At 32.0% G+C, this 72,089-nt stretch overlaps 3 protein-coding genes across 8 annotated transcripts; all 3 read right to left on the bottom strand.

Moving 5' to 3' along the window:
- Positions 1-154: 154 nt before the first annotated feature.
- Positions 155-988, bottom strand: LOC123213678. The gene has a single exon (XM_044633148.1). The coding sequence runs from the start codon at positions 986-988 to the stop codon at positions 155-157; it is 834 nt and encodes a 277-aa protein (XP_044489083.1).
- A 26,210-nt stretch (positions 989-27,198) lies between these two features.
- LOC123213264 (TIMELESS-interacting protein) lies at positions 27,199-34,294 on the bottom strand. The gene is made up of 5 exons (XM_044632660.1): positions 33,945-34,294; positions 32,917-33,039; positions 31,057-31,156; positions 28,788-28,912; positions 27,199-27,576 (listed from the first exon to the last, which is right to left on the bottom strand). Exons 1-5 carry the CDS (start codon positions 34,221-34,223, stop codon positions 27,385-27,387), a joined length of 819 nt encoding a protein of 272 aa, XP_044488595.1. The 5' UTR covers positions 34,224-34,294; the 3' UTR covers positions 27,199-27,384.
- Positions 34,295-36,519: 2,225 nt separating this feature from the next.
- Positions 36,520-63,690, bottom strand: LOC123214534 (DNA repair protein XRCC2 homolog). Of its 6 annotated transcripts, XM_044634351.1 has the most exons (10): positions 63,418-63,687; positions 63,192-63,339; positions 60,966-61,132; positions 58,067-58,137; positions 57,245-57,307; positions 45,598-45,735; positions 39,770-39,872; positions 37,160-37,196; positions 36,974-37,074; positions 36,520-36,888 (listed from the first exon to the last, which is right to left on the bottom strand). In XM_044634351.1, the coding sequence occupies exons 1-10, from the start codon at positions 63,595-63,597 to the stop codon at positions 36,865-36,867; spliced, it is 1,032 nt and encodes a 343-aa protein (XP_044490286.1). In that variant the 5' UTR covers positions 63,598-63,687; the 3' UTR covers positions 36,520-36,864. The 6 variants fall into 6 exon arrangements, 3 of the variants coding, with proteins under 3 accessions (XP_044490286.1, XP_044490287.1, XP_044490288.1); XM_044634352.1 differs by lacking the exon at positions 39,770-39,872 and having other exon boundaries at positions 63,418-63,690; XR_006501848.1 differs by lacking the exons at positions 36,520-36,888; positions 36,974-37,074 and adding an exon at positions 41,555-42,086 and having other exon boundaries at positions 63,418-63,690.
- Positions 63,691-72,089: the final 8,399 nt, after the last annotated feature.

The following is a 72,089-nucleotide window of genomic DNA, read 5'->3' as shown; positions in this document are numbered from 1 at the left end:
TTTAGCAGTAAAAGTAAATGATCTTCAGGGGAAAAAAAGGGAAGATTGGATTTAGAGGCAAAAAACCGTTTCTGCTTCTAAATGGTTTATTATCAATAGAATATACAAACATATTTGATTGAGGTACAAGTATAGAGTATCAAAATTTTGTAATCTAATTGTTAAGGATGTTGAGAAGAGAGACTCTGGTTTTGATCATACGCCTGTTCAAGGACTCAACTCCTTCTTCAAGATCTTGAATACTTGACTCCAATTCTTTAAGTTGGTTCTGAATGCTATCGGATTTGCTTGTCTTGTAAGCAATGATAATAGACAATTCAGCATCTACCTTTTCAAACTCATTTATGTCAGTTTCTTTGCATGCTACCCCCTTTGGCTGCATTAACTTGGAAACCAATGACCAACCTCTTAGCTTTGATGGAGCCCTTGGCCCTGAGATAAGAGACAACAACGATTCGATCACATTTAAAGTGACTGCTTCAACCTTTCTTAACATGACGCTTGTCTCATTTTCCACACCGATTGTAGAGGATCTTTGGTTCAAATTCTTCAAGGTCTTCTGGATGGATTTTTTTACTAACTTCCTGGAGGTCAAGTATTTCTTAACCTCACTGGTAAGCTCAATATCATCATATCTTCTTCTGCGGAAAATTGATTGAAGTCCTTGTACAGCTTCTTTGGTTTGTACCAACGAATCCTTAGCAATACCACAAATATCCAAGAGTCTAAGAGATCCATTCAACAACTCATCAACCCATTTCTTTTGCTCGTGTTGAGCTAAAGTTTGTTGAAGCGATGCTGACTGAAGCAACTTGTCGACACAATCATGCAAATCTTGAAGACCATTTATCTCATGGCTTATCGATGATGATGAAGTAGAAGTAGCTTGAGAAGGCCGGAATCTGCTCACATGTTGATCAAGTTCTGAGTGAATTGGGTGTGGTCTTGAAGGAAGACTGTTAGAGCGAGTATGGTAAGAAGGGGCCATTTTTCTTCCTTCGGAATTGCAAATGCCTAGAAATAGATTGTTCAGTTCAATTTGCCTTCATTTCCTAACCATATGCTCTATATATATAATGAATACAAGAGACAAAAGGAATCTCTTGTGCTTATTCAATTAGGAACATGATTTCAGATTTGGATCTGAACATTATATTGGCTACATTTATGCAATGTCTCCCACCAGCTCCCTGACTTTTCTTTTCATAGCTTCAAGACCACACTAGTATCTTCTCATAAGTTAAAAATAAATAATTTCTTCTCTCATTGATCCACAAACCATGTGATGCATGGATGATGTTGAGCCTGTCTCCCCTGCAACTGTACAATGGAGAGCAATCCAGTTTGGCCTGGTTTCCGGCAGGAAACATGATGATTGTGCACTGGTGCATACTTAATGTATAAATTTGTAGAATCAGGTACTAAGAATAAGCAACTATAAGCAGGTATTGAAATTTATACACCATGGGGGTATCATGAGAATAGATTTAGATCTCTGGTTAGCAGTAATCTAATTAATTTGACATAGCACCACACAACTCAAATGGAATTCAAATATAAAGATGGCCTGTGATTTTTCTGAATTGGGTTTGGGCTTAATGGATAATTTTTTAGAATAAATATCACCTCAATTCATTAAAATTTATATAGTCAAAGGTTATATTGATATTTTAGCGGGAAAATTGTTGTGGTAAGAAGCAGCCATTTTTGCCCTTCTTTTGGAATTAAGAAGGTCTAGAAATGAATTCTTCAGTTCAATTTACCTTCATTCTGGGACCATATACCTGATATATGTTTATGAGATAATGGAGACAAGGGGAATCTTTTCCTCTTATTTATGTGTTGTCTACTGACAGCTTACCTATTTAATATCTTTTAGCTTCAAAATCATGGAAGTATCTTCACATCGGATAATAATACATAAATTGTTGCTCAATGATCCGCAGGCAATGCAACGCACGAATAGAGTTGACCATGTTTCCTCAGCTGCAATTCAAGAGATGCAATCCAGTTTGGCTTGCCTCCCTATAGGAAATAGAACATCTCTGGCACCCTTGTGGGATTGTATACAGTTAAATCATTTTATCAGGTACAGGGATCGTAAAAAGACGCAGACACTAGGCAACCACTATTATTGTTTGTTGCACACGAGCGGTGTTGACAGCAGAAGAAATGGTAACAGCCAAATGCCCTCGTGTATATTTAATACAAATATAAGCATATTGCTGTCTTGTACATTCAGAAATAGTTGTTAGAGACAGATGCAGAAGCGCCTACTAATTTAATTCTTTTTCAATTCATCATTATGTTGAACCCTCCACCCTATAAGCTGGGGCATCCTTCTCTCTTGTATGATTTGGCTGTGCATGTGCTTCAGCAAGCTGTAATTCTTTTATTTGTGTGCTAAATTACCCTTCTAGTAAAAATGACACCAAGTTAAGACACAGCACTGTCTTTCATGCTAGAATTCTTTGTTCTGGAAATCTTGCTTTTACCATCATCACGATATGCAATTTAACAGGTCGTTTATTGGATAATTTCATGGGTTAAACTTTTAGGTCCTTGATACTTAATTGAGTAAGACTATAACATTAGAAAATTGTTTGGACAGTGATTCCTTTCACAAGGCCCTTAAAATTTATATGCAAAATCCAATGAATGAGTGCAAACTTAAACTTAAATACATAGCAAGATATCAACTTAATGAATAACAGAAAAATAATGCACGAATAAAATAGGACAACATAACATACAATGAACATGAGAAACAATAATCAAGCCTGTCGTCCATGCATGTAAATCATCGTGGCTATGAGGCTATGCAATCGGGTAGCATTTTTGGCAGCAATGTCAAATCGGCGTCTGGTGGCAAGGTACTATGTAACACCCACAGATAACCCACAAATTGAGTTAATAAATGTTTTCCAAAGAGATGCACGCCCATTTGTGTGGGCATACATGTCTGTGCATCATCAACAAATTTAAATTTTGAGAAAAGATCGCGATCGTAACAAAAATTGGATGAATTTCATAATTGTGTGACATGACACATGGAGGCAAAAACAAAAGTATGTTTTACCTAATCTCTCATATTATTCTCACATCCAACCACACCTAAACGAGAGAGTAGTGAAGGGAGAGATTATTGGTTGTCGGAGGATGTTGTCGATCATTGGAAAACCATTAGCCACGTCAAAAGCTTGCTTGTGCAACATCCCAAATTCTAAATTCGCTTGAAAGTATAAAATTAATTTAATCCAAGACTTTATTCTAAATAAAAATAATTCTATAGCATAATATATTCTTATTCTTCTCAAAATAATCCTAAAATAATTAAAGATAATCACGTCTTATAAAAAAATTCACAGTTACAAAATTCATAAACAATAAAATCTAGACATCAAAACTCTTCAATCTCCCGACTCAGCTTGAGTTTATTTTATTCCACTTCTCCTGGCTAATCTAGAAAACTTATTCTGCAAAATAAAGGAGACGAGGAGTGAGCCGTCAACTCGGTAAATAAAAACAAACATAATACATAAATTTTTAATAAATAAACATTGTAAAACCTCTTTATTTTCAAAATAATTAGTCAAAATAAATAAACAAATAAATAAATCTCTTGATACTCCTTACCCATAACGAAACTAAAACATTTCTACAAATTTTAAGAAAAACAATATAAACAAGTTCGTACTCATTATCCTAAGGAGAAACAAACATAAATATTTTATATCAATTATAAGAAGTAACAAGATTCATCATTTGTCATAAGATAATCTTAAAATAATTTGTAAATATTACTCATAAAAAAAAACATAAAATTTGTACTTAGCCTTTGTCACATAGTGTCATATACATTCGTGATGACTTGGTTCGATTCTTATTCATATTCATCATAAGTCCGCAGACTTTTCATAATTCATATTCTTAATCATATTGGTCCGTAGACCTTTCATCGTATTCATATTCGTAACAGGTCCGCAGACCTTTCATCATATTCATAATTGGTCTGCAAACCCTTCATGGTGTGCATATTCATGATTGATCCGCAGATCTTTCATCATTCAATATATCTCCCTGGATGTTTTATGATCCGATCATATTTATCGATCCATAAATCTGTCAAATCCTTATCTGACTATGGACATTTGGCAAAACAATATTGTAAAACCTGTTTCTCTAACAAATTTTTATCTTTGAAAAATAGTAGCAAATCTTTATTCAATAAATTCATTTCAAATACTTTCATCTTAACAACCATATAATGTAGCATAAGTTTTCTTCTATAGAAAAATATCAAAACACTTTTCAAAAGTATTTTAGATAAAAAGATCATTTACTTCTAAAATAAAATCATAATATCATTTATAAATCATAGTAAAAAGAATTTTATAACATAAATAATCATATAAATATTTTCCATATAGAACAAAAATCATTACATATTATGTAAGTTTTTACTTATCTCAACAATCTCTAACTACGCCTTTAATCACCCAACGAGATACCAATATCTTCACGTTGTCCTAGCAATCATAATTCAAACTTAATACTATCAAATCTTACTCTTAGAAGTATCCATTAATAACCTATAAACCTTACAAATCATCACCCTAGTGTTAAATCATACTAAACTCTATTAAAACCAACTGTGCATATACAAACTCCTCACTGGACAGTTATGATTGCAAGATTTTTAATAAATTATTCACTCATGGTAAATTCACAAAATTTGGATATATTAAATTAGACATGTAGTAAAATATTCAAAAAAATTTTCAAATGAAACAAAGTTAAATTTCGTTTTCAAAACGTTCAATAAAGAAAGCACATCAACACTGTCAAAGAAACCAGATCTTTACTGGACAACCCTTATTTCTTGATTTTTAAAAATTTCTATAGGTATTGAAACTTTATGAAATTTTTGCATGTATGAATAGGCATATAATAAAAATTGCAGAAAAATTTTCAGATAAAATTGAGTTCAAATACTTTGTCAAAATGTTCAAGAAATTCAGATCATCAAATTGCCAGAATGCAGATTTTTTCTATTGAACAGTCATTGCTCTAAGATTTTTAATAAATTCTGTAATTATCAAAAATTCACGAAACTTTGATATAATTGAAAATACATGTTATAAAATTTTCAGAAAATTTTTCAATTGCAAATAAAATAAATTTTCTCATCAAAACATTTCATAAAGATAGAATAACAAACTATCCAGAATTTTCAGTTTTTAATATGCACAAACACAATTATTGACCTAACTATGATACTAACACAAATTAAATCTAAATTTAACTTAACTAAATAAAATGAAATTGAAAGATTCAACTTACTGAAATCTCCAATCCTTTTTGTTGCTCCAAATAACTCTACACCTCTCCCTTTTTCAATTGCCAAGTATAGAAATAAAAACTAATATTATTGATTTTCTCATGAGGTCTAAACTTTTAGAGAAATAATTTTATAGCCTATAAAGATCTATTCAAAGGGATAAAAACTCTTTTAATTAAAATCAATCAATATCTTCTTATCTCTCAATCAATTCAATCATATCCCTTCTTTCTATTTTAAAAAAAAATCCATCAAATCCTAATTTTTTTTTTTTTGTCAAAGATAATAATCCTCCAATATATAATTTCCTTAATTTTTTTTTTTTTGCTTTGCAACCATATTTATTTAATCCTAGTAGCTCCTCATATCTTCTTTATCAAAAAGTATATTTATTTCCTTTTTCTCTTTGTACAAAAACTGTATATTACAGCTTGATCGGTAGAAGTCAAGTAAGTCGGTTTCCTTTTTGTAGGTTTAAGGATTTGATTAAAAGCATATGCGCTCTGTGTTAATGAATGATTGGTTCTGAATGATCTAATAACATTGTTTATATGTGTTAATCTATGTATAAACTTTATATGCATGTTCTTTAGACTAAAGTATTGTTTAATGATGATAGAATTATGATATGAGATTGTTGTGTTGGTATATATGTTTATAGTTAGAGAAGAGACTTTTATTAACATTAGGAGCATACTTGTATTATTTATGTCGGAATTGATAGCTAGAAGTTGGCTGAAATATATAGAAACCCATAAGTTTGTGATCTCTAGATCATGACACAAGACCATGTATGGTCTCATACAGGCCTATGTGTCCTTAGTTTAAAATAGGAAATTCCACAATTTTCGTGTGCTTGTTCTGAGGAAAGACATACATGGTTGTGTGGTATAAGACACATGCTCGTATGTGACTTCCCATATTGGACGTTGCACTTAAAAAGAGGTACCATAGGCACACACCTGTGTAGTCATTTAAAAGACTATTTTACCCTAATTTAAGCACAATGAAGGGGAAGAAAAAGAGAAAGGAAAGAATAAAAGACTTTAGTAAGAAAGATATGCCAAAATGAATCAGACAGAGTGCTCAATTATGTGGAAGACGACACAAGAACCTGATCGATATGATACAACATGAAACACGAAACATGATATGAAAAATTTGGTTTTTGAAACATAATACGATACATAATTCGACTAGTAAAATGATATTCAACTTAGAATTAACTAAAATGCCCCAATAAGTGGTTGCCCTATTATCCCTAAAATACCCTTAAAAATTTTAAGTGGTTGCTCTATTATCCCTAAAAAGCCCTATACTTATAAGTGGTTGTCCTATTATCCCAAAAGTACCCTCATACTTATAAGTGGTTTTCTAATTAAAAATTTTCATCACTCTCCCCCTCTATCTTTGTCTCGCTCACATAGTCTCTTGTTTTTTATTTGCTCCTTACTTAGCTAACATGGCAGTTGGACCACCTGTCATCTTTCTGTTGACCTAAAATTTCATGTATTCCCAAATTCTTTCTCTTTTCTGTTTTCTGTTTCTTTTTTGTCATATGTTGAAGCTCAATAAACATTAATTTAGATATTCTATTTTAATTAACTTTTCTCCTTCAAGCAATACATAAGATTTACAAATACAAGCAACATTTATTACTGTCAATAGTTTATTTCTTAGTATTTCTATATTTTGATTGAAAAAAAAAGTAAGAGATTAGAAACTTAAAAAGCAAGGATTAGGTTGCACCATACATATGAAAGAGTATATAATAATGGTGCATTTGATTCATCAAATACCATGGTCTAAAAAAAAAAAGAATCATTTGGATTAGTTGATAATATTAATTGTAATTAAAAATTTTGTGAGAGATTGCAAGGAAGGGGTTTCATTAACTCCTAATGTAGCCCACTTTGATTATAACAAACCATATATGTTTGTGTATATTTGTATATCTTTATTTTATATTTTATCAAATTCCCAACTTCTTATTAATGTGGTCTTCAGGATATTCTTTATGCCTAATTGTTTTATGTTGTTTGTCTTGGTGTAGTGAAAAATGGTGAAAATTTATGAGCACATGAGACTATTAGAAAACTTCCTAGTGGATGATGATGTGATCAATGCTCTACATGGAAGTGGGTTTTAAAACTTGTTGAGGGTGTTAAAGTATTCCTATAATTGTCATGACTTAGTTTTTGCTTTGGCTGATTGGTATAAAAGAAGATCTTATTGTTTTAGACTAAGTGTAAATAAGAGAGTTAAGTTGTTTATAGATTTGATAGATATCTTATACATTTTGGGTTTGCCAATTGTTGTCCAACCCCTTGTTAAGGTCGAAACATGTGCAACTTATAAGAGATTTTTTCTTTTTTTATTAGGGATGCCAAACTTGCATTTCAAAAGTAGGGGTTTTAAATTGGGTGCTCTAAAAACTATTGCTTTTGTAGGTTTTTGCTTAGGAGCATATTCCAAATTTATAACCTTTGTTTGGTTTAAAAAATGATCAATGACCAAACACCTTTCCTTTGATAGATGGATGGAGGCAACTTTTATGAAGATTGTCAAAAAATGTTTATGGTACCAGAGATGGAAAAAATCATAAAAATTTTGGACAACTTAACTCCGTTATGTTCATGTAAACCTAGTTCTATTTACACAATGTGTCTTGTGTCCTTAGCAATATTTATATTGAATTGGGTATTCTTGTGTACAGGAAGACATTACGGTGTAACCTTACGTAAGGTTGACTTTGGAAGATATATCAATGCCTTATAAGAATCAAAGGTATATGATATTGACTATCATCCCACAATTCTGAGTTAAAGTAGAGGGCATAATACATGCATTACTACTTGACAACTTTAGCTACAAGCGATATGAAAAGCTCACTGAGCTCCCAAAAACATTGCTGAACTGTATCCATGAACCCATATAATAGATCCTCAAGTCAAGCAATCAAAGGCATATGGCATTAGTTTTCACTATGCCTTATAGGAATTAAAGACATATTACATTACTTATTTTGCATAATCAAGTTTAGTTATAATTCGAAGTATATACTTTGTATTTTTTCTTGACTAAACTAGTACTAATTTGATAAGATAGTGTAAGTCTTTTATTTATATTTTTAAAACATTGGAATATTAAATTGAATGGAAAACAAAATGACAAATATATCCAAAAAAAACTTTAATTTAATTTTACAATTTTTTATTATTTTATTTTTAAAAAGTGTATTATATGATACGATACACAATATACAATACAAAAAATTAGGTTTTCAATACACAATAAAATATATGATTCAACTACCATGGTTTGCCAATGAATTCATCTAATAAGGACAAACTTCTTCTTTTTTTTTTTTCTCAAATATTTAACCCCACATAGATTAGTGTGGTGGTGTTTTTGGGCATATTGATATTCAAATGCCCTTTATAAGCGGTTTCCTTATTATCCTCAAAATACCCTCAAACTTATAAGTGGTTGCCCTATTATCTCTAAAATACCCTTATACTTATAAGTGATTATCCTATTATCCCCAAAATACCCTCATACTTATAAGTGGTTTTCTAATTAAAAATTTTCATTACTTCTGCATCTATCTCTTTCTCGCTCTCATAGTCTCTTGCTTTTCATTTGCTCTTCTCACTCAACCAACAGGGTAGCTGGACCACCCGTTTTCTTTTTGTTGGCCTCACAATTTGAGGTATTCCTAAATTCTCGCCATTTTCTATTTTCTATTTTTTTTGCTTATATGTTGAAGCTCAGTAGACATTAATTTAAATATTTTATTTTAATTAACTTTTTTTCCTTCAAGCCATATATAGGATTTACATATAAACAACATATATTACTATCAAAAGTCAATTTCTTAGTATTTCTATATTTCAATTGAAAAAAAAAAAAGTAACGGATTAGAGACTTAAAAAGCAAAGATTGAGTTGCGCCATACATATGAAAGAGTATACAATAATGATGTATTTGATTCATCAAACACCATGGTCTTAAAAAAAAAAAAAGAAACCTTTTAGATTAGTTAATAAAATTAATTGTAATTGAAAATTTTGTGAAATATTACAAGGAAAGGGTTCCATTAACTCCTAATGTAGCGCATTTTGATTATAACAAACAATATATATGTTTGTGTATGTTTGTATATCCTTATTCTATATTCTATCAAATTCCCAACTTCTTAGTTATATGCTCTTCAAGATATTTTTTATGCCTAATTGTTTTCTGTTCTTTTTCCCGGTGTAGTGAAAAATGGTGAAAATTTATGAGCACATGAGACTATTAGAAAACTTCCCAGTGGATGATGATGTGATCAATGCTCTACATGGAAATGAACTTGAAAACTTATTAAGGGTGTCAAAGCAATCCTATAATTGTCACAACTTAGTTTTGCTTTAGACTAGGTGTAAATAAGAGTGTGTTTTGTAGAAATTCACCATAAATTGTTGAAGTATAATAAAAAAATATGTTGGCATTGGTGGTTGTATGATTGCTTTAATAGTAAGTGATTTTTAGCATTTATTTCTTTTTTATCTTTAAGACATGGTTTATTGTGCAATTGATTTCCATATGAAGTTTGGTTGATATTTAACTTTTCTTTCTTTGGTTTTTTTAGCAGATTTTTGCTTTAGAGCATATTCCAAAGTTGGTGTCTTTGTTTAGTTTAAACAATGATCAATGACCAAACACTTTTCTTCTAATAGATTGTCACGGGCAACTTTTACAAAGACAATCAAGAAATGCCTATGATACTCTATAGACGGAATAAATCATAAAAATTTTATACAACTTGATTCTTGTACGTTCATATAAACCTAGTTCTATTTACTTAGTATGTCTTGTGCCTTTAGCAATATTTATATTGAATTGGGTGTTCTTGTTTGTAGAAAGAAATATGGTGCAACCCTATGCAAGTTCAACTTTAGGAGATATGCTAATGCCTTATAGGAATCAAAGGCACATGACATTAACAATCATTCCATTATTCTAGGTTGAAGTAAGAGGCATAATGCATGCACTGTTGCTTAACAACTTTAGCTTCAAGTGATGTGAAATGCTCACCAAACTCCCCAAAATGATTAACAAATGTATCCATGAACCTATGAAATGGATCCTCAAGTCAAGCAATCGAAGACATATAACATTAGTTTCCACTATGCCAAATAGGGATCAAAGAAATTGCATTACTTATTTTGCATGATGAAATTTAGTTAAAATTTGTAGTCTATACTCTATATTCCTTCTTGACTAAGCTTGTAACAATTTGATAAGATGGTTTTAATCTTTCATTTATGTTTTAAAAACAATGGGAATATTAAATTAAATTGAATGAAAAACAAAATGAAAACTATATCAAACAAAACATTAATTTAATTTTTAAATTTTTTAATTATTTTATTTTTAAAAAGGTGTATTATACGATATGATAAATAATATAAAAAATTAGATTTTTAATACAGAATATAATACATGATTCAACTACCACAGTTTGCCAACGAATTCATCTTATGAGGGGCAAATTACTTTTTCTCAAACATTTCACACCACATTGATTAGCGTGGTGGTGTTTTGGGGCAAACTGATATTAGCCTTTGAATTAACTATAATGCCTTCTATAAGAGGTTGCTCCAATATATTCAAAATACCCTTAAACTTATTAGTGGTTGTCTTATTATTTCTAAAATACCCTTACAGTTATAAGTGGTTGTCCTATTATCCCAAAATACCCTCATACTTATAAGTGGGGTTTTAATTAAAAATTTTCATCACTTTCACCCTTTATCTCTTTTTCGCTTTCACTGTCTCTTGCTCTTCATTTACTCTTCTCACTTAGCATTTTTATCACTTCTGCCCCCATTTCTCTCTCGTTCTCACAGTCTCTCTTACTTTTCATTTGCTCTTCTCACTCAGCCAACAGGGCAACCAAACCGCCTATCATCTTACTAGTGACCTTACAATTTCAAGTATTCCTAAGTTTTCTCCCTTTTTATGTTTTTTTTTTTTGGTCATATGTTGAAGCTCAATAGACATTAATTTAAAGATTTTATTTTAATTAACTTTTCTTCTTCAAACTATATATAGGATTTACAGATACAAATAACATATATTAATGTTAAGAATCAATTTCTTAGTATTTTTATGTTTTGATTGAAAAAAAAAAATGGATTAGAAAATTAAAAAGCAAGGATTGGGTTACGTCATACATATGAAAGTGTATACAATAATGATGTATTTGATTCATCAAATGTCATGATCTAAAAAAAAAGGAACCATTTGGATTAGTTGATAATTTTAATTGTAATTGAAAATTTTGTGAAAGATTACACAAAAGGGGTTTTGTTAACTCCTAATGTAGCCCACTTTGATAATAACAAACCATATATATGTTTGTATATGTTTGTATACCCTTATTTTATATTCTATTAATTCCAAACATCTTATTTATGTGATATTCAAGATTTTTTTTATGTCTAATTATTTTCTGTTCTTGTCTTGGTGTAGTGAAAAATAGTAAAAATTTATATGTACATGAGACTATTAGAAAACTTTCCAGTGGATGATGATGTGATCAATGTTCTACATCGAAGTGGATTTGAAAACTTGTTAAGGGTGTCAAAATATTCCTATAATTGTCAAGACTCACTTTTTGTATTGGCTGATAGGTATGAAAAAAGATTTTGTTATTTTAGACTATGTGTAAATAAGAGGGTTAAGTAGTATATAGATATGATAGGTATCTTATACATTTTTGGTTTGCAGATTTTTGGCGAACCCTTTGTAGGGATCGAAACACTTGCAACTAAAATTTATGAAAGATTTTTTTTGGGGATACAATACCTGCTTTTGAAAACTAGGGTTTTTAAACTGGATGCTTTAAAAACTATTAATTTGGACCAAATGTATTCTTTGGAAACTAGGGTTACGACAACAGTATTATTTCTTTTAGGTTGAACAATTTTTTTGGTTTCTTCTACAGATTCTATGAAAGGTTTATACAGTATTTTTCTATAAGAGATTCAAGAAATAAGAGAATATGCTTAGGGAGAAGCATGTTTGGTGAAATCCATCATAGATTGTTGGAGTACAATAAAAAACATATTGGCATTGGTGGTTTTATGGCTGCTTCAACAGTAAGTGATTTTTAGCATTTATTTCTTTTTTATCTTTGGGATATGGTTTATTGTGCAATTGGTTTCCATATAATGTTTGGTTGATATTTAAATTTTCTTTTCTTTGTTTTTATTATTTTGAAGATTTTTGCTTTGAAGCATATTCCAAAGTTGCTGCCTATATTTGGATGATTAATGACTAAACACCTTTCCTTTGATAGATGGATGAGGGGCAACTTTTACAAAGCTTATTAAGAAATGTTTATGCTACTCTACAGTTGGAAGAAATCATAGAAATTTTAGACAATTTGACTTTCATATGTTCATATAATCCTAGTTTTATTTACTTAGTGTGTTTTGTGCCTTTAGCAATATTTATATTGAATTGTGTATTCTTACGTGCAAGAAGACATATGGTACAACCTTACACAAGTTCTGATGGAATCATAATTGTCTAAGGTTCAAAACTCCACATTAAATTTTTTTTTTTTTTAAATAAGGAGATGAATGACATGTTGTCTGCGTATTTCGGGTCATGATTTAGGTCAATAGACCTATTTCAGACCCCATATATAAAAAAAAAAAACCCCTAAATCAGCCTACAAAACTTCTATTTTGATGTTCTGTATATCAAAATTCTTAGTTTTGCATGTAGAATTCATATAAACTATAATCTTAAGTAGAAAATGCCAAACATAAATTTTCTCCCTCTACAACAAATTTGGATTAAACATAAAATTCATGCCAATTCAACAACAAAGACAGAGATAATAAAAGCTTTAATACCAAATGATGGACATAAATGAATGTTTCTATCTATGTGCAATTACAAATATACAAGATAGAAACCAAAATATTTATGATTACGGAATATAAACACTAATCTCTCGTCATTGCTAGATGATTTGTTGTTGAATATACCATTAAAATGTGCTTGTATGTTGTCTTCTAGGTGATTTGATTTTTACAAAATATGGTTTATGCATGTTTTTCTTTTTAAAAATCATTCACCCAAGGACTTTAAAGATGGCTTAATATACATCCTACCATAAAGGATGTAAACTGAAGAATGTGAAGGGAAATGAGTTACAAAAAACTTAGCTATTACCTACTTCAAGCAATTACCAAAATGACAAGGAAGTAACCAAAATAAAGGGAAACTGACGTGGCTACCTTGTTAACTGAATGAGAAGAGCAAATAAAGAGCAAGAGACTATGAAAGCAAGAGAGAGATAAAGGGTGGAAGTGATGAAAATGCCAAGTGAGTAGAACAAATGAATAGCAAGAAACTATGAGAGCGAGAGAGAGATAGAGGGTGAGAGTGACGAAAATTTTTAATTAGAAAACCACTTATAAGAATGAGGTATTTTGGGGATAATGGACAATCATTTATATGTATGAGGGTCTTTTGGGGATAATAGGGTAACAACTTATACATTTAAGGGTATTTTGGGGATAATAGAACAACCACTTATACAAGGCATTTTACTAAATTCAAAGGTGATTATCAATCCACCCCAAAACACAACCACGTTAATCCATGTGGTGTGAAATGCTTGAAGAAAAAGCAATTTGCTCCCGATGAGACGAATTCCTTGGCAAACCATGCTTGAAGAAAATCTAATTTTTTGTATAGTGTATCGTATTGTTTCATATGATAAGCATTTTTTAAATAAAATAATTAAAAATTTTAACAACTAAGTTAAAGTTTTTTTTTAATATATAGATTTCATTTTGTTTTCTATGCAATTTAATTTAATATTCCTAATGTTTTCAAAACATAAACGAAATACTAAACCCATCTTATCAAATTGTTACTAGCTTAGTCAAGAAAAAATATAGAGTATAGGCTATGAATTATAACTAAACTTCATCATGCAAAATAAGTAACACAATGTGCCTTTGATTCCTATACGACATAGTAAAAACCAATGTCATATGTCTTTGATTGCTCGACTTGAGGATTTATTGCACATGTTCATAGATACAATTGAACAATGTTTTGGAGAGTTCAGTGAGCATTTCATATTGCTTGAAGCTAAAGTTGCCAAGTAGCAGTGCAAGTATTATGCCCCCTACTTCAACTCGGAATAGTGGGATAATTGTCAATGTCATATGCCTTGCTTTGTTATTGAATTGCCATAAATTTTATGTTTAATTTGAATTTATTGTAGAGAGAGAAAATTTATGTTTGACATTTTCTGCTTAAAATTATAGTTTATATGAATTCTACATGAAAAACTAGGAATTTTGATATATAGAACATCAAAATTAGAGTTTTGTAGGCTGATTTAGGGGGTTTTTTATATTCGAGTCTGAAACGGGTCTATCAATCCAAATGATGATCCAACTGGAGGTCAAGGATGACATTCAGAGGACATGTCAATTGCATCTGATTTTCCAAACTGATATGTCAGTCGACATGTCATCTACATTTAGAATACGCAGATGACATGTCATTCATCTCCTGATTTTAAAAAAAAAATTTCATGCGGAGTTTCAAACCTTGGACGATTGTGATTCTACTGTGTAAGGTTTTCCATCATACCTGTTTTGTTTCTTGAGAATATTTAGACATGGAATCCTAATTTAGTGACTTGGTGTTGGTTTTCTAGTAGGCAAATGGAGTGTTTCATTAATTCAAAATATTCATGCTTTGGAATAGCAAATATTTTTGTTTTATAAAATATGTTTTTTGACATGTTTATTATCACTTATAATTGCATTTATATTTATTTTAAAATTGAATTACTTCAACTTTAAATCCAATTTATATTGTAATTATTCATGTGGATTAATTTTTATGCATATTTAAGGTTTAATTGAAATTATTTTTTATCTTAATGAATATATGCATAAATTAGATGTCAAAGTGATTAGTATGATTTTGCCTAGTTAAAGAGTAGCCACAACATCTTTGCTTATATTAAAATTATACATGAAGTATCTTGGGATCACATATAGTTGGCCAAAGCACTATTTCCTACCCAAGGTATGTTGCAATGCCAAGTGTCCCCCCTTTATCTATAATAATACTAAATACTCATCCATCAGCAGTTAAAATTAACGGAACCCTAACCCCTTAAAATTTTATCTTATTTTGCCTCCCTAAACTTAAAAAACTAAAAATTTTCCCCAGTCTATGTTTTAAAAAATGGTAGTTTCACCTTAGGGTTTCGTTTTGAAATCTTCGACATCATTTTCAGCTCCATTGTCGGCAGCCTCTCCTTCCTGAAGCATCTTCTCCCTGCTGCGGTTTCTTTCCTCCCATTGGATGTTCAATCGACATCGAAAGAACGATAGAAGACGAAGAACTTCGTAGGGGAAGATGAAGTTTTTCGTCCTCCCAAACAAAGATGAAGCTGTCGGTAATAGAGCCAGAGATGACGCCAGAGATTTCAAAACGAAACCCTAGGGTGAAATTGTCATTTTCTAAAACTTAGGTCGGGGAAAACTTTTAGTTTTTAAAGTTTAGGAGGGCAAAAAGAGATTATATTTTAGTTTATTTTTAATATTATAGAAAAAAATAACGATTTTACCCTTACTGCCATTAATTTTAACTGTTGATGGGTGTGCATTTGATGTTATTATAGATAAAGGGGGGACACTTGACATTGTAACATACCTTGGGTGGGAAATAGTCCTTTGGCCCATATGGTTATATGACATCAATTATAATTAATTATTGTAAATATGATAAATCTTATCCCACATGAATTTTTATTATATTTACATGATTAATTAGGTTGAAAAAAGGCATATGATTTGATAGTTTTATCATATGGTTTTAAATATATATATATATATATATATATATATATATATATATTAAATATATATTAAAGCCCATTTAAATTAAAAATGTTACAAATAGTTTTTATATTATACAACATATTTATACATTAGTAGAATAGAATATGATATATATATAATTGTATGCCTCAATTTTGTGACTTAAGTATGTATATTTATATTTTATTTGTAGTTATTCAACCTTTGAATTTTTGTGATAATGTATGTGATGTTCCTATTTTGAGGGGTGATAACTATAAGATTTGAAAAGAGAGAGTTCTTTTTCAATTAGGGTGTATGGATATTGATTATGTCATTAAGAAGGATGAACTACTTATACCAACAGAAACTAGCACTCAGGCTAAAGTTACCCTGTATAAATGATGAGAGTGATCTAATTGCTTAAATATGATGTTCATTAGGACACATATATCTGTTAGTATTTGTGGTTCAATCTCTGAGTGTAACAATGTCAAGCAATTATTGAAGGCTATTGATAAACAGTTTGAGTCTTTAGATAAAGCTCTTGCTAGCATTTTTATGATGAAATTATCATCCATAAAGCTCACCAATGTTAGAGGTTTGCTTGAGCACATCATGCAGGTAAAGGATATAACACTTAACTTAAGGCTCTTAAGATTGAGATGTCTGAATTTTTCCTTGTACAGTTCATACTAAATTCGCTTCCACAATAATATGGACCCTTCAAAATCTTTTACAACATGCATAAGGGAAAATGTTCTATTAATAAACTTTTGACCATGTGTATAAGAGGAAGGAAGGATGTTGATGGAAATAGGTGAAAGTGCACATATGGTTACACAAAGAAAAACCAAGCTAAGCAAAAGGGAAAGGATAAAATATCCATTTAGCCGAATTCAAGAAAAAGTCTAAATGTTTTTTCCATAAAAAGAAATGACATGTGAAGAAGGATTGCTTTAAATTTAAGGCTTGTCTTGAAAAGAAAGGTAATCCAATCTCATTTGTATGTTATGAATTTAATATGGTTGATTTATGTCATAACTTGGTGGATTGATTATGGTTCTACAATCTATGTTTCAAATACCTTACAAGGCTTTCTAAACCAAAGGAAGTCGATGACTAGTGAACAATGCATCTATTCAAGAAACAAGATGCATTCACATGTGGAAGTAGTTGAAACATGTAGATTAGTTTTAGATAGTGGTTTTGTGTTAGATTTGGAATGAATATTTTATATTCAAAGTTTCTCTAGAAACTTGATTTTAGTTTCAAGACTTGTATATTTTGAATTTCCTTTTCATTTTATGAAACATCGTTTAATTTGTTTTATAAATCTGTAATTACAGGAAATGGTACATTGTCTAATGGTTTATTTTGAATTCACTTACAAAACAATGTTTCATTTAATTTAATGCAAGTTCAAAATAATGTTAGTTTTAAAAAAATTGTTATGAATGAAAGTTTCCCTATGTTGTGCCATAGGGGATTGGGACATATCTCCATAGAAAGAATTAAAAGGTTAATGGATGATGGGGTACTAGATACTCTAGATTTTACTAACTTTGATACTTGTGTGGATTACATAAAGGGAAAACAAGTAATAAGTCAAAGAAAGGTGCTAAGAAGAGTTCATATATATTAGAAATCATACTTACAGATATTTGTTATCCAAATATTGATGCTTATGGTCAAAAATACTTCATCTCATTTATTGATGATTATTCATGATACATATATCTTTACATGCTTCATAACAAGAAGCAAAGAAACAATCTAGAAAACAAATTAAAATTGTGAGATCAGATAGAGGTGAAGAATGTTATGGTAGATACACTCAGGATGGACAAGTACCTAGTCTATTTATCAGATTTCTTGAAGAGAATGAGATTGCTACCCAATACACTATGTCTAGCTCTTTGGACCAAAATGGTATAGTAGAAAGAAGAAATCAAACTTTATTGGACATGGTACAGAGTATGCTTAACAGCTCCAAACTTCCTAAATCATTATAGGTTGAAACTCTTAAAATGGAAATGTATATATTAAACTAAGTTTTAACCAAAGTTGTTTCTAAAACACCATTTGAGTTATTTAAAGGTTGGATACTGAGATTGCGACATATCTGTGTTTGAGGATGCTCGTTTCAAGTAAGAGTTTATAATCTATATAAGAAGAAATTAGACCCAAAGACTATTAGTAGGCATTTCATTGGATATACTGAAAGTCTAAGGGTTACAAATTTTATTGTCCATTACATAGCATTAGAATTGTAGGATCTTCAAATGTAAAATTTCTTAAAAATGACTTAATCAATAAGAGCAATCAATCCCAAGACTTAGTTTTTGAAAAAAATCATTTAGATGTTCAACCACTCGTTTCAAATAATATATTGATTGTTATTCATAACACCCCTCAAATTCAAATGGATGTTGAACAACCAATTAATAGAGCTCCACAAATTGCTGATAATAGTCTAATAGATCAAGTTATTTAACAATTTTCAGATACTATTGAACCACCAGTTATATAGTCTACTCCACAAGAGGATGTTGATATAATATTAAGAAGATTAATTAGAGTAAGGAAATCAACAATTTCTAATGATTATATTGTGTATTTACAAGAAGTTGACTATAATTTAGGAGCTAAAGATGATTTTATCACGTTTTCACAAGTAATGGATTGTAGTAAATTTGCTTTATGATACAATGCCTTGAAAGTTGAGATGGAATCTATGAAGAGTGATAAAGTTTGAGATCTTATTGAGTTACCTAATGGGGCAAAGGTTATTGGGCGTAAATGGGTTTTCAAAACAAAGAAAGACTAATTAGGTAACACTGAGAGATATAAGGCAAGACTCGTTAATAAGGGTTTCACTCAAAAGGAAGGAATTGATTATACGAAGACTTTTTCTCTTGTATCTAAGAAAGATTCTTTATATATAATTATGACATTGGTGGCCCATTTTGACTTAGAACTATATCAAATGGATGTGAAAATGACATTCTTCAATAGGGATCTAGAGGAAGAGGTATATATGAAACAAACTAAAGGATTATCCTCTAGCGATGGTGAGCATTTGGTGTACAAGCTTAAAAAGTCCATTTATGGATTGAAACAAGCCTTCTGTCAATGGTATTTGAAATTCTATCAAGTTATCTCTTCTTTCGATTTCACAGAGAAATCATGAATCAATGCATTTGCCAAAAGGTTAGTGGGAGTAAAATTTGTTTCCTTGATTTATATACAGATGATATATTACTTATAACTAATGATAAAGAGTTGCTCTATGAGATGAAACAATTCCTCTCTAAAAATTTTGATATAAATGACATAGGTGAGGTGTCTTATGTGATTGGCATTAAGATCCACAGAAACAAACCTCAAAGTATTTTAGGTTTGTCTCAAGAAACTTATATCAATAAAGTTCTAGAGAGATTTCAGTTGAAAGATTGTTCACCAAGTATACCACCAATTATAAAGGGTGCTAGGTTCAATTTGAACTAATACCCTAAAAATGAACTTGAAAAAGAACAAATGCAAAACATTCTTGATGTTTCAATTGTTAGAAGTCTTATGTATGCTCAAGTCTGCACAAGGCTTGACATTGCATTTGTTGTTGGGATTTTAGGGAGATATTAGGGTAACCTAGGTATAAACCACACGGGAGTTGAAAAAAAGTGATACGGTACCTTCAAGAGACCAAAAAGTATATGCTTATATATAGACGGACTGATAATTTAGAGGTAGTTGGTTACTCTGATTCAGATTTTGTTGGTTATGTTGATTCAAGAAAATCAATATTTAGATACATATTTTTGTTTACTGGTAGAGCCATATATTGGAAGAGTGTCAAGCAGTCATTGATTTCTACATCTACCATAGAGACTAAGTTTGTTCCTTGTTTTGAGGCTACATCACATAGTCTATGGTTAAAGAGTTTCATATCTAGGCTTACGATTATTGATTCTATTTCCAACCCAAAAAAGATTTATTATAAAAATAGTAGTAAAAGTAAACATATCGACATCAAGTATTTAGCCATTAAGGAACATGTAAAAGAGATTAAAATGATCATTGAATACATCAATATTGAATTGATGATTGTTGATCCTTTGATAAAAGGCATGGCGTCAAAGAGTTTTAAGAATCATGTAGAGCGAATAGGAGTTAGTCTCATGTTGTAATTATGATAAGGTTGGTTCCATCGTATGATTGATGTATATACATTTTATGAATAATAAAACTTTTATTCAATATTCAGTTGATTTGTTTTCTCATTTTCATGTGCACAATTTTGTTGAGAATAACAATTAATTTTGGACCTAGAATAAACATAAAGTTTCCTCATTAAGTTATAAAGAAATAGATGTATCGTGATACATGAAAGATTATACTCATTCTTAGAGGACTTATAACCGTGATTCATGTATTTTATTTCTTTACTTCAATATGTGAATTTTGGATTACGGACCAAGTGTGAGAATGTCAATTTCCCTTCATTTTGGTAATTGCCTTGTCATTTTGGTAACTACTTAAAACAATTAATGGTTGAGTGGTCCATAACTCATTCCCCTTCACATTCTTCAGTTTACATCTTTATGGTAGGATGTATATTAAGTCATCTTCAAGGTCCTTGGGTGAATGATTTTAAAAAAGAAAAATATACATACACCATATTCTGTAAAAATCAATTCACTTAGAAGACAACATACAAATATGTTCTAGTGGTATATTTGCAACAAATCATCTAGCAATAGTGGAAGGTTAGTGTTTATATTTCGCAGTCATAAATATTTTGGTTTCTATCTTGTATATTTGTGATTGTGCATAGATAGAAACATTTATTTATGTCCGTCAAGCTGAACTACCCGTCATCTTTTTGTTAATCTCACAATTTCAAGTATTTCCAAATTTTCTCCCTTTTATGTTTTATGTTTTTTTTCTAGGTTGTATGTTGAAGCTTAGTACAAATTAATTTAAATATTAAATTTTAATGAACTTTTCTCCTTCAAGCCATATATAAGATTTACAAATACAAACAACATATATTACTATCAAGAGTCAATTTTTTAGTATTTCTATATTTCGATTTAAAAAAAAAAGGTAAGGGATTAGAAACTTAAAAGCAAGGATTGTGTTGCATCATATATATGAAAGAGTATACAATAATAATGTATTTGATTCATCAAATACAATGGTATAAAAAAAAAAAGGAACCATCGAATTAATTGATAATATTAATTGTAATTGAAAATTTTGTGAAAAATTACAAAGAAGGGGTTTCATTAACTCCTAATGTAGCCCACTTTGACTATAACAAACCGTATGTATGTTTGTATACATTTATTCTATATTTTATCAAATTCCTAGCTTTTTATTTTAGTAGTCTTCAGGATTTTTTTTTATGCCTAATTATTTTCTATTCTCTGTCTTGGTGTAGTGAAAATTGGTGAAATTTTATGAGCACACGAAACTATTAACAAACTTCCCAATGGATGATGATGTGATCAATTCTCCATATGGAAGTGGATTTGAAAACTTGTTGAGGGTGTCAAAGCATTCCTATAATTGTCATGACTTTGTTTTTGCTTTGGTTGATTGGTATGAAAGAAGATCTTTTTATTTTATAATAGGTGTAAATAATAGGGTTAAGTTATATATAGATTTGATAGATATCTTATACATTTTCAGTTTTTCAATTGTTGGCCAGCCTCTTGTATGGGTCAAAACACATGCAACTAAATTTTATAAAAGATTTTTTTCCAGGATCCCAAACCTACATTCCAAAAGTAGGGGTTTTAAATTGGGTGCTTTAAAAACTTTTGCTTTGGATCAAACATATCCTTTAGAAACCAAGGATATGACAACAGTATTATTTCTTTCAAGTTGTACAATTTTTTCAAACTCTTGTATAGATTCTATGAAAAGTTTATACGGTGTTTTTCTAGAAGAGATTTAAGAAATAATAGAATACGCTTGGGGAGACGCATGTTTGGTGGAAATCTACCATAGATTGTTAGAGGACAATAAAAATCATGTTGGCATTGATGGTTGTATGACTATTTTAATGGTAAGTGATTTTTAGCATTTATTTCTTTTTTATCTTTGTGATATAGGTTATTGTGCAATTGGTTTCCACATGATATTTGGAAGATATTAACTCTTCTTTTCTTGGTTTTTTTTTTTTTTTTTTGTGCAGATTTTTGCGTTGGAGCATATTCCAAAGTTGTTACCTTTGTTTGATTTAAACAATGATCAATGACCAAACACCTTCCCTCTGTTAGATGGATGGGGGCAACTTTTACAAAGGTTGTTAAGAAAAGTTTATGGTACTCCATAGATGGAAAAAAATCATAAAAATTTTTGATAACCTTACTTTTGTTTATTCATATAAACCTAGTTCTCTTTGTTTAGTGCATCTTGTGCCTTTGGCAATATTTCTATTGAATTAGGTATTTTTGTGTACAGGAAGACATATGGTGCCCTTATACAAGTTTGGCTTTGGGAGATATGCCAATGTCTTATAAGAATAAAAGGAATATGACTTTAGCAATCGTCTAACTATTTCGGGTTGAAGTAAATGGCATAATACATGCACTGTTGCTCAATAACTTTAGCTTCAAGTGATGCGAAACACTCACCGAACTCCCTAAAACACTATTCAATTGTATCTATGAACCAATGCAATAAAACCTCAAGGCAAGCAATCAAAGACATATGACATTGGTTTCCACTATGCCATATAGGAAATAAAGGCACATTGCATTACTTATTTTGCATGATGAAATTTAGTTATAATTTGTAATCTATACTCTATGTTCATTCTTGACTAAGCTAGTAACAATTTGAAAAGATGGTTTTAATCTTTCATTTATGTTTTAAAAACATTAGAAATATTAAATTAAATTGAATGGAAAACAGAATGAAAACTATAAGAAAAAAACTTTAATTTAATTTTAAATTTTTTTTACTATTTTATTTTTAAAAAGAGTATCGTACGATACAATATAATATTTAATATGAAAAATTATGTTTTCAATACACAATACAATACGTGATTCGATCCCCATGGTTTGCCAACGAATTCATCTCACAGAGGGTAAACTACTTTTTTTCAAACATTTAACACCGCAAGGATTAGCTTGGTGGTGTTTTGGGGCAGACTAATATTCACCTTTGAATTGACTTAAATGTGCTCTTTAAATGGTTGCTCTATTATCCCCAAAATACCCTTAAACTTATAAGTGGTTTTCCTATTATCCCCAAAATTACTAAAAAGGAGTTACATTAACTCTTAATGTAGCCCACTTTGATTCGAACAAACCATATATATGTTTGTGTATTTTTGTATATCTTTATTCTATATTTTATCAAATTCCTAACTTCTTATGTATGCGGTCTTAAGGATTTTTTTTATGTCAAATTATTTTTTGTTCTAGTCTTGGTGTAGTGAAAAATGGTGAAAATTTATGAACACATGAGACTCTTAGAAATCTTCTTAGTAGATAATAATGTGATCTATGTTTTACATGGAAGTAGATTTGAAAACTTGTTGAGGGTGTCAAAGCATTCCTATAATTGTCATGACTTATTTTTTGCTTCGGCTGATTAGTATAAAAGAAGATCTTGTTGTTTTAGACTAAGTGTAAATAAAAGGGTTAAGTTGTATATAGGTTTGATATATATCTTATACATTTTGGGTTTGCCAATTGTTGGTCACCCCTCGTACAAGTCAAAACATGTGCAACTAAAAGTTATGAGAGATTTTTTTTCTTTTTAGGATACCAAACTTGCATTTCAAACGTAGGGATTTTAAATTGGGTGCTCTAAAAATTATTGCTTTGGATCAAACGTATCTTTTGGAAACTAGGGTTATGACAACCATATTATTTCTTTTAGATTGTATAGTTTTTTTGAACACTTTTATAGATTCTATGAAAGGTTTATATGGTGTTTTTCTAAAGGAGATACAAGAAATAAGAGAATATGCTTAGGGAGAAGCATGTTTGGTGGAAATCCACCATAGATTGTAGGAGTACAATAAAAAACATGTTAGCATTAGTGTTTGTACAATTGCTTTTATGGTAAGTAATTTTTAGTTTTTATTTCTTTTTTATCTTTGGGATATGGTTTATTGTGCAATTGGTTTCCAAATGATATTTGGTTGTTGTTTAACTTTTCCTTTCTTGGTTTTTTTTTTTTTTTTTTTTTTGCAGATTTTTGCTTTGGAACATATTCTAAATTTGTTGCCTTCATTTGGTTTAAGTAATGATTAACGAGCAAACACATTTCCTCTTATAGAGGGGTAGAGGCAACTTTTACAAAGACTATCGAGAAATGCCTACGATACTCCACAAATGGAAGAAATTTTGGACAACTTGACTCTTGTATGTTCATATAAACCTAGTACTATTTACTTAATACGTGTGTCTTTACTAATATTTGTAATTAATTGGGTATTCTTGTGTGCATAAAGACATTATGGTGCGACCTTAAATAAGGTCAGCTTTGGGAGATATGCCAATGTCTTATAGGAATCAAAGGCATATAATATTGGCTATCATCCAACTATTCTAGTTGAAGTAGGAGGCATAATACATGCACTGTTGCTCGGCAACTTTAGCTCCAAGTGATGTGAAACACTCTTCAAACTCCCCAAAACACCGTTCAACTGTATCCATGAACTTTTGCAATAGATCTTTAGGTCGAGCAATATCATTATGATAAGGTGAACCTGGTGTGGGTTTTATCGTTGCAACATAAGGGGTTGCCCATATGTTGGTTCAAGTAGACCATATGGACATATTTATGGACCATGCAACAGGGTTAGGTGCTTTAATGGTTGGTATAGGAGACCATAATGAGCAATGTGTACACTAAAGGGTGACCTGTCGGTTGAGGGTGCAGACTAGATGTATGTGTATGGACTGTGTAAAAGTAAGTAGAATGGATTACCGCACAAGATGGAATAGGGCTATGTTATTGATCAAGTTCATTTGTGTAACTCATGTATTCTAAGATGTCTCTATACCATAATGATTTCCTCTTCTCCATTGACAGAATCAAAATAGGAGTGATAACATCCTGCCAAACATGACAATTTCTAAGTTATAACAAAATTCATGGTTTTTAAGGACAATAACAAATAATTGTCATAATGTACCAAAGAAGCTCCAAAGATGGTGTCAATGTGCTCCGACCTTGGGTGTTGGGCAATCCTCTACTTTGCTAAAAGTTTCATATATCCACAATTGCATCTGAGAAAAAAGGTGTTTGATTAATAAAGTTGTTGCACATATTTGTAAAATATAAAAGCGATATATCCTATTAACACATAATAAGGTTACTTGAAATGCTATTATGCATCTCGTTAATGCATAATTTTGCACTTCGATGTCCTCATTGTACAAAGGAAATTTCTCTAAAAAATCCTCATAGCTCTTGTCCATCCCTCAACTCGTGGACTCGGTAATCGTCTAAACCATTGTCTCCTTTGAAAACTTATTAAACACATCCCAATCATCAAATAGAAGAAAAATATGATCAGATATCACTTTTTGATTATCTGCTCCCAACAATCCATAAGAGAGAAAATACAACATAACTAATTTTACAACATCCTCATCACAATTGCCCCTATGATTGAGACAAATGCTCAGTCTAGATCGCAATATGACACATGTTTGGTGCCTAAGAAGTATCTCCCTCTAAACAGTGCTACCTTTATTGTCATTACATAATCACAATATTTGCCTCCCTAAAAAAACCCTCAACCTCGTCACCAATGCGAATTCAACAGGGTTGAATCTACAATCCACCCTATTAAGCCTAAACCAAAAATCCTCTCTCGACTCCCTTTTGTTCACTTGCCGAAAAAGTATTGAGTGCATAAGGGTCGCACTATAGCCATGTACTTTAAGATCCAAATAATGTCCAAAGAATGTTTGCCTAAACATTTCTTTCTGGGCACGATTTGGCTTTGCCCTAATGTGCTTTACCATGTCCTTGTGGCTATGGACGTTGACCGTAGCCCTGAAATTATGAGCATCATGGTACTGTATTAATGGGAAATTTTTGCCAAAATGAACTTTGGATTATTAATTCATTAATTAAAATATAAAAATGCATGCAAAAAACATAAAACCTCATTTTGTGAACAGTGATTTTGGCATGTTTGCATGTGCATGTGTCAAAGACTATTTTTAGGTGCTTGCATGCAGTTTCCTTTCCATCGACGATGACTGTTTTGTTCATTTCCAAACAAATCACAAGTGTTAAACGACAAAATATGCTAAATAAATCATCACAATACCATTTCCAAGATTTTCCATCCAAAAAACTAACCAAACTAATGTTAATTCAACTGATTTAAGGTTTAACACAAAAATCCCTAACTGTCACCTACATTGCCACCACTGGCCCCATTTCATCTATTCCTACTTCAAACCACTACAGACCTAAGGATTTAACATCTATCTAACACTATCATTTAACCAAAAATAAAAAAACATTTCGATAAACATTTGACTAGACAAGAAAATAATCAAGAAACTTTTGAAGCTTACCTTTGATTCCATTTCAGAGTGTCGTGCTTGCCACATGTACACTTTACAAGATCAGAGTGAATTTTGTCATCGATTGCTTTGTTTGTGAGTGTTTTGCATTTTAATTTCTATCGTATGAACCACGTTTGTGTTTGTGTTGTTTTGTTGGCACTTGACTTTTGGGCTACTTTTTACATTAAAGGCAGAGTCGGGAAAGACTATTTAATATGCTTAAATAGGCATAATGCAAAATGCGTTGCCTAATTTTATGTAGGAACCAACTTATTTGCCCATTTTATTTAGTTTCCTATTCTTTCTAATACCTCTTCTTTAATCACTAAATATTGAATCAAATTTATCACTCACAGTGATAAACACAAAGGATACCCATTGGAGAAGAATATAAACCTGCTAGCAAAGCTCCTTCAAAGGAGTGAAAAATTAAGTCCTTTTAATGTTGTCTGTTTGAGGTTTTCATTGATAGTGAAACAAGAGATTAAACACAAGATACATACAAAATTCAATGTGAGCAAGGGAGAAAGCTGGAGAAAAAGATGGATCACATTCACATATTGGCATATGAAAAAAGAAACGGTCAAGATGCTTGCGATGGGCAAGCTTTAGCAGCGGCTCTCTGCAATGCCTTCAACCTGTTAGCTTCCATTCGAGCTTTCTGTTCCTCTGTGATCTCAACTTCATCCCTGCCACTACCTCCATTATTCCCCACTTCACTTATTGATCCATTTCTAGAGCTACCATTAACAACATCCTCACCAACCATCCTACTCTGCAAGGCCATACATAAAAATGCTTGGTGTAGTTATGTCAAAAATTTGATAAAATGATATACAAGAGTTCTATGAAGAGGAATTCTAATAAGCCAATGCATGTATTGCAATACTAAGCATACAAGACTTTATATAGACATTTTAATGCAGTGATAAACTAACATTTGCAAGATTTTCATGAGATGAAAAACTGCTTTTCAGAATTTAAAATTACCAAATGATTGCTCAACAAGTTAGCTAACCACCAGAAAGTTGAAAAATACATAAAGAATGAAACAAAAGAAAACTTTCAACAAACGAGAATAAATTAAAAAAGAAAACACCCACAGGCCTCCTTTAACCAATTGCTATGCAATCAAAATAAGGAATCATTTCTTCCTATTATATTAAGCCAACATGTTGAAAATATCTTAGGCAGCTAAATGGAGATTTAAGCAATTTCTAATTACTAAAGAGTCATGTATATTAAAATCTATGTGGAATAAATTTTCTCAAATAATATAAGAAAATGAAATCCAACTTCAACAGCCGTATAAAAGTATATCTTTAGTTTGATGATAAACCATTTACCTTAGTGCTAAATATATAGAGCTAGAATTAAAAAATCTATCCAAAATCATTCAATCTTGCTTATCACACTGTAAAACATGTCGCAAAGAAACTATTATTATTGCGTTAGGGTTTGAGTATGGCAATTAAATTTTTAGCTGTTACATAGAAGTTATATACTCTTGTTCCCAACCAAATTACATTAAAGAAGTCTAACTATATAAATTGTAATGAGCATCTAAAGCATTGCTCATAGACAACCCAATAACACTACTATCAAAAAAGAAACAATGATGCATTAGTGATCTGATACTTGGGAAATATGAGTTTAACAAGAGTAAATCAGTTCTTATATGATATGCTCTCTAAACAAATTAGAGTAATGAAGCAAAATTTACACCTGCTTGGCTGATGTGGAATTTGATTGAAAAAGATGAAAAATAAAACAGACTTCTTACCGTAGATAGCATCTAATTACCTTTCAGACACGAGACATCATTAATTTAATCACAATCTCTTAAAAATCATGAACACTCAATTCCAAGCAATCAATGTCATCCATAATTAGGAAAACAATAGCATTTGTATTTTGAATTATTTTCATTTTTTAGAGTAAAAGAAGAAATCCTGAAAAAAAAATCTATTTGAAAGAGATACTTACTTCAGTAGCTTTCTTGTAAATCTCATCAAGTAGGTCTTTATGAATATCATCAGCAGCATCAGTGTTAGAAGATGGATCTTGATGGTGATGAAATGCTCCGTCAGCGCTCACAGCCTCATCAGGTGCTGAGAGACATTAACTATTCAACAACAATCTAAAAGAAAAGAAAATACCAGTCTCGAATCTTTTATCACATTGGGTTATTGTACTGCCTTAAAAACTACTTTCATAACAGGAAATGTCAAGAGAATATTTATCGTCTAGAACATACATTGCTCTCAAATGGACACAACAGCTTGATGTAAAACAAACTAGAGAATTTTAAGGAATTTTATTTTACAAAATACTACATTTACACAAAAAATATCCCAACTCTGCATCTTATGTGGTGTGACAGTTAATTTATCAACACTACAATAATGTTGAGATGATGTGTTAAGCAAAGTGACCATGCCAAATGAACTGACACATTACTTGAGACATGAAGTTTGGATGTTAGCTTAGCAAGTGCCACATTAATATTTCCTGTTTTCTTAGGATTTATTTTCCTGAGTTGAACTAGTAAGGTTAGTTTAAAAATTCCTAATGGAGTTTCAATTTATTTCTAACTTAGTTTTGTCCATTACAAATATACTAGGTAGCACAGAAACGAAAACGTGGAAACGTATTTTCTTAAAAAAGTAGGAAACGGAAACGTAGGAAAACGTGTAAATATAAAAAATATAGGGTTTTTTTTTATAAATATGAAATTTTTATAAAAAATACAATAACCTATATTTTAATTAAAAAAATACAACAATTGATTTTTTCCAACCAATTTAAAATAACATATAACAAAATAATTTTATACCAAAAATAAATTACAAATTCAAGTTCTTGAAACATGTATGTATAAATTAAATCAATACTTATATATTCATCTTTTAAAATGAAAAATAAACATGTATATAAATCAATATATTTTATCAAAATATATTGAATGTTGTCCTATTTTCAAAGAGAATGAATGTTTCCAACGATAATCTCGAGGACAAGCAAAAAGAAAATTCTGTTTCAAAGATGTTTTTTTATATTCTTTCATTTTTACCAATTCCTATAACATTCATTCTCTTTGAAAAACATACATTGTTCCATAATTAGTTTTTTTATGCTTTCTTGGTGAGTTTCTCTGCTAATATCCAGTATTATATATGCTGCCAAAATTTACATTTTTTTTTGCTGGAACAAATTAATTTATTGAGACACCCAGCAAAAGAAGAAGACGCCCATGACAGTAAAGAAGAGAAGAAGACGCCCAACAGAAGAAGAAGACGCCCAGCAGATTGACGGCAAAGGAGATTGACAGCAAAGAAGAGAAGATGCCCAAAAAACTATTTTTTTTATTTACTTTCAAAATCCTTTCAGAATCCATTTATGTTACACTTTCAAAATCTTGGTATGCATAGGAAACTCTTTCTGTTAAAGAAACGCGTTTCCCTTTTATCTAAAATTACCGAAACGTCCCCAAAACGTTTCGTACCAGTTTCGGGCCGTTTCGGAAACCGAAACGTTTCGGATTCGTGGAAATGCACACTGCTATGCGTTTCCGTGCTTCTTAGCAAATATAAGCCTAACCTAGACTCATTAAATTAATTACTGAAACCAAAGAATTTTTCTACCTCATTTATCTATTTCCCTCCCCTTTATTTTCTCTTTTATAGTTCCCTCTCACAGCCACAATGCTTTTTCTGCATTAATCTGGATAAAGCAGAGATTAAATAGGTCATGAATAGACAGGCCACTGAAACACTAGAATTTCAACAGGACAGGTAAAATATGAGGCCACCAAATTTCAGTTTGAGTTCAACAACATTTATCTACACTCACAGCAGAAGAATTCTATCATAAGACAGCTCTCTCTCTCTCTCTCTCTATATATATATGTATATATTATCCACTTCATAATTACTTGTTAGTGCTGTTACAAATACTAGGAGATCATAGTATTTCATTGCCAGAATATTTGACATTCTTTATGTCCAATTAATGTGCAAGCAGAAAGATCTTTAATAAGCTCCACTTCTAGGGGGACTGACTGTAGAATCCAGAAACTTCCCTGTACAATAGAAAACCACTTTCCCTAACTTAAAACCACACCTATCTGTCTTTTGTTCCACGTATTCCTAAATATTCCCTTAAAACAATAGAATCACAGCCCACATTCCGCAAGCAAAAAGACACCAATCAAAGTGAGTCATGTTAACAATAAAAATGAGAACTGCTCAGATACCTTGTTCAAAAGTTTGACCATTATTATCAACCGGAGATTCATGCAACTTTGTTGGATCCCCTCCAGCAGCAATTCGCTCCCTTAAATCTCTAACACACATCTGCTCAGGAATGTGAAGAAAGTCAATAAATGATAGATTTATAGGCATGGTATGTACGTTAGCCACCATATGATGCATTAAAAATATCACATGTTCTTTAATTGGGCTCAAGTTAGCAATCTGTGAAGCATTTTGCAATTCAACAAATTAATGTTATTTCAAATGGTACAACACATTTGACATGATAAGGGTTTAATGATGTCTATAATTCTCCCTCCTGGACATAATGCTTCCGGATGTAAAATCACAAAGGAATAGCTGATTATTACTTGAACTAACGCAAGAAAGTACTAGAACTGCAACAGAAAGTTTCAAGAAATGAAAAGATAATAATGATGAGAGAAACACCAGTTAATAAACAAGTTAGCACCGATGGGTAAACTTGTTGAGACATCTGCAGACCCAAATTTGAAGATAAGAATAAGTCCAGTAAGAAAGCTTAATTATCTGACTGTTAATGAGACCAAATATCACTTTCACAGTCAAAGCAATTAGCATAAACAGAATCGTAACTAGCTTCAATCAAGCTGTGCGCAAAATTATGAGATAAATCAAACAAAATGGTTGGGGAAAACACTTTCTTAAAAGAGGGTAACTCTTCGGATATTGTATGTTATTCTAATGCTAATTGAGCAGGTTACAAAGCTCAAGTCAGGTCTATCAGTGGCTACTGTATGTTTCATGGTGACAATTTAGCTGCTTCAAGGAGAATGTGGTGGGTAGATCCAGTACAGAGTCAATACCTTGAAATGCCCAACATTGCCCAGGAGCTTCTAAGACTAAACAACCTATAAAAGGACTTAAGAGTTGATATCAAAGGACACTCTGTTAAGTTATATGACAACCAAGCAGAAACTTATATAGCTTTTAATCCACTGATATATTAAGCATTAAACACATAAAATTAGATTGTTACTTTATCTGTGTGATTGTTATGGTAGGAGAAATTGTTGTGCTTTTTGTCAATTCAAAAGATATCTTTGTTCCGACTGGGACGGGTGAGCGTCTATTAGTTTATATTAACTAACTGGTAATGTGAAGGGCTAGTTGTATTTTTTTTTAAACCAGTTTTCAGGTGGCCTTATTAATTACTGAGTCTTGAGAATTTTCTCAAGAGTTTGCAGGTAACTCTTGAGCATTTCTCCTAGACACAAAAAATATGTATAAGCCATTCAAGAAATTTCTATATTTTCATTTTCACCAACAGATTTTTGAATCTAAGGCGCACAGTGTAATTCTAAGTAAACACAATTTTGTTCTACTAGTACATCCCATGAACTGATTTTAATCCAGTGCATTTTGTATGAAACAGAAGTATGTCCAGAGTCTTAAAAAAAAAGGAACACTTTGATAGATCTTGTGATGATAGCTTCTGTAGATTCTTATCAGTTTCAATGTGTTTAATCAAAAACGTAAGATGATATACGAGTGAAAATTAGTATGAGCGAAAGCAGAGACAAAAAGAATACATTGTGTCAAGGACTGGAAAAGAAAATATTAAAGAGATGGGTTATCTGGTTAACTTGGAATGAAATAACATGTGGTCATTTTCCCTAGATCCCTATTTGTTTTACTTATTATATGCATCTTCTGTTACTGGAAGACATCACAAAGCATATTGATATCGATTTCAATAGATAGGCATTGAAAAGTAGACACTTGAAAGAAGTTTCAACTGACTTAAGAGATTTAAATACATGACAATCATATTTGCAGTATTTAATATAACCACAAAATTGAAATATAAAAACATGGCAAACCTTTACACGCTTTGAGGCAGCAACTTGTTCCACCTTCTGTATAAACTGATCAAACGAGTAATAAGGCAGCAAATGAGAGTGCCACTCACTGTATAAGCCAATTAAGCTCCCCAAATCACTAACCTACATAGAGACAGAGGGAGAATTATAAGCATTATAGAACTAAGTGATTCACAGGATTTAAAAAAACAGAAATTTGAGAGAAATGAGAAATCATAATTCAAAAAAAGAAACAAAATTAGAGAGAGGGCGGATTGTAAGGATTATAGGACTAAGTGATTCATAGGGTAAAAAAAGAAACAAAAAATAAGGGAGAAATAAGAACTCCTGATTCCTCATACAGAAAAAATATTAGCACGGTAGAAATGACAAGGCACAATAATCAAAGAAAACAATTAGCTTTAGTAGATAAATTTAAAAGATAAAAAATAAACTGTGAAGAGGAAAATAACCCATAATATGAACTTGCATTGAAGAATATAAAATAACATAAAACAAAAGGGCAGTGCAACTGCGGATACAAGATAAAGTAATTGGCTTGGTTGAGGTTTCAAGATAGGAAACGAGAGGCGAATCATTGCAGCCCTACTATTTTTGCACACAACCATGAATTTTTCTCATCAATAAATAAACATTGTCCTTCGCTATCGAAATAATTTCTCATACTGCCTGGTGTCCCACTAACAAATACAAAATAAGTTCATCTAGCTCACACCAAGCTAAATAGTAACGGTTCTTCCTCGTCAAACTAATGATGATGACCATTTTAGGTAATTCTTAAAAAGCATGCTTTCGTAATTCTAAAGTGTAATTACGGGTGATTTTTCTAGATAATATTTTTTTGCATTCTAGTGAAATACTCAAATGATCCATGATTCGAAAAAAAAAATCACTAGCTTATTGCATTCCATAATTAGTGAATTTTTTTTTTTTTCATTTTGAACAAATGAGTAATAAAGCCCTAGATGATTAGATCTGATTTAAAAAAAAAAAAAGAAAGGAAAGAAGGGACCTAAGATGGTGAATACCTCATGGCCACGACCCCGATATTTGAAGGCGCGAGGGAAGTGGCGAAGGACAAAACCAAGGCCATCGTCGGAAAGAAGAAGGTCAGGGGTAAGTTTAGGCCTGGCCCTCGAAACTTTCTTGGGCTTCTCCTGGGTAACCGATTTTGAAAGATTAACAGCGGCGCTTGTGTCATTAGAATTTGATGGGAGGGACTGGGAGGATGAAGGACAGTCACGAGACCAGTGACCTGGTCGTCCGCATTTGAAACAACCCGTAGGCGCTGCTTTTGCGTTCTCCATCACTATCTCTATTCCTTTCTATGGCGCCCTCTCTTGAAATCAGTCTATCTATTTAGATTTTTTTTTTTTCTCTTTTCGCGGGAATTATGAGCGGGAATTGCATTTTATGCCTCAGATTTGTTTTTTTTTTTTTTGTTTTTAATTTAAATAACCATTGTTGTGTTTATTAAAAAAATAATTAATAATTCCCACCAAAGATTTTTCCAGAGGCCAAATGACTTTGTCCCACCTAGGGCTGGACTCGAACCGAATCTGTTTGAGTTTGAGTTTGAATTCGATTCGAACTCACCCAAAATGAGCCAGCCTTACCTGAGCTCGAGCTCATGCTACTGGTCAAATTTTTTAATTAAAAATTTTGATGAAACAAATAATTCCCATGCTTTACTTTTTAAAAAGTTAAATTTTTATTTGTCATATATTTTTATTAGTTAATTTTGTTTGATTTTTGTTAAAATAATTATTATTTTTTATTAAAATTATTATTAATATTTAATATAAATGTTAAATTAATAGAATACTCTTACAAATTTAAAAATTTATCACTTATACTTTAAAAAATATTAAAACTCAAGTTAACTTTAAATATTATGTTTTAATCCATTATTTGTAGGTATAATTATCATAATTGAAATTAATGAGGGACATATTAAAATTTTAAAAATTTTAAATTCAACTCTAAACTTTTTCAAATTTTTAAACTCTCTAAGAATTTTTCTTAATACTTTTAATATTTTCAAAAATTACAATTCACCCCAAAACTTTTAAAATAGAAAATTAGAAAAAATAAATAAATTAGAGAATAGAAATAAAAAGATAAGAAAAAAATAAAAATAGAAAAATTTATGCAAAATAATCTTTTATACTTTTACTTAACAAGATTTGCTAACAAAAGTGAATCGAGTCTTTTGAAACTTTAAAAATGAAAAATTGTCATTAAACAAAGCCTTGGGTGGGATAGTCTTTAGGCCTCTATCTAAAAGCCTAAATAAAATATTCAACCTTACCAATTTCAACTATCCGTGGGCAAATAAAATTACACGTAAATATTTTTAATATATAATTTATATATATAAATAATGTATCATTATATAATTGAATAATTTTAAATTAAAAAAAATAATATCTAATTACATGATGATATATAATTTATATATATAATTATGTATAATATATATATATAATATTACTGTAACTTTATTATTAATGTGCACATTGCTTTAATATTTTTTCATTTATTTATTTATTATATTAATTTTACAAATTATTTAATTTAATTTTTAGTTGTAATTTGTAAATGTTTAAATAATAAGTTTATATTAAAAAATAATTATAAATAATAGGTATAATTAATACAAATTGTAATTAAATAATACATATCTCATTGATTTGAAATTAGATGATTTAAAAAGAATAATTTGGTATTAGAAAAAATTATTAGTAAAAGACCAATGTTATGTATATAGATTTTTTAGTATAGGATCAAGTATGTAGATCATCATGTGATAAATTTTTATTTATTCTTAATTCATAATTATTGAATCACATAAAGATAAATCATCTGTATACGTAATTGTATATTTAAAAGTATGTATATATAATTTTACTAAACAAAAGGTGCAAATTATAAATTCAAATTACAAGTAAATGAAATAATAATTGAAATTATTACAAATTACAATTATATTACAAATTCAAATTAAAATATTCTTCCGAGAATCGTCTTTGTCTTCATGACTTCATTGGGAGAGACATCACCGAAAAGGAAGAGATATCGTCGGGAGAAAGAGAGATAGAACGGTCGTTATTGACCAAATGAATTTTTCAAACCTTTGAAGGAAAATGATAGAATTTAATCCTAAGAAGAAATTATTAATTTTTTAAATTAAAGAAAAAAATTATATAACATTTTAGAGTTTAGTGATAAAATAACGATTTTACCTTTAACTCTAATAAAAATTTTTAATAAAAGATAGATAACAAATAAGTGTTTAAATTTTTAAAACCTTATGAGTGTGAGTTTTTATTTACACCAAACTTTGGGCGGGAACAAGTCTTTTCACCTTATATCAATGGTGGTCGTTGTTGGTTTTCCCCTTTGCCAAAGCTTTCAAATGGACTAACATATCCTAATCCAAATAGAAGAGATGTATTGAATGGGTTACATATAAAGCTCACATTCTCTCCAAATTTAACATAAAAAGGTATTACAAGGAGAAACTAGATTTCTAAGCATAAAATAAGTCAAGGTTTTTAGCGCTCATCCATAAGCCATAGATTTTCTTTGAATATTCCCAAATTAAACAAAAGATAAAAACCAATTGCAAAATTTTTTTTTTGAATCTACATAAAATTATCTCTCATATTTGAATTACTGAAGAAAAGTCCTCCAAATGGGAGGATAAGAAGCGTGAGATGTACCCAGGCAATCCAAATTATAATATATTTGTTTCATTCAGATGCCATCTATCTTGAATACACATTTTCTAACAGTTTTAACAAGACATAAACTTAGAATGTAATGCGACAGTTTGCCCTTGGATCTTGAGAGAGTTCAAGAGATGAGCAGAAATAGATTTGACATTGCAACATGAGAGAGTTCGAGAGATAAGCAGCACGACTTCTTCCATGACACAATTACATCTCATGATGTGACAACGACACCAGCCTGCATATTACAAGCACAATTATGCAAAAGATCGATGACAAATATCAATGCTTTGTTCTCATTAACTTATACCAAGCTTTCTTACTTCTCCAACGGCAAATTTGTAATAAGATTTCAGAGGTGGCAGTAACCATTCCAACAAATAGATAGAATGTCCTTGAACCTCATCGATGGCACAATTCTGATCTGGAAAACAATAAATGAAATCTACATTAAAGATATAAATGAAAGGCTGTTTTACTCAAGTTTTCTAGCATAGAGAAGTCTGAACCTGTGGCTTGAACAAGTACTCTGTGTGTAACAAAGGTCTGCATCGGCAAAAAGAACAGAGGTAAAGATCAGAAAACTTAAGCAATTAATGACAATCATTGCAATCCTCATGGAAGCTTAAAAGTATATTATCCAAGCATATCTAATCAGATATTCCAGACTACTCATTATGAAAGTAAGATTCATTTCTCATATTAAGTCTACACATCTAACCACATCTGACAAGACATTATGGTTATCTAAGATTAATCATATTTGCTGAAAGTGTAAAGCACCAAACAGAACATCTGATTTATGCAAGAAATTATTTTTATCCAAGATCAATCATACTTATTGAAAGTGAAAATCAAAGTGAAAAGCACCACAAAAAATGCTGTGTTTTGTTAGAAACGAATATCAAGTATTCAAGGTTGTTATTAAAGCTCTATTATCTCACATCAATCCTACAAACATGTAACGAAATTTGGTTCATATATAAAATTATGGTTATTCAACATCAATCATGGTTATTAGAAAATGATGCACAAAAGGGTTGAAAGCGCCTTAATCAACCTTTAGATCACATCTATCTCATCATTCATTGAACTATCGGCTAGTGTTGAAAGCATAAAGCCACATTTTATTGATCAAATGATATGGAAAAAAGATCTTAAAATGGATCCATGATCTACAAAATTAATCTCAACATATACTTTAGGTTTAACAAGAGATAATTTGCTGATTTAGAAAAAAAGCAATCTTAACCTGGTTTGAGTGTAACTAGAGATGATTTGGTATTCTGAAGGTTAAATTCAATCTTTGGATATCCTCCTTAGGAATTCTTCACTCAGCGGTTGACACTCACATGGAAAATAAGCAATAGGCAAAGGTTTCTAATGACATTTGGGAGCATGAGATTCTTAATCTAGGCCATATGGTATTTCTAGTATTGGAAAATTTTCTGTTGTGGTAATTTTTGGAAACTTATCCACACTATTTAGTATCATGTCAAAACTATTTATCATTTACCTTTACTAATCTTGGTATTGAATTTAGGACTAATTTATTTTATTTATCAAAGTTATACGGGGGACAATTTTTAGGATCATAAGCCTTGGATGAAAAAACCAACTTAGATGCAAATAATCCTAGAAAAATTAGTTATAAATAGATTGTGCCAAACCACGCACAGCATGAGGTACGTGCCTGGCTTTTATCAGGATGGTGCAATCTTGGTAATAGTTGGTCCAGGAACAAGCTGGTGTCAACAGAGCTGGTTGAAGATGGGCACAATGGCTGCAATTCAAGGCAAAAGCTGTGGCAGCACAGCTAGCAAAAACGAGAAAGTATGTTGTTGCCTAGAAACATATCAACACCCTGTGACTTGAATGGAGTTAGCAGTGGTTGTTCACTAACATTGATGGCCACCAGAGCAGAGGATACTAACCGTCTAGATAGTAGTCTGGGATGCAAGATTTTGAGTCTTCAAACTTCCCGAGAGTAGTCCGGGTTTATGGCTTACTAATTTTAAATGTGACTACGTTCAAGGAATTATCACTGTAAGCAAAACCATTTGGATAAAAACTTGACTCTGATAACAATTCATGGAGATCATGAAGAATGAAAGAAAAAGGGAAAGAATATAGAAGGGGAGGAATATAGAGACAAAAATAGAGGGAAAACAATAATTTATTCTCAGTGCATCAAATCTTATAACATGAATCACTTAGGCCTCTCTATGTAGAGGAGACCACATTGCTAATAACAACATAAAATAGAAGTCTAAAAAAACCCTTTATGGAAACAACTCTTCTATGACCCCAAAAAAAAAAAAATCAGTTAAGTAAATGAAGAACAAGAAAACAAGAGAATATGAAAATGAATTAAATCTCTAGGTTGTCGTACATCACAAAGTTTGTTGACAAACTAGACCAGACCCCTTAAATCATAGTGATAAAAACACTTACATAACAATCTTCCCTAAATCTCAAAACTTTATGTACAATCCCAAAGCAAAGCCATTATGAAGCTGGATAGGGGACATTGTGAATCATAAAAAGTTTGATTAGTCTAGCCACTAGGTTGTGAAAATCACAATACAGGATTTGCTGGTATAATCCAACATTTCTCACTACAGAACAACTCATTAAGGAGACAATTTACGAAGTTGAAAAATAAAATTAAAAAAAAAAATTTTGAGTGGAAGCATAGGAAAACAATAAGTCAGCTTAGTATCCACCAATCCTTCTTACTCTTTCATTTAAAAGCACATTTTGAAAGTCATTATAAGCACTAATGCTATTACAAGATCATCTAACCCAACAAGCCAAAATCCATTTAACGGAAAGCTAAAGCTGTCGAAAAATAAATATGTAGTTATGATAATTTCTTGACAAGAGATATCTTTAACCATGCATTTTGGGGTCAAATTCCTCTGCAGGTTGAAGGTACTCTGGACAAGGATGTTATGTGGCAAAAGTCAAAAACTGAAAGCTATCATTTTTCAACTAATAATTTAGACATTTAGACAATTAGATTATAGTATTTAGCAACTAGTAAAATATCTTATGATACACAGAAGCTAAAAGCATACCATGAATATTGCAAAAAGCAACAAATCATGTATCATTACCTGCCAAATAGAAGGCATGTACTCGTGATAAGGGAGATGCTGAGTTTTACATTTTGAATCTCTTGAACATAAGTTGTTTGTTGCAGACCAATTTCCCAACTTCCTGTGAGAAAAAATAATTAACATTCATTTTGGCAGTACAGTACTTGGAGCTAGAAGAAAAGAGAAAGTATAACCCTATGTTTATAACCATTTGTCTCTAACACCTACTTTTTAATGTAAAAACTACAACACCCATTCTGTCTTATTTAGCAATTGGCTAAATAAAAATTAATCAATTGTTTAATAAAAAATAATCATTATTATAAATTGTGTTTCATTTCATATCTTTTTCTCTCTCTCTCTTGATCAGGACTCCATGTTTATCACTTTCTCCTCTTCTTGACAACTGTGGCAACACCTAATTAATTATATTGTGGAGAAATAATAGGCTGTGAAGTAGGCTGTAAAAGGGAAGTTTAGGCTAGGCTAGGTTTATCCTAGGTTTGGCTACCACTGAATTAGGCAGCTGGTGGTTGTCTTTTGATTTGTCTCTGTTAGGACTTGGGGTTTTTGTGATGCATGTCTTAATTCTAGAGGTTAGAATTTAGTATGTAAAAGATAGGATTGTTAAAGGGAGGGGAAGGAAAAAAATTAAGGTTTGGGTAGCTTAGGCTACTTTGGGAGGTTTCCGACACCTCGAATAGTCAGAATTGGGAGGCCCTGACTCCTCGAATTGTGGGTTTATCCATTGTAAATCCGCCTTTATTAATAAAATAGTTTATGTTTCTTAATTTGTTGTGTTTGTTGGCTGTTCTGGGTATGTATTGGATGGGTATCTATCAAAATGATATTAAAGCAATGAGATCTTGAGTTTTCGATGTGATTTTGGTTAGAGAGATAATTAGAAATGGTGAGGAAGTCGAATTGAAATCTGGGTGGTTGTTCAGAATACGAAATGACAAGGGAGTAGGTCATTAAAGGTGGATCAAAGCAAGATTAACAATAGGAAGCTTAAGTGTCGAGGTGGAAGCTTTGGTGAGGCAAATCAGCCAAAGGGACGAATAAACTTAGGTGCAAGCTGAGGAAGATGGAAAAGAGGCAAAATAAGTGTGGGGAGACAAATCAATGACAAAAAATGGTGGAAAGGTCAAAGAATCACGATGGAGGGTGCTATGAAGGTGAACCATCACCATGGGAAGATGAATCGACGACTTAAAATCATGTGGGGAGTTCATTCATCATCAAAAGCGACACTTTAGAGAAGCCGAAACAAGAAGGAAATGCCCAAAAAGTGAAAGAAAAAATGTAAGGGGAAAAAAAAACTATTTTGGATAATTGGCATAAAAACGAGAAAAATCTAATTTTCTCACATTGAGTACAAAGTGATTCTCAAATGGGTAAGTAATGTTGAGACTCAGGGTCTTTGGGACACATATCCTAATTCTTGAGGTTAGAGTTTAGTATATAAATGATAATTATGGTTGTAAAAGTGAAGGGAAGGAAGAAGATTAGGGTTTGGGCACCCTTTTAGGCTGATTTAAGAGGTTTTTGATGCTTGAATAATTGGAATCAAGAGGCCTCGACTTCTCAAATTGCCAGTTTATCCACTGTATATCCCCCTTTATTAGTAAAATAGTTTATGTTTCTTTATTTGTTATGTTTGTTGGTTGAATACTGGCTAGCTATCTATCATTATCTCCTACATATCATTCACTTTGTAAAGATTGAAACAACAATGTAAAAAGGAAGGAAGCTCCTACCTTTCCTATAATCAACATGGTATTAGAGTTGTAGGAACCTCACCAATGTGCCTTCATGGCCCCGATATCTTGCTCTACCAATTTCTTCTGTTGTGACCTCCATCACCACAGCTTTAGTCAACTCTAGATGTCACTGTTACGACCTTCACTGCCAAAACTTCTTTGTTCTCAAGTTCATCACCTCAACCACCATCGCTTACTCAATTTCTTCTCCTTTGTTGTCTTTGCCATTGTCGATTCAACTCTACCACTGTGACCTTAGATCTACCTTGTCATCGTCGTTGAACCCTTTGGTTGTCGGATCTTGGGATGTGTGTCTCAATTGTTGAATTATAGAAGAGAAACCAATAGTCATGAATTTGGAAAGGAGGCCTTAGACAACAAACAAATTTGCTGTTTCTTCTGTAAGAACCTAAGAAACTGATTTGTTGTCTCTTGCAGCTGCATTCATACAATGTGTTGTTTTTTACTTTCTACATTCAGAAAAAAACCAACATGTCGACTCTTTCACCTAGGTGGAAGTGACAAGTCTTTTTTTGGTTTTTTTAACCGAGCCAAGACCAACAAGTGGTTTCCTTCACCCAGACAGAAACAACATGTCAGTTACTCAAACTAGTTTTTGTTGAATTTTGTTTCTTTCTTGAATGTCAACTTCTTCTTAGCTTTTGGGCTGCTTTAAATTAAAGTTTGAATACAAACAACACTAGATTGCTAAAAACAAAATGCAGTGACAAGATCTTGTGTTGAGACAAAGTTCTTAACAATGGCCCATAAAGTTTGTAAACTCTTGTGGTTGAAGATTATTAGGCCATCAACTAGCTACATGAGTTACAAATGAAAAATTAAAGGTTATACGTTACAAGTGAAAGAGTTACAACAAAGAATAAAACTAACAAGTAAAGAATATAGAGAAAAACGAAATTTAAAACAAAAGAAGAGACTATAAAAGGAGAAAGAAGACTAACGATATAAGGAAGAATTGAGGGAGATAAAAATTGGGGGCTTTGGCCTAGCGGAGGACTGACACCTCTTATTGTCAGATCTATCCATTTATCTAGTTTTTGCTTTATGAGATTGATTTATGTTTAAGGGAAGGAGGTCCTTAACAAAGTACTATCAAAGCATTACGATTATGAGAATGGGGAAAGCGGATATGATACGAGAAGAAAATGGAAGATGAAGGTTCCTCTGGTGACTGACGCAACCGGAAATCCAAACAATGTCAATGAATAGAATTTGTCTCTGCTGTGAAAGAATAGAAGAACCAAATCATGATTGTGAATGTAAATCATGACGGTTATTATGGTTAAGGAAGACAATTCAAATGACGATATTATCCTAATCATACACGACAAGGAACCAGAGGAATCGAGTTTATTCAAGTGAGTTGGGAATTTCCAACAAGAAGGCAACCGATTTGAGCTACCAAAAAAAGATATCAACAACTTTTGATAGCCAATTGAGAGAATCAGACGAGATCCAATAAGTGGAATCTATTCATTCAAGTGGTGGGTACAGTTGGTGATAAAATAAAGTTTAAGGGTTTCAAGGAAAAAAGACTTAGACATAAAGGTAAAAGTTAAAAAAAAAAAAAATTAATAATAATAGCCCCATCCAATTTCCCACTAATCCAATCCAAAAGCCTATTAAGTTTTTTTTTTTTTTTGGAGAAATTTATAAATCAAATTACATAATCCAAACCCAAACCCAAACCCATTTCAAATAAATCCAACCTTAATACTCAAAATTCAAACCTAACCTACATAAACCCAAAATTTACTCAAAGCCTAACCCAATCATCCATTTTTATTAACCACCCCATTAGCCCAATCAAAATCTATAACCCAAACTCAAATCTCATTCCATCTATATGTCCTACCCCAACCCCATCAAACACAAACAATTGCTCGTTTCCTACTCAAAATCTACCCAATAACTACCCAAGCCCAAAACTCAACCCAAAACCTAATTGGTTCACAACGACTCAAATACTATACACCCTAACCCAAACTTCCTCATCCAATCCAACTCACTCAAATGAACCTCAACCCAGCCACCCAACCTAAATTTGGGTTTCCAAACCCAATTATCTTTTAAACACCTAAACTAAACCAACCCAGTCAAATATCCAAACCAAAGCCACCCTACTTTACACACCCTAACCCAATCAAACAAAACTCATTCTACACCGGTACCCCCAACCTACATAGTGACCAACCTAACTACATAAACCCACCCAATTCACTAAGCCTAGACCTCCATTCACTCAACCTAGGATCCATGACCCATTATCCACAAACACTCTGAACCAAAACTCAAACTTCTTCTCCCTAACTCAACTTTCAACATGAAAGACCCACGACTATCCGGAAAACTCAAATTCCAGACTACGAGTGACCGATGAAATTAGTAACTAACCACCATTCAAACCATTATTTGACAAAGAAATCCAATCAAAAAAATTGCTAAATGACTACTTGAGGTGCGATGAAAGCTTTGGACCCAACCACTATTACCAAAACAAGCAACTAAGAGTTATGTTGGTGGACACCAATGAAGGCATTGATGAACCATAGAATGAGGAATTGTGCCATGAATTTCCCTGCATTCCACCTTTAGGACAAGGTGGCTCTTCTTGAGGAGGGTATTGTTAGGCAACTAGCTGGCTACATGAGTTACAAATGAAGAATTAAAGGTTCTATGTTACAAGTGTAGGAATTACACAAAGAATAAAGCTGACAAGTAATGAATTAAGGAGAATATAGAGAAAAAGGGAAACTAAAATAAAAAAGGAAGGTATAAAAAAGGAGAAAGAAGAAGAAAAACAAGAATTGAGGGAAATAAAAATAGGGGGATTTGGCCTAGAGGAGGACTGACACCTCTTATTGCCAAATTTATCAATTTATCTACTTTTTATTTTATGAGATTGAATTGTGCCTAAGGAAGGATGTCCCTAATAAATATCATTTTAGAAGACTAGAATATTAAATGGGATGGATAGATGAAGCTTTACTGTGACAACAACTATACAATTGACATCACCCATAACCCATTGTAACATAACCAGACAAAACACAGAGTTTGACAGATACTTCATTAAGGAAAAGTTGAAAAGTGAGTTGATATGCACACCTTATGTGTCCACCAAATGTTAACTAGCAAATATACTTACCACATGACTTAGTAGTATCAATTGTATCCAAGTTTGGAATGGCAAATGTGTATTCACTAGCTTAAAGAGAGTGTGGAGAAATAATACATTGTATAGTAGGCTACAAAAAGAAGTTTAGGCATGGTTAGGTCTATAAGTTTGGCTACCACTAAATTAGGCAGTTGGTGGTTGTTTTTTTTTTTTTTTTTGTCCTATATATATTATTCATTTTGTAAAGATTGAAACAATAATGAAAATAGGGAAGAACACTACCATTTTTCCCAAAATGATTCATCAAAACATATTATGAGATATGAATAATAGAAGATAACCATTTTTCATATGATATAATATATCATAAACAATCAAACAATTATCAAGCATGATAATAATAATAACAAAAGCCTTTCTTTATAAGCTAAAGAAACCAAATCCTAAACAAAATATGATTCTAAAAATTCTTATCCTAATAAAATAATGAGACAATAATTTAACTCAACCAAGTCAAATCAATCCAAAAATATTAAAAGATAATGACTAAATAGCCCTTAGCTTCCATATTTGTCCTACATTATAGGCATAACAACTAATCAAATCATTTTGAATTAAAAAAATAGGTACCCCTTTAAATATGGACAAATTTATACGAACAGTTAAGATTTGGCATAATTTATTGATGGAAGATTTAGAATATATACTTCAATAAGGCATACTAAACTTTTCTTAACTTTTTACATGGTAAGCCTAAATTAAATTTGGCCCACTAATTTATGTCCCCCAAATTTACCAACTTAAGGTGGCCTACTCGTATAGAGCATACCAATTTGGGATATTTGAAACACCATAGATATATACTTCAATGCATAAAAAATTTTGAGTTTTATACATAGAGTACGAAACTAAAATACAAAAAGACAGGCCTCTTAGGAGCTCACCGTGGAATCTCATTAGTTGAACTTTTATCACCTATAATGGTGGTTTTAGTAGCTATAACAACCAAGGGATGAACCAGTAAAAGATTGTTGATCTCTTGAACAATGGTTTCTAATACCCCCAAGAGAGACAAACTTTTCCTGAACATAAACAAAACAAAATCCACATCAGGTCAATAACTTATTCTTAGAAACTTAAAGCTTTAAGCATAATGGCAATAAAATAAAATGGAGTCATGGCATGATATATAGTTGATGAACAAAACTGAAGAGAAATAATTTTCATTCATATATTTTGCTACAAAGATACATGTATATATACAACTTAGAAATCCTAGATTAGGAAAGCAGAATATTTGATTCCTATCATTTCGAAACTATAATCAAGTTCTACCATTATTAAATTCATATAATCAAGTCCTAGTATCTGAATTATCTATTCCTATATGGTAATATACATATTTTATATATTTTGTAACACTTTTCCTCAAGCTGACGCATAGATGTTAATCATGTCCAGCTTGTTACAAATATATTCAACCTGTACTCCATTTATAACCTTAGCAAAAATATCTCTTAGTTGTTCTCTAGTCTTCACATATCTCGTAGAAATCAAATTTTGTTGAATTTTTTCACGAATGAAATGACAGTTGATTTCAATATGCTTAGTTCATTCATGAAACACAGGATTAGAAGCAATATCAAGAGCAACTTGGTTATCACAACACAACTATGCTGGTAATGAAATTTGGAAATCAACTTCATTCAAAAGTCGATATATCCACATTATTTCACACATAAACTGTGTCATAGCTCTATATTCTGATTCCATACTCAACCAAGACACAACATTTCGCTTCTTACTCCTCCAAGATACCAAATTTCCTCCAAAAAAGACATAGTAACCCATAGTAGATCTTTTATCTATCTTGAATTTGCCTGGTCTACATCTAAGAAACATTTAATGTGAGTATATCCATGATTGCTATACAGTATGCCACGTCTAGAGGCTCCTTTCAAATAGCACAGATCTGTTTTAAAGTTGTCTAATGATCAACTGTTAGAGAAGACATGAATTGACTTACAACACTGACAAAATATGCAATATCATTACGAGTCATTGTAAGATAATTCAACTTTCTCACAAGTCTTTTATATTCCTCGGGATCTTCAAACAATTCATCATCTTTTGTAAGTTGCAAATTAGGAATCATTGAGGAACTACATGGTTTAGCTCCCATTTTTCTTGTCTCAGTCAATAAGTCGAGCACATACTTCCTTCGAGAAAAGAAGATGCCTTTTTTGCTTCTTGTCACTTCAATACCCAAGAAATATTTCAACACCCTTAAATATTTTGTTTGAAACTAAATATGAAAAAACAATTTAAGAGAAAAAATTCTCATAGTATCACTCTCAATAATGACAATGTCATCAACATACACAACTAGAAGAATACTACCAACTTCAAACCATTTATAGAAAATTGAGTGATCAAACTTGCTCTTTGCCATGTCAAACTTTTGAACTGCCTAGCTAAATTTTCCAAATCAAGCACGAGGACTTTGTTTCAAACCATACAAGGATTTGCGACAGCAACAAACCTTCTCATTCTCCCCTTGAGCAACAAACCCAGGTGGTTACTCTCTACAGACTTCTTCTTAAAGGTCACCATGTAAAAAGACATTCTTAATATCCAACTAGTGCAAAGGCCAACCATAGGTAGTTGTCATAGAAATGAATAAACCGACAAATGTCAACTTAACAACAAGAGAGAAAGTGTCAAAGTAATCCACTTGATAAGTTTGGGCATATCCTTTAGCAACAAGACGTGCCTTAAGTCGAGCCATTGATCCATCAGGATTAACCTTAATCGCAAACACTCATTTGCATCCAATAGCTTCTTTCCTACAAGTAGGTTTATCGAGTCCCAAGTACCATTACCATCTAAGGCATTCATCTCTTCCGTCATAGCATCACGCCAACCAGTTAGTTTTGGAAACAAAGATAAAGTCAAGAGATGCAATAAAGGAACAAGAAGAAGATGACAAGTGATCATAAGAAACAAATGAAGAAATAAGGTAAGTACATTGGCGTTTACCTTTTTGAATAGCAATAAAAAGATCAATATCACTTGAAACTAGATCAGACGACGAAGAAATTGGTCCAGGACATATATCTGGAGATTGTTGATGTCTGGAATAAACTTGGATAATAGGTGGCCTAACAAATGTAGAGTCACCTAGTGGAGAAAACTCTAGAGAGCTAGTAAGTGTGGAATCAACAGGTGGAGAAACTTTTAGAGGACTAGAAGATGTTACAATGTATACTAACAAATTATCTTCCTCCTGCTGAATAGACTGGGTAGGAAAGGTAGAGAAGAAAAAAGTGTTCTCCAAGAAGATAACATTAGTTAACATAAGATACCGGTTAAGAATAGGACAAAAACACATATACTCTTTTTGAAGATGAGAGTAACTAAGAAAAACACTTGGATTTAACTTTGTGATATAGGGACGAATATCACGAATAAAACAAGTACTACCAAATATCTTAGGTTCAATAGGAAACAAAGATTTATTTGGAAAGAAAACACTACAAGGAGTCTAACCTTGAAGAACAAATGAAAGCATGTGATTAATCAAAAAACAAGATGGGGAAATTGCATCAGCCCAAAATTGTTTAAGAACTTGCATTTGAAATAAGAGTGTTCGAGCTATCTCAAGAAAGTGTCTATTTTTTCTTTTAGCTACTCCATTTTGAGAAGGGGTGGCAGCACAAGAAGATTGATGAAGAATGTTATTTTGAATCATGTATGATTGAAAAAGATTTAAAAAAATATTTTTTTGCATTATCACTTCATAAGGTGTGGACAGAAACATTAAATTGTGCTTTTATTTTAGAACAAAAGGCACAAAAATAAGAAACACCTCAGAATGATTTTTCATTAAATAAAGTCAAGTCATACAAAAACAATCATCAACAAAAGTAACAACATATTTAAATTCAGTCTTGGACATAATAGGACAAGGAAACTAGCTTGTTTATTGACTCTAGAATTTGAAGACAAACAATGATGTTTGACAAACTAACATGATTCATACTCTAATGAAGATATATGACAAAATTGAGGATATAGTTTCTTCAACAAAGGTAAAGAAGGATGTTCTAATTGACAATGTGCTTCGAATGGAGTTAAGACACTAGAACAAACAATGGATCTTGGCACTTGCATGTCAAGGATGTACAAACCCCCAGATTCATGTCTTCTACCAATAATCTATTTTATCGTAAGATCCTTAAATAAACAATGGTAAGAGAAAAATAAGACACAACAATTAAGGGCACGAATGAGTTTACTCACAGAAATTAAATTGAAAGAGAATTTTGGTAGACTCAAGACAGATGACAGAGAAATTAATAGAGTTAAATTAACAGTGTCATAACTAAGAACATATGATGTTGATCCATCTACTAAAGTAACACTAGAAGGAGATGCATGTGACTGAAAAGTAGAAAAGAGACTAGGATTACCTACTATATGATCTATGGTACCAGAATCACCCATTTGGATGATGAGGAAATAAGACATGTATTTGGTTTGCCTGACTCAGCAATGGTAGTTATAGAAGTAGATGAAGACTTTAGTGATTCTTGGTATTGAGAAAATTTGGCAAATTTATCTGCAAAAATCACAATAGTCTCTCCAGATGGTGAACCGGTTTTAGTGTCGATGGCTACAATGTGTGACTAAGATTTCGAAGCTCGATTCTGCAATATTCTACAAGTGTGCTTTGTGTGTCTCGACTTATGACAGTAATAGCATACAATCACTCCCGAATCCTGACTCCGATTATCGATAATTTTGTCACGGTTGTTGGTTCCCCCTCCTCTATTACCACTCCTATCATATGAACGTCCAGTTTCATGTGCACCACTTTGACTAACAAGAGCACTATTAGTCTAAAATAGAAAGGTGCTTTTTGTGCAAAGTACCGTAATAAATGTGTCATGCAAAGATGAGATCTTGAGACCAGCGAGTATTTGAGATTTAGTAGTTTCAAATTTAGAAAGAAAACCAACTAGGAAACTCATGATGATCATCTGTTCCCGTTGAGCTTGTTGAACTTTTACATCAGGACTAAATGATAACAACATATTGAGTTATTCATAAGTTTTTTGAAGTCCCTAAAATAAGATATGATAGTCCTATCTTATTTCTCAGCACGATAAAATGTTTTGCACACCTCATATATGCGAGAAATATTCCCTTTTACAAAATATAAGAAATCTAGATATTACATTAGTTCTTTACCCAATTCATAGCAATTAATCAAACTAATTACCTCACTTTCAATGGAATTCCGTATCTGTAGGAATAATCGAGCATTATCTCTCAACCATGCTTGTCTAGTACCACCCGTAAGAAGGGTTTGCATAAGGTAATCATTATTCTCAAGGCTTAGCAGATAAAGTTAAACTGTCTTACTCCACTCCGAATAATTAGAACCATTAAGCGTGTGTTCCATGATTTTTGACATTAAAAAAACCACATCGGCGATAATTATCGGTTTATTATCAACTATAATAGCACTCAAAACCCCCAAAGATAAAGATACAATAAAAAGATGTATGATCGAATGATTTTAGCAAAAGTTATGAAGATTTGTTCTACAAAGAGAGACGACACTGGAAAAAGGTGACCAAAGTCTGAACAAGGATAAAAAATCAGCGAAGTCGACTATTCTAGCAACTGTGACGACGCATGCGATGGGCTTCCAAGGTTTTGATCGTTGGCACCTTCTGAGTGCATTGGTGTTAGTAGTGAGAACTCATACTCACCGGAGATGGAGATTGATGAAGGACATTGGCGAAGAAAGAGCTGGCACGTGTAGCTCACACGTCGGTCTTTCAATGACTGGATTTTGGGAAATGGCCGGTCTTCAGGGCACGCTCCTTACATCGACGATGAGATGAAACAATCACTCTACAAGGGTGACCCAAAACTATGCTCACTAGGGTAGGAAGAAAATGAAAGACAGATTTGCTCACTTGAGCAAACCTAGCTTTAATTCTATGAACAAAATTGAAGAGAAATAATTTTCATTTATATATTTTGTTACAAAGATACATGTATTCATACAACTTAGAAATCCTAAATTAGAAAAGCAGAATATTTGATTCCTATGATTAAGATCTTATAATCAAGTTCTACCACTATCAAATCTCTATGATCAAGCCCTAGTATTTGTAAAATCTATTCGTATATGATAATATATATATTTTACATATTCTGCAACAGTTGAGATGCCTCCCTAATTTTTTTTGGATGGAAAAGAGTTTTCATTAGAGCAAGTTGGGTTTCATAGCTTTAGAAGGGTTCCTATTTTCTTTTGTTAGATTGTTGTAGAGTAGCTTCCTTGTAGAGTTACATTTCTTTGCAAGATAAGTATTACAGGCAAATTTCCTCTAGGAAGGGATACAAGTTGTATAGAGAAAATAAAATAATTTTACAAGGAAGAAGTGATCTCTATACCTAAATTAGGGGTCCTAAGATACACAACGTGTGTTGGTGAAAGCCTCACCAAAAGTTTGGGCAAAAGCCTTACCAAGAATCACTACAAAAAAAATGAAAAGGTATGTACTAATATTGCAATGAAATTAGTGGAGCAAGATTTCAATATAACAAAGACAACCCATCTATCTATCAGGGTCTAAGGAAGAGACTATCATGAATTAATGTATTCTGTGAAAAAAAGATTAGAAGAAAAATAAAAAAGAAAGAAAGATCACTAGAACTTGAACAGCGCCAAGAACACAACCTCTAACCATTAAGAATGAATTAAGTAAAAAGATATATCATCAAAGTCCTTTTAATAAAAGCACATTTAGGTGCTATAAACATCACTATCTCATAAAACAATTCTCCTCCATTGTTCAAAAGTTCAATTACTCATTTCATCCCAGATCAAACATAAAAGAGCTAAAACTACATAATTTTACAGTCTTGACCATTTTTTCCCAAAGAAAAAAATTTTCTCTAACATAAACACAAGAGCCAGAGATAGCACAATGAAGATTGATTTCTTTCTTAACTTTCCTCATAACAGGTTGGTTACTAAACGATGAAGGAACAAACCATCAAACAATTTTGCACTGTTTTTTGCATATCACACCAAGGCAACTTTTTGAAGTATATCCGATGGTACTTAATTAAATACTATTTTCTGTGCTTAAGTTTTCCTTGAGTCAATGTTCATGAAAAACCTAAAATTGGGAGGAACTTTGCCTTTCAAACTGAATAGTAATGACTGAATATCTGCTAGAAAAATTTCTTAACATAACATTTCAAAGCAAAATTTGCAAGAGTAATCAGAAGAGTTAAGCATCTATTTTCAATTATCTTCCCTTGATACATTAATGATACATTATCAAGAAGCCCCATTAGGTCAACAAATTCTTCATTCTCTTCCACCATGATATTCCTTTTGTAATTCAAGTTCATCTTCTACATCAGGAAGAAGAGTTGATAGGAACCAGCCTGAAAATTACTTTTCATTTGATGTTCGCTCTACAAAGAATAGTGCAGTGGTAATTCAAGCTCATATCTCAAAGCAACTTATTCTTCCAAAAATGAGTTTCCTTGCTATTTCCCACCTTAGAAACAATGAACTAGTAAAATGAAGAATATTCTTCTAGCCCTAGTGAGCAATTTCTTCGAGATCACCCATGTAGAGTGACCATTAGTTCTCACCGCCAATCTAAAAAGGAGCACGCTTCGCCAATTGCCAATTTCCCAGAATTCGGCCACCGGAAGCTCAGCGCGTGACCCACACATGCCAGTTGTTTCTTCTAAAAACGAACACTTCAGATCTCCTATTCTATGGCGCATTGGTTCCCACCGTTGGCATAGTTAGACTCAGACAACGCTAACCATTCAGATCCCCATACTTTCGTCGCAGTTCACCGTCGTCGAATCTCTCTTTTTGACCAGATTTCCACTTCTTTTTTACTGTTCTTTGTCGTCTATGTAGTGTATTTGGGTCCTAGTTGCTGCAGAAATCAATTTGTGCAAGGGTTCCTTGTTATTTATTCTATTTGGTTGTTTTGAGCGTTATTATGGCCGATATTAAACCGATAACTATGGCTAAAATGGTTCTGATAATGTCAAAGATCACTGAACACAAACTTAATGGTTCAAATTATCTAGAGTGGAGTAAAACTGTTCGACTATATCTGTTAAGTCTTGAGAAAGATGATCACCTCACGCAAGCTCCTCCTATGGATGGTACTAGACAAGCATGGCTAAGAGATGATGCTCGACTATTCTTACAGATTCAGAATTCTATTGAAAGTGAGGTAGTCAGTTTAATTAATCATTGTGAATTGGTTAAAGAACTAATGGAATATTTAGATTTTTTGTACTTTGGAAGAGGTAACCTTTCTCGTATATATGAGGTGTGCAAAGCTTTCTATCGTGCAAAAAAACAGGACAAGACCATTACATCTTATTTTATGGATTTTAAAAAAATTTATGAAGAACTTAATATGTTGTTACCATTTAGTCCTGATGCGAAGGTTCAACAAGCCCAAAGAGAACAAATGGTCATCATGAGCTTTCTAGTTGGTCTTCCATCTAAGTTCGAAACTGCCAAATCTCAAATACTTGTCAGTCCTGAAATTTCATCTTTGCATGACACATTTACTAGGGTACTTCGTACTAAAAGCACCCCATCATTTCAGAGTAACAACATTCTTATTAGTCGAAGTGGTGCACCTGAAACTGAACGTTCATATAATAAAAATAGATGAGGGAGCAACAGTAACCGTTACAAAGTTATTGATCGTAATCATGAGTCAGGAGGGATTGTGTGTTATTACTGCCACGAGCCAGGCCATACAAAGCGCACTTGTTGGAAGTTGCAGAATTGGGCTCCAAAATCCCAATCAGCACATGTTGCAGCGACTAACATTGCTACCAATTCATCATCTGGAGAGACTATTATGATTTCTGCAGATGATTATGTCAAGTTCTCTCAGTACCAAGAATCACTAAAGTCTTCATCAACTCCTATCACTGCCAGTGTTGAGTCAGGTAAACCAAATACATGTCTTGTTTCCTCCTCATCCAAATGGGTCATTGATTCTGGTGCTACAGGTAATCCTAATCTCTTTTCAACCTTTCAGTCATTTGCATCCCCTTCTAATATTACTTTAGCAGATGGATCAACATCATCTGTTCTTGGTTCTGGAACTGTTACTCCAACTCCGTCAATTTCACTGTCATCTGTTTTAAGTTTACCACAGTTTTCCTTTAATTTAATTTCTGTGAGTAAACTCACCCATGCTCTTAACTATTGTGTCTCATTCTTTCCTGATCATTGTTTATTTCAGGATCTTACGACGAAGCAGATTATTGGTAGAGAACATGAATCTGGGGGTCTCTATATCCTAGATGTGCAAATGCCATTCAAAGCTCACTATCGATTGGGGCATCCTTCTTTATCTGTGTTGAAGACTCTATGTCCACAGTTTCGTCATGTATCTTCGTTAGATTGTGAGTCATGTCAAAGAATATTTCTCTGAATCTTTTCAGTCATATTTGATCCAAAAAAGCATTCTTCATCAATCCTCTTGTGTTGCCACACCATCTCAAAATGGAGTAGCTGAGAGGAAAAATAGACACCTGTTTGAAACAGCTCGAGCACTCTTGTTTCAAATGCAAGTTCCCAAACAATTTTGGGTTGATGCGGTTTCCACATCTTGTTTTTTAATTAACCGTATGCCATCATCAGTTCTCCAAGGTCAGATTCCTTACACTGTTCTTTTTCCAAATAAATCTTTATTTCCTATTGAACCAAAAATATTTGGTAGTACGTGTTTTGTTGGTGATATTCATTCTGCTGTCACAAAGTTAGATCCCAAGTCTTTAAAATGCGTGTTTCTTGGCTACTCTCATCTTCAAAAATGATATAGCTGTTTTTGCCCCACCCTAAATAAATATCTGGTGTCATCTGATGTTACATTTTTGGAAAACATTCCTTTTTTCTCTACTTCTCCTACTTACAACATTCAGGGGGAGGATGATGATTTGTTGGTGTACACTGTTACCTCATCTCACCCTCTAGAGGATGCTTCTACATCCGTTAGTTCTCCAGAAATTCTTCTACCTGAAGAGTCGACTCCTACCAGATCACCCATTATGTAGGTGTACTCTAGACGACAACAACCTCCGAATACATGTCCTGAATCATTCTCTTCGTCGTCTGATCTAGTTCCTAATGATATTGATCTACCAATTGCTCTTCGAAAAGGTAAAAGGCAGTGTACTTATCCCATCTCTTCTTTTGTTTCTTATGGTCACTTATCCCCTATTTCTTGTTCTTTTATTGTATCACTTGATTCTATTTCTATTCTCAACACCACTCATGAAGCTTTATCTCATCCTGGTTGGCGTGAGGCTATGATAGAGGAAATAAATGTCTTAGCTGATAATAGTACTTGGGACTTGGTCAATCTACCTGCAGGAAAGAAAGCTATTGGATGTAAATGGGTGTTCACAGTTAAGGTTAATCCGGATGGATCAGTGGCTCGCCTTAAGGCTCGGTTGGTTGCTAAAGGATATGCACAGACTTATGGGGTGGATTATTTTGATACTTTCTCTCCTGTTGCTAAGTTGACCTCTGTTTGTTTATTTATTTCTATGATAGCTACCTATAATTAGCCTTTACACCAGTTGGATATCAAGAATGTCTTCTTGCATGGTGACCTTCAAAAGGAAGTTTATATGGACCGACCACCTGGTTTTGTTGCTCAGGGAGAGTATGGAAAGGCTTGTCGGCTTTGCAAATTTTTGTATGATTTGAAACAAAGTCCCTGTGCTTGGTTTGGAAAATTTAGTCAGACAATTCAAAAGTTCGACATGATAAAGAGCAAATGTGATCATTCAGTTTTCTATACACAGTCTGAAACTAGTAGTATTCTTCTAGTTGTGTATGTTGAGGATATTATCATTACTGGAAGCGATACTGTGGGAATTTCCTCTCTTAAATCATTTCTTCACACACAGTTTCAAACAAAAGATTTAAAGGGGTTGAAATATTTCTTGGGTATTGAAGTAATAAGAAGCAAAAAAGACATCTTCCTATCTCAAAGGAAATATGTGCTTGACTTATTGACTGAGACAGGAAAATTGGAAGCCAAACCATGTAGCACTCCGATGGTTCCTAATCTACAGCTTACAAAAGATGGTGAACTATTTGAAGAACCCAAGAAGTATAGAAGATTGGTGGGAAAGTTGAATTATCTTACAGTGACTCGTCCCGACCTTGCATATTCTATCAATGTTGTAAGTCAATTCATGTCATCTCCAACAGTCGATCATTGGGCAGTCTTAGAGCAAATTTTGTGCTACTTGAAGGGTGCTCCTAGACATGGTATATTGTATAGAAATCATGGTCACACTAATATTGAGTGTTTCTCAAATACAGATTGGGCAGGTTCCAAGGTAGATAGAAGATCCACCATTGGTTATTGTGTCTTTGTTGGAGGAAATTTGGTATCATGGAAGCGCAAGAAGCAAAGTGTTGTGTCCCAATTTAGTGTAGAATCAAAATATATAGCTATGGCTCAGTCCGTGTGTGAAATACTGTGGGTATATCAACTTTTGACTGAAGTAGGTTTCCAGATGTCCTTACCAGCACAATTATGGTGTGATAATCAAGTTGCTCTTCATATTGCCTCCAATCCTATGTTTCATGAACGAACTAAACATATTGAGATTGACTATCAGTTCGTTCGAGAAAAGATTTAGCAGAACTTTATTTCTACAAGATATGTAAAGACTGGAGAACAGCTAGGGAATATTTTCACTAAGGCTATAAATAGGGTTCGAATTGATTATATTTGTAACAAGTTGGGCATGATTAACATCTAACTTGAGGGGGAGTGTTGCAGAATCTGTAAATATGTGCATTAGTATATATAAAGCTTAATTATAGGAATTTAATTATGGTAGAAGCTGATTATAGGATCTCAATTATAAGAATCAAATATTCATTTTCCTAATCTAGAATACCTAATGTGTATATATAAACGTATCTCTGTAATAGTAAAAATATGAATAAAATTTATACTCTTAATTTCAGTTTCTTCAATGGCTTTCCAAGATCAGATCCATATTCAACTTCTTTGAAACCTCATCCATTTAGTTAAAGTTATAATTTACTTTTTAAAACTTGATACTGAAGGGACTTTCTCTTACGGGAAACTCTAACAAAACTTAAAATGATTCCTTATTCTTTCCATCATGCTACCTAGGCATAAAACACAAAAGGCATAATTATTATAGATAATAACTTACCAAGTCCCTACATGATAAATTTGGTCCACATTACCAACAAATTGTATGAAATGTCTTTCATAAAATATGCTTACTCCTATGGAAAATAAATATCGTGACACAAAATAGTATTTCTAGTAAAAATAGTTTATAAGCTATCAAATGATATTAAAAAAATTATATGGATGAGACAATTCAAAAACAATAGAGAAACATTTTTCCGCCATAAGAGTTCTTTAAGAGGAAAAATTAATGCATAAGATATTTTAAATATATTCAAAGAACTTAAAGGGAAATCAAATAAAAATTTACCTATTATCACCACCCACTGGCAAGGGTCTACAAGCCCGATCAACCCAATGAAAAGCTCCAATGCTGTAAGAAAGGTATACATATCAAAGATAGCGACACAATTATTTAAAATAATTCCTTGTTTGCCCTCCTCCCTTCTATAGCATGAAAATAATGCACTAAAAGCACACAATGTTAATTTACCAATTTAGGATATGGACAATACTTTGGATCAAATAAGCATGCTATAGACAATACTTTCCTTGTTTGCCCTCCTCCCTTATAATAATCATTGATCAAAAAATAAGCATCTTCATGGTTTACGATATGGACAATACTTTGGGTCAAATAAAATAAATAAATAGTTTCTTATTAAGAAAAATATAAATGAATCTATCCCAATATTATTTCAAGTGGGTTTGGATTTAAATCAAACTTGAAATCTATGTATTTAAGAAAAAGTAAAGAAATCAATATATTGAACATATTAGTCAAGCTATAATTGTATTTATGAATTTGTCATTTCAATTACAGAATACTAACACATTGTCAGTATTATTTGAATTGCACAAAATGTTGCATAGACACAACTTCTTGTCAAAAGAAAATATTTTATAGAACATCTAAAACCGAGTCCTTCATATAAATCGTCCTATTTAGAAAAGAGAAATGTTGCATGGCCACATGAAGTTGCCTATAATTTGTTAACAGCAAAGATTTACCTCTCCACAAATAAATTAAAAATAAATCTTCCAGGTAGAAGGGAAAAAAGTTAAATAAAACTATAACCTATACCAAATCCAACATAAAGAAAAAAATCAGATACAAAAAAATCAAGCAAACCTGTCAATAAGAAGGCAATGAACACTAATTCCATGCGCTTCACTTTCCTTTTTAAGCCTATAATGCAATGTCTGGAACCAACAAAGCAGAAATCAGAAAGGCAATCATAAATCTTTCAATATCTTGAAAAGCTTATTAAAGACCACAATTGAATAATAGAAGCCATCAACAATATACCTGGTTTGTATAAAAAATTCACGCATATGAAATTCTACAATATTTTTCATTTTTCAGCACAAAGCATAAACAGTTTTTCCTTCATTTTTTTTCCTTTGACAATTATACTGAATTTTGCCAAAAAATTGATTCGAAATCCACCAAAGGTGGGTAGCCTTACCCGAATGTGTGGTAACAAAAATGTCCAAAAACAGTCCCAATTTGGCTGTGGGTCCAGTCATTGTGACCCCGGTTTTACCTGTCTAATGAAGTCAAACATGTTCCCCGATCAAAAAAAAAAAATTTATACTGGATTTGAAAATTTCTTCTTTCCCCATGAAGTTGCTGGAACATGGGACTTTCATGCCAAGATATGTCAGATCAACACAAGGCCACTGTGAGCCTCATCTTGTGTTGAGTGAATATCAGTCATTTTCTGCCCTGCTTAACCCAATTTATACCTCCACATTGTAAAGGTTTTAGTAATGAAGAGCTGGGTTATAATTGATGACTAAAGTTTATACAAAACTGCTTTGATGACTTTGGGTGGTTAAAGAAGCACATTTAAATGTATTTTAACTGTGAAATGAGATGAAATGCTCATTCAATTTTATTCATAGGCATAACCATCAACTTATACATGATATTCCTAACTAAAGAATTCCTAACTTAAAAAGATAATGATAATAATCATTAAATATAATAACCCCACTAATTTTGGAATAATAATCAATTATTCAAAATAAATCAATCCCAAGAAATCCTGAGATAAGAGAAAGAGTTTTCAACACTTTCCCTCAAGCCAGTGAAAGGATATCAAGCATTCCTAGCTTGCCTACAAATGGTTCAAAACCCTGGTACCAATGATAGGGACCAAGCATTTGCACTTGAATTGGAAAGCTTCAACCAAAGTCTTGTTCTTAGGACTTCATTCTAATCCAATTGTTTCTTCTTAAAGTCGACCACGGTTTCCTTTATTTTTTCTTAAATTTCCTAAGGATTTGCATCAAGGCCTTTTTTACCTCTTCCTCACACTCATATTCAACCCAAAGTTTAACTTCCAAAAGGGTCCTCATTATTTCAAATTTCTCATTATAGATTTTGTCCAATTCTGCCTGAAATGGATCTATTAGAAATTGATGAATATGATGCTGTTGGCATAATAAGAGCATCATAGCCATCAATTTATTCATGATGCTCCTAACTAAAGGTAAGAATCCCTAAATTAAAAAAATAATGATAATAATCCCAATAATTTTGGGATAATAATCAATTATTCAAATTAAATCAATCCAAAGAAATCCTGAGATTAGAGAAAGATTTTTAACATTAAATTTTCTTGTATCCTATTAGATTAACCTTCACCTTTTCAGATAAATACTTTTATTCTGGCACTATTTTCAATTAATGTTTTAACAAGATATGGGCAAGCTTAATAGAACACCCATATTCTCAAAATACTCAAATCATGTCAAGCAAGGTGAAATTTGTTTATCATCCTTACAAGAATATGTTTAATGAACAAGAAAGCTTTGCCCCAGTCAATAAAATGAACAATGGAGAAATTTTACGCCCTCAAAGATTAAATATGTCAACTTGTAATACTTTTCTACTGGGTATTTATTTAGTCAATTAACCAAGTGAATTTTGTTTTTGTTGAGTTGTATCTCTAAATTAGGAAGCTAATAATTAGGGTAATTGTATCTTTGTAAACTAGGAAAATACATATAATCTTTCCTAAAGTAGGATTTAGAATTTCATATAAATATTGATGTAAATTCATTCTTTTGATATACAGAAAAATATTCTCAAAGTTATTCACAGTTTTTAGCTGCTAAAGCAATAAGGTTGAAGACTAGGTTGGTCTATATTCACACAAATACCGTTGACAAAACGCTAAAAAATCACAATTCCAATACACATGCAGTTTCTCCCCATGCTTTTGCATGATACTTAGCCACCGTGACAGGATAGACTTACTGAACCAGAAACTATTTTCTTTTTTTCCTAAATAGGAACCAAAAGCATATTCAGTTCAATCAACAAAGAATGAGTAGCACTTTTCAAATGCCATATTTATCCACTCAGCTTGATGCCTTTTACCTATGTCACTTTCTTTTCTTGCCCTTCCATCCCTTAAATTTTTGAGAAAATCCTTTGTGTAGTTAATTAGTTTCTCAAAAGAATTCTTCGGTACACATTCCTTCTAATGCAAAGGGTGATGACCATATTGGCAGTAACCATATCAGGGCTCTGTAACTTAGGAGACACTGGGATAGGAGTATACAGTTTAAGATTAGCTGTAATAATTTCTTCAAATAGGAAATTCTAAATGGAGCATAATTTTGTAATTTTTCACATCACTAAAAAGTGTGTTTCAACTTTCAACATCCTATAATTAAATGATAGCTGTAGAAGGATACATCAACATGCAAAGGTGGTGTTAAATGTAATAAGCATGTCAATGAGAGTATTTTCAGGTACTGGATTCTCATATGTATTTCAAGACCCTTTATGCTTGAGTTTTTATAAGTTTGTAATCCTTTTTCAGTTTCAATTATCACTCTAGCTATTGGTAACTTCATTGCCATGACAGTTTGGGACTTTAAGATAACAAAAGTCTCAAGAGCCAACTTAAAAACTACCAGAATGGCACAGTGAACAAGTATTGAACTTCCAAGTGCCAAAAAACTTGAATTAATTTTTCTTAACTAATTACTTATAAAGGAAAATGGCTCCTCACCTTAAGAGTGGTTAGAAATTCAAAGCTGTCATAACAACGAACATACAAGAACCGTCTCATGCACACTGCAAATAGTTCCTCATCATAAAAGATATTAGGTTTCCTTTTTGAATGGGAATTTGATTCGTCACCAAGTTGTTGCTCGTGATGATCTTTACTGCTCAATCCTACAACATTGTTTTTTGCATAAAACAGAAATTCTGTTAATCAAAATATATATATACCATCAAAAGGGGTATGAATGTTCCACTTAAAATGAAAGATATTACAATCACTAAAGGAAACATTTCTTTTATAAGAAACAGAATTTATATTAGATTAGAAAAGACAAATCAAAAAGCAAACCAGAGATCCACAATGACATCCAAAACAATCCCCCTCTAGAACAAAAAAACTAAACAAAAGATATATCCCAAATAAGTGTACTGCCCTGAAATAAAAGGAAAAAGATTACAGGTCCATGAACAAATTATCCCAAACTCCATCCCATTTCAAATTAATGAGGAAAAGGGAACTGTCTTAACCTACTTGGTCATAGAAACTCAAAAGAGGCAAAGAAATGATTCGGTCCTATAGATTATCACATATTCCATTAAGTGTTGGTTTTCTTCCCTTTCCCAAATCAAAAATGCACTCCACAAGCACTGCTTCAGAAGAACCTGAACAGAACTAAGCTATTTTGGCTACCTAGCACATCTAGCAAACAAGTTGGACACCATAATGCAGTGAAAGAAGATATGATTTGAAGAGTTCAATTCAACTACACATAACATACCATGAGGCAAGATACATCTTTGGGTACTTTCATTGAATGACTTCATTTTCAAATCCTGTTTTTCAAAATACAAAAAGTCTTTAATCTGTTACTGAATTTAACACATAATATTTTGAAGAATGAATTGTGTTTCTTAGTTCATAATTTTCAAAATTTGCATCAAAAGAAAGTTGGAAGCATTAGAATTGCTGAAGCAGTAAACAATTTTTAAAAAATGATACTAAATGGACCATTGGATTTTATAATAAAAAATTCAGGAAACTTATGCACAAAGATCTCAGTCATAACAGCCATGCAAAAAAGATTTCGTTATATGATTCATTCCCTCATAACCACAAGTTTTTAACAAAATTAATGGCCCCTTCACATTTTCAACCTAGAAGCCCTAGTATTTTTGGCCAAAACCTTGGCAAAAAAGGTAAGAAACTTGTTGGTAAATGATTTATCAAATGTTTAGAAGCTATATGAGGTAGAGAAAAAAGAGGAGCATTCAATCTGTAGATCCACATAAGTCCTTATTGATTTAAATCAATACTAATTGGCAACTAAAAGAGTACAAACAGAATTTGTTTCATAAATAGGGTTTGCACTTAATTAGAATGAATACTTATAATGTTAGGGTCAATTAGAAGCACGGGTTTGATAATGCTCCATTTTTGCAACATGGCTTCAGTAGCCTCTCACTTCTTCCACTTCCACTCAAAACAAATCACTCCTCATAGCAAAACAATGCAAGAAATTCTTTGCAGCTACAATCACTCAAAAGAGAAACGATGAGCAAAATATTACACCATTGAAGCTAAGCAACACATAGAAGCCCACAGTTCTTAAAACACAAGTATACTGGTGCAGTCTATGGATTTTTGGCTATAACCACAGTCCTTATTTTGGTTTGAAAGTCAAGTGATGTTGGTGCAATTTAATCTTTCCAGTACCATTAAAAGATACTGTATATGGTGAAGAGGAAAATAGAGTAGGTTTTGTACGGCTATAGTCTGATAATAAAGGGTGGAGAGGCAAGTTAAAGACGTAGAAAAGAGAAGCTTTCTTACAAATTTCAATATAATATCAATGGTTTCATAACTTTCATGAAAATACAGGGGCAGGTTGGCTCCAATATAATTAACCAAACTTTAGTGAATCCATGGTACTTTCCCTTTTTAACATTCAGAACCTATGATATTAGTAATTGTAGAATTTTTAAAGCACATCCAAATTGAACTCATTCATATAAGCAATGGGAATGAAATCTGCACCAGAGTAGATGCTGAAACCACTTAGGAGGCTGACGTGGAACTAGAAACTTACAAATGGTTTGGGAAATTGCTTATGATGATAGGAATACAATCATTCCGAAATACATTTAAAATAAAATTTAAACAAACATTATTCATAAAGTAATTAAGCATTGCCATGTTAAAAATAAAAAAGATATACAAGCGTAGGTTTACCATTAGCTTCCATTATCCGATGCTTTAGAAATTTTGCAAGACATGAAACATCGAAACGACAATCCAAGTCGAGGACCATCACCAGACGCCCCAATCCACCGTAGTGCAACCCATTCCACTCTTTGGGAAGGATGCAACTGATTGCAGCCTAAGGGCACGTGTTTTATAATTAAAATTCTTAAATTCAATTTGATTTAATATAATTTAAAATCAGTAAGTAGAGTACCTGAAGAAGGATTTGGGTTTTGGCAGATGAAGGGGGGCCAACGAGCTCAAGAACATTGCCGACACGGAGAGGAAGCCTGTGAAGTGGAGGAAGGAAAAAGAAGGGAGAGCCATCAGTTAGAAGCCGAGATAGCATATCTTCCGCACTCTCGTCCCCCTCAATCCACCCTGTTAACGCCATTGCATGTTTTACTGAGAAATACACCACCGGAGATTTGTCTCATAAAAATAGAGTCGAAGAATTTTGGCATGAGTTTTGGAGTGACTCATTGTTGAAGAATAGATTATGTTTGGGAAAATTAATTATTTTAGGGGCAAAGGAGTATTTTCATTTCAAGTTTTAGCTTAAATTCAAAATTAAAAACATAAACTTTTACTTATGACCCAATTTCTATTAATTTTTTATATGAAAAGTAAATATAAAATAGTCATTTTACTATTAATATTAAAAAATATAAAATTTATTATCTTTTCCTCCGATTTTAAAAACTAATATTTTCGCACTTGTTTAAAGTTTTTAAATTTTAAAAAGTAATATTTTTACTCCTAAATTTAAGGTTTTTATATTTTTCAAATTACAGTCACTCCCATAACTTTTAAAAACAATAGTTTACCCTCAATCTTCAACTTTAGCTTCCGACATTCTTCTAGTGTTCTACGACACCTAAGCCTACAGTAAACATTCGTGTGATGAAGAGATTTCCATCTCTTCATTGCACCATGACAAAGAGACAAAGATCACTTTGTTGTACCACTTTGTGATGAAGAGATATCTCTTTTCGTCTCATAGTGGTGGGACAAAGAGAAGAGACTCTCTTTGTTGCATAGACATCTCTTCATCGCACCACATTTGTCTATCAGGGCAGGAGAAGGAAGAGGCCGAAAGGGATATTGAATCTAAAGTTGAAGAATGGGGATGAAACTATTATTTTTGAAAGTTCTGGGGGGAGATTGCAGTTAGAAAAATATGAAAACCCTAGGTTTGAGATTAAAAATGTTACTTTTCAAAGTTTTTAAACTTAAGATAAATGTGAAATTATTAGTTTTTAAAACCTAAGGAAGAAAAGGTAATAAATTTTATATTTTTTAATATTAATAATAAAATAATTATTTTACCCTTTTTCTAAGAGAAAAAATTAACAAAAGTTAAGTCATGAGTGGGAGTCTAGGTTTTTCTACTATTATAGTTGTTATTCAAAATTTGAGCTAAAACTTGGGTGGGAAATAGTTTTTTGCCCTTATTTTAAACAAATTTTGCCCAATATTCAATTTGAATCATTTTATGGTCAAAAGACTTATTCCCACCCAAGGTTTAACCCATTCCAAATACACACCCTAGGGTTTTAAAAACATAAACACTTACCCATAGATTGTAAAACATATCCAGAATTGTTAGTTATAAAGGGTAAAATTATTATTTTACCACTAAATCCTAAATCCCTAAAAGCTTATACCATTTTTTTCTTTGGTTTGAAAAACTAACATTTTCCCCTTTAGGATTAAGTTTTGAAAAATTCACTTTTCACCGTAAGGTTTTTTCTTCCTTTTCTAACAACCAAAAGTCGTTTCCACCATCGGTCGACCTTTGCACCATTTTCTCCTCCTGCCATCGACTTTCCTATTATTACAGTTTTGTCGACCGAAGACAAACCGTCTTTGTTCGTCGAAAAGACAAATAATTATTCTTGTCTCTTCAATCAAATGAAGATAATTTATCTTTGTCTGACCAATAGATCAATATCAGAAGATTCGTATAATGTTGATTCATCGATCGAACGAAGATAAATTGCCTACGTGAAACAAAGATAGTTCTTCTTCGTCTGACGAAGCTGCTATGGTGGGAAGGCCAACAACAGGAGAAGAAAATGATGGGAAAGTTGACCGACGACGAGAATAGTTTTTAATTGCCGAAGAAAGTGAAAAGTGAATTTTTCAAAACTTAATCTCTGAGGGAGAAATGTTAGTTTTTCAAACCAATAGGGGAAAATGATATAAGTTTTTATAGTTTTAAGGTTTAATGATAAAATGATTATTTTACCCGCTATAACTAACAGTTTTGGTTAGGTTTAACAACTCATAGGTAGGTGTTTGGGTTTTTGAAATTTCATGGGTGCATATTTGGGAATGGGTTAAATCTTGGGTGGGAGTAAGTCTTTTGGCCTTCTTTTATTATATAATTAAACCCCTAAATCCAAAATAATACTAGGTTAACTATTATCTTCAATTTTAAAAACCATACTTCAATCGGCTACTTCAACCCTTATTTTCAACTTTAAGAACCCAAACTTGTCCATTATTTCATATCAACATCCTTCATTCATTGTGTCAGCGGCAAATGTTCTAATATTCACTATGGTTATTGTAACCACTACATAAAAGGTAATTTCAAGAAAATGAAGGACATCGAAGAATTATGTTGGAAGGTTGCTAAGACATAATGTCTCTTTGATTTTTATGTTACCATAAAGACAATTTATTGGGTAAATCTCGATGTAGCTAGCTATTTGGCCAACATTGGGGATAATAAACGAATTTATGCTCATTTCAATGGGTTTCGTTACAACATCATAACAACTATTATTGTCAAGTCTTTCAACACTTTGTCACGGAGCACTCGTGGTTTGTTGGTCACCATCTTCGTTGAATTTATTAGTACACTACAACAATGGTTTTATAATAGATGAAATTTGGCCAATAAATTTAATCTCATATAAAATAATTTTGTATATCTTCTTTCTTATTAATTTATATAAATTAATTAATTTTTTTTTTTGGGCAAATGAGGGCATACTCACTTGTTAACACTCTGGGCTAAGGACATGAATGTCAGACATGTTCATAAATCCACCAACATGGTCATCAAATGAGTCAACGTCAACAAATATGAAGTTCATGATATGTGGCAGAAGGTTGTCATTGTTGATCTAATGGAACGTATGTATAGGTGTGGAAAATTTCAACTGTGCAACATTCCTTGTACACACGTCACTATAATTGCTCAGTTTAATAACTTGTTAGACTACTATTAGTTGGTGAGCAAATACTTCTCCATTATTTATTACAAAAAAGATGTTAATCCACTTAGGGATCAATCAAAATGGGTTCATCCTACTAATCTTGCTATCATTTACCTGCTTATAATGGAACGATAATGTCGAGTTGACTATCGAACTATGATAAAAGACCATTATAAGGAAAAGAAGTTCAAATACATATTTACAACTGATGTTATCAATTGGACATAATAGACTTACTTGTCGAAGTCTAGCCCTAGTGCTTGTTGTAATCTCCCCCTGAGTATTCAACAAAGGTAGAAGACGACTTTCAACATGTGTTGGTTATGACCAACAACTAGTCAAGTTGGCCAAATAGTTTATCATTTATTCATATTGTTTTATAACTATTAATGTAATTATTAAACAATACCATTTTATACGATTTCCCTCATGTACAAGTTTTGTTACTACTTTATTTGAAGTTTTGTTACTATGTTTTGTTATATTGATTATCCAAAATTTTATTACATGTCGCCAGTATATAACATCAAATCATTTTATACAATTTCCATTATGTATGAGTCACATGTAACATTTAAAAGTTACGTGAGTGTGTCAAAATACTAAAGATGAACCATTCCAATCTCATTTTTTTCACATATGATAATACATACAAATAATGTGATGTCAAAACTACATACATAGTTGCAATATAGACAAATTCATACATCCATTTTGTAAAATGTTTGCCTAACCAACTAGTGAATATTAATTAATGCAAACCTAAAAAAGTAAAAGAAATGTCGAGTTAGTCTAACATTTTGTGGTATAAAGAAACACAAAAATGAAACTAATAGGACAAGATGTACATGAATCACCTAGAATATATAAAAAGGATTATGAAAGAATTGTATACACAATTCATGGTCATGGAATAGACTTGTTACCACTTGCCTCTTCATTGCTATGGAATCATCCATAATATGATCAAATGCATGAAGGAGCGAGATATTCAATAAACATTAACACAAAAGTGTCACAATCTCTTAAATCAGGTGTCTACTTATGTAACATTTACAAGTAAGTCTAAAAGCATTTTAATCATTTTCTATGATATTTATGTGATTTAATCAAATATTTATTTTGAGAACGAGTGAACGGTCATTGATTGCCAAGGTGAACACCCATTCATGCCTTGAGAAAGGTAGAATAATCTTTTTGCATTAAGAGTGCAAAGATGATTAAGTGTAAGAGGATGAACACATGTGAATACAAGAATGCTCATCTATTCATTTGATAAATCGAATTTGAATTTGGATAAGATACATTTTTTTGTGATTTTGGGGCATGATTTAATGGAACAGTGAAATGAACGACTATCCAAAAAGGAAGGATGATCATTCATGCGATACAAAATGCAAAATAAAAAAAGGCGTTTGACATTTGTCCAAATTATTTTGCTATTTTTACATACAGAGCCAAATAATAGAGAAAGAGTGTACTATAAGCAATCAAAGACATCAAGAGAAGGTTGGATAACCGGATTCCCATTAGCCATGTGAAGAATAGCAAACGCTTTAGAGGACAAATAAGTATGGTGGCTTAATAGGCTTTGATTCAATAGGAATATTGTATTTTGATAATATAATTAATTGCTTTTGTGTTATGGACTTTTTTATATTTGAGAACATGTTGTTTTCCCAAGTTAATGAGAGATATACAATTGAAAAAAGACTAGATTAGGGGTGTTTAAAATTTTCTAAAAACTGAATCAAACTAATATCCAAATTGTAAATCAATCTGAAAAATAGGGTAACTGTAAAATCGGTTTGGCTATTGGGTAAAATATTGTGGAAACCAAAATTTCAATTTTCAGTTAATTGAAATATGAAACTAATTATCCGAATTTGAACTGGTTTGTTAATATAACAAAAAAATTATTTTAAATTAAGTATTTATTAAATTATATAAAAGTCAAAATCATTGCATAAAAATTGAAATTACATTAAATAACGTGAAATTTTGAATCCAAAAATATTGAATAAAACTTTGAAAACGTTGATGTTATTGTATACTGGTATTAAAGATTTCATATTCCTGATATGATTTTCTCTATTCCAAGATGACAAAAGGAAGAGGTCAAAAGGTATTCCTTGCACGCATTCTCTTTTTGATGGAGCATTGTCTTTAATTCCTTCTTTATTCTTTATTTTCTCTTGTCCGTTGCTTTTATTCATTTTCATTGTCTCATGGATGGTTTCAACTCAACTTATGTCTTTCACTCTTCTAAGAGCATTTTCTCGCCTCTTCCAATGATGCCTGAATCTATTGCTTTTTGCATTTTTTTCTTACCTCTTCTTACGATGCCGACAATAATTTTAGAGTTTTAATTATTATCTTTTTTTTTTTTTGTTGCATTAGGTTTAACTCTTATAAATCATTCTTTTATTTTCTACTCTTCTTCAATTGAGGTTTGACAACATTCAATGGTCTCTTTTGGTCATAATATTTGTCAATACAATAATTTTTTATTCCAATTCAAAGATTGAGTAACCAAAAATTTGGTTTAATTATCTGGTAAAATCGGTTTTATTTTAGTTCACAATTTTCTCCGAATTGAATTTTTGGTTTGGTTTACAACAAATCCTTTGAACCAATTTGGTTACCTAGTTTTAAACACCCCTATACTACATCACAATTTCCAAATGATGGTGAATAATCATCCCTCCACAGTGAGATACCGTTCACCCTCATCAGTGAAGACTGTTTCTCATTCGTTTTACAAATGTCCATTCTAGAGGTTTTAACTTGAACGGTCGTTCAGTATGGGACAAACGTCCGTTCATGGTAATTTAGGGTGAACGATGAGTTAGAAGAGGAACAAGTGTTAAGGGTTTAACGACATTAGTCAATGATTAATATGTCATTAATTAATAGAAGGGCTAATGTTTGTTCACAAGAGGAAACACACTTGTTCTTGGGCTTACTAAGATGAACGATGAATAAAGGCTAATGACATTCGTTCATATAGTGTAGAAAGATTATTTCATTCTTATATTGCGTACTAAAGTAGGGAATAAGTTAAAAGTGTTTACAATAGGCAAGATTAAGATAACTAACTAATTAAAGGTGTCTGACTGTGTAAAAGATGACACAAACCCATATCGAGGTGGATTCAAATTAAAAATAAAGAAAATTAAGGACCAGTTGTGTGCAAAAGCGGCATTATATGTAAAAGTAATATGGCTATATGAGAGATAAATACCTATGAGATGTATCATACATTCAACACCAAGGTGCATTAGCCATTTATTTTCAGTTCAGATGTGCATGGTAAGGGTTAATGGCATAAATTGGTTTTCTAACTTGGTTAGTAGGATGCATAACATACACGCTCATGGTAATTTAGACTGCGACTAGTTTGTTCGTGTGACTAAGGTATCATAGTTAGTTAGCCCAATATTCTGATCAGTATTATGCACAAGGCATATGAAGAGTAGGTATTTGGGATATTAATTATTTTTATGAGGGCATCGGATATGTTAAGTTCAACTAAGGCCTTAGTTTCCTATATGATGTGGCCTATGTATTTAGGACACGAGGGTGTTGAGAAAAGACCGGTGGGTATAGAAGGATCTCAAAAAACATCTGCTAGTAACCACATTAAGACTGAGTGATGGAATACTAGAATTTTAAGTTATGTTGTGTGTAAGGTGCCAAAAGGTCATCTACTTATTGAGTGTTTTTCACTCACGCGTTCCTTTTTATGGTTTTGTAGGTAAAGGTGAGTGGCAGGACATGTGGAGGAGTCAATGATCCAACTTAAGTCATTGCATGAAGTTGAAAGGCAATTCAATCATTTTTTATTTCAACTTGGGTTATTGTACTCATGTTTTCTATTTGACATTTGATTTACTTATGCACTGGTTCATTTTATGTTGACTTTTTAGACACTTGTATTATGGGATGTTATTCATGATTTATGAGATTGAGGCGTTTCATTTGATTTTATATTACACCTTTTTGCACACACTTAAGGCCAAGTATTTAATATCATGTTTTAATTCTATTGTGTGAAAGAAAGAATTCAAGTTGTGCACACCTCTTCAAGTCATATTCCAAGAAAGGGTATGTATTTGGAGATGGGTGTTACAGCTTTGGGACGTCCTTATGTCACTTGATGGTCAACTCATCATAATGTGGACTAAGAACCAAGGTTTTCAAATAATTACTAGTCGTTAACATATATGGAAATTTTATATGCTATGTTATCAACTTAATAAACTTATCCCAATTGCAAGCATACTTCGCTGAGTCATAAACTATCAACTTCCATTCTTTCAAATAAAGTTTGTTGCAAACCTAATTAGTTTTCAAAGTTGATCAGGATGTACACTCATAATACAAAACATTTTTAGTTATGTTTATCTCATATCAAATCGTACTACATTTAAATAATACATAATTACCTTTCGACCTCATTCCATGGACGAAAAAATTGGTTATATTTGCCTTTTGAGATGTCATCAATTTGATTCAAAAAAAGTCATAGCCACTCACACTCCATGTTAGACTCAAAGAACTCTCAGGTCTGGCTCCTCATATATGCAACAAAAGAGGTAAACACTGTTATGTAGGAAAAGAAAACATCGATGTGTTATGTAGGAATAGAAAACATATCATTGGTTAAATGTATCAAAACATGATAAGTTTAAATAAAATAATATTTACTTACTAGATAGATAGGTACTATGTCTAGCAACCACTCATTTGGCTCACTAATGTCTTCTAGAAATCACCTTTTCAGCTTACCAAGAAGACAACTTGCTCATCGAAATCTAATGTTGAGATGTACCAAGTATTAAATACCATGTAAGTCTTAGAAACAGACACAATTGCTATTAGAATTGTTTGAATGGGCCTTTATACCTTAAAAGCAATCGATGTATGGGCTTACTTGATGTTTTCCTTTCTTCAAAATGTGACCAAACATGGTCCGTCTTGTGGCATTATGAATTGAACCCTACTCTAGATAGGGGTGTATATAGTTTAGTTTAGTGCGGGTTACGACATTTTTCAACCCAAACTGAAAACAATAGTTTGAAAAATTTCAAATCAAACCAAACTAAAAATATACAGTTTGATTTACGATTTGAACCTAACAAAATTCATTCATTTCTAATATTTCCTATTCAATAAAAAATAAATGAATTATAGTTATCTAGAACAAGAAACATAATATTTAACTTGTACCTACCTATGCAAACTATATTAACAATATCTCCTTTGCGTGAAAGTAATAGCTAAACATAACATGCTTAATTTATAGTAATGCCATCATAAATATAACATGCTTAATTCATAGTAATAGCATTATAAACACAACATACTTAATTTATAATAAAACATCATAATTAATTGTCTTTAATATAGAGTACTAAATAAATATTGCATAAACATTGTTTGTGAATCTCATTTACATAAAAAGCATAGTTGAAAGTATAGTTTAGAACACAAGCAGCCAAATAATTATCCTATTTGGTTTTCAGGTCGTCAAATATCGATAGGGCAATAGAATAGATAATAAAAATTTAGAGAAAAGCTCGAAAGCCTTATCAAGGATCATGCTTTAGTAAATAATTTCATGAACATGTCATTCAAAAAACACAGGGTTTTT

This window comes from Mangifera indica, chromosome 4, assembly GCF_011075055.1.
Source record: "Mangifera indica cultivar Alphonso chromosome 4, CATAS_Mindica_2.1, whole genome shotgun sequence".
Classification (NCBI taxonomy): Eukaryota; Viridiplantae; Streptophyta; class Magnoliopsida; order Sapindales; family Anacardiaceae; genus Mangifera; species Mangifera indica.
Note: the sequence above shows the minus strand (reverse complement) of the source record. Positions and strands in the feature narration are given on the sequence as shown.

Coding starts and splice junctions, on each gene's coding strand:
- LOC123213678 (XM_044633148.1), bottom strand. CDS start 988: ATGGCCCCTTCTTACCATACTCGCTCTAACAGTCTTCCTTCAAGACCA.
- LOC123213264 (XM_044632660.1), bottom strand. CDS start 34,223: ATGGAGAACGCAAAAGCAGCGCCTACGGGTTGTTTCAAATGCGGACGA. Junction 33,040..33,944: donor ATCGGGGTCGTGGCCATGAG/GTATTCACCATC, acceptor GTCTCTATGTAG/GTTAGTGATTTGGGGAGCTT. Junction 28,913..31,056: donor TGGTCAAACTTTTGAACAAG/GTATCTGAGCAG, acceptor AATGTCTCTCAG/CACCTGATGAGGCTGTGAGC.
- LOC123214534 (XM_044634351.1), bottom strand. CDS start 63,597: ATGGCGTTAACAGGGTGGATTGAGGGGGACGAGAGTGCGGAAGATATG. Junction 63,340..63,417: donor AAACCCAAATCCTTCTTCAG/GTACTCTACTTA, acceptor ACGTGCCCTTAG/GCTGCAATCAGTTGCATCCT. Junction 61,133..63,191: donor TCGGATAATGGAAGCTAATG/GTAAACCTACGC, acceptor ACAATGTTGTAG/GATTGAGCAGTAAAGATCAT.